Raw genomic sequence first — 62,543 nt, 5'->3', positions numbered from 1 at the left:
AGATTTTCTTGTTTCAACAGTGAACAGCTTCTTACAATTAGTCTTAGAACAGACATTTTGTGATGTTTCTTCAGTTGAATATTTTTGTTTTCTCATATCTGGTTTGTTTCAGGTGAGGCACTGTTTGCTATTTTCTTCATACTTTTCTGAGAAGTTTGAACTAAAATAACCTGAAAGCTTCCATTTATTCAGACTGCAGGAAAGGATCAAGATGCAGTGCAGCCCTTCCAGACTAAAGCATGCACAATCTATAAGTGAACTGTAGCATCACATTCACATGGGCATGACCTGAAGTTGTTTGGTATTTTTAGGGTGGAAAATTTCCACTGAGCTAACCAGATCAAGTCTATAACAATTTCTCTGGCTAGAAAAGTTAAAGGTCCATAAAAGGTTGCAAGCACAGCAGACAAGTTGACCAACAGGCAAATCTTCCAGGGCACGTTCTCTTAGCTTGGAGTAGTAGTAGGCTTTCTAAGTGTGTTTTCTCTGGCAGCCTCTTCGCACAAAGACCTGTTGGTTACACCCAGAAAAGAGGTTATATTAAAATTCTTAACTGAAGATATTGGGAGTGTCAGTTATAGAAACTGCACTAAGAATGGCGTTATTGTTGTGGGAGGCATATGGGTTGAGTTGAACAACACCAGAAGGATTTTTTTATTATTATTATTATTATTTTTAATGAATGCTTGTTTACACTTTATGGCACATGTGCAACCCCATATATTTCACAACTTGTTTACAAAATCTTTCTTTTTGTAACTGTTCCTACTTTTTATCTCTGATTGATTCACCTTTTAAAACAAAGCCTATAAAAATGTGGTAGATATATCAGTAATGGTCAAATAGGTAATCATGACGTAAATCAGCAATCCCTCCTTGAATGCCTATTTTCTAAGCCTTTGGTAAGGGAACGTATCCCTGTGCTTACGTGGACACCTACAACATGACATGACATGACTGAGACGTGTCCAGCCTATGTTAATCTAGGTGTCCCCGACTTTAAACAACTGGTCAGGTTGAAAGTCGTTTTCAGAGTGTAATGGTTTGTTACTGTTTCTGGTGACTTTGACAGTGTGGGCTACAAATCTTTTTCATCAAGGACCCTGAAGTGTACTGTAAGTATACTGTATTTTCCAAGGCTCAGGGCCATTTCTTTGAAGGGAAACCCCAACATTAGCAAGGCAAAAATAGATGCATTTGATCAGGCTTAATGAAGCAAAATGACACATTTTTCTAGAAGGAGAAGGGCTTCAGTATATGAATCTTGAAAGATCCACATGTGAATCTCTTTACCCTGTGCGGCTTGTAAAAACACTTCTTCAAAGCGGTTATCCAAAAAGAGGTTTTAAAAATCACCGTGACTGTGCCTGTACCGGGACAGGGGATGGGTATGGAGCCCCTACTAGGATGTTGGTTGTGTGTGCGGTGGGAAGGGCCATGCAGGAGTTTTTTCTCCTCAGAAGAAGCTGCCCTTTTATCTGTGAGGACTTCGTTGCTAGTGAGGGGTCAGCAAAGGTGAGCTTCTCCAGGTGGATGAAGGCACTTACAGAGCAAGAGAGTAACAGGACCAGGATGATCATAAGCAGCATGAACAAGATGTGATGCTAGTCCTAGATCCACAGCAGTATCCTGTTCATGTAGAGCTTATTGTTTATAAACCTATTCGTGTTTCAGCATCGCAATAAGTAATTGCTACAACACAAGCTTGAAGATGCTTCCTGTGTCCTGAGGTTTAATAAACACAGCAGCTGTTAGCCTGAGAACATGTTTAACTCAGGATAGAATTACAGCAACTTGATGTACCAAAGTTTATAGTATAATAAGGGATATTCTTCTAAAATACTGTGTAATTTGGCAGGCAGTATGAGTGAACCATTGTGGTTTATCTTGGCCTGGGCTTCTTAGAGTTGCATGATGATCCTTGAATTTCTAAAATATGGAGTAATCCCAGAGCATTCTGAACTGGAAAGGATCCATAAGAAACCAAGAGGCTGTATCATGCTGCCATGGTGCATTATTCAGGTGGGGAGGGCTTCCCTCCTGGAGTTCTACCAGCACCCGATCCACACACAGTGCAAAAAGTTGTATTAGGGTATTTTAGTGAGTGATTTTATTTAGTGAGTGATTTTATTTTATTATTTTAGTGAGTGATTTTATAGGGAAATTCAGCTCAGAGATGGTGAGGATTGAGGAGATTTTTCTTTGCACTTAACCAACAGTAGATCATCTGGCTTGTATAAGCTCGTTAAGAGATCCAATAATCAGCTTACTCTGATGCAGAGGGGAGTTAGTTATATTTTTGTTTTGTTTACCTCAGAAATTCAAATATGCTATCACTCAGTTCAGGATGAGTAATATCAGGTTTGTCAGCAAATCCTTTGAAATACTTCTCAAGCTCATACATCATTAAAGAGAGGGAAATAAACTGGCTCAAGTTATACTGAGTAATTCCGTAATGGATGCTGAGAAACTGACTCCATGCACGAGAAGCCTGCTGAACAGCAGAAGCCTAAGGTAAGTGGGGCATCTACTGGTGAGACACTGCAATGAACTAACCTACTGTGTGAATGTCTGATCCAAAACCTTTACAGGCTGTTCTGTGCTCATTTTGCTTTGCCAGATAAGCAAGTGCCAGGCCTGCCTGCTGTGCTCTTTTGCCAAAATCATGCAGCTTCTCCTTGAGTAAATCCTTACTTTACTGTCACTCCTTTAGAGATATCTGCCACATACATTGCAAGAGTAGTTGTGAATACAGTTAGAAGAAGAAAAGAAGTGAGCCAATGAAACTTTTCAAAAGATGTAATGCAAGTCTCTAAGCATCTCCAACCATCCCCTAGCCCAATCTGTCACTGCAGAGTCTCTGTCTGTTAGATTATAAAGCTTTCTTCCTTGTACCAGGAGATACTTTGATACCCTGGTCTGCTGCCCAAGGGTGTGAAAAGCATAAGAAAACGCAAGAATACTATAGGGAGATAAAATCCAGATCAACCAAGCACAGGTTGTTATCCACACCACCCAAGTTGCCTTCCTCCATTGTTCAGAAAATGTTATATGCAACAGCATGATATTCTCCACAGTGTTAAATACCCGTTAATGACTTCTGGAGAAGACATTTAAAAATGTTCCATTTTTATTTAACATGCAACATTTGGGGCCAGGTGGAGGGTGTCATCTTCAGGCTGACATGTTTATAGCTATAAAATTCTATGTTGCATCCCATTGTGCACATGAGACATTGATTTGGAGGGAACTCAAGTGGGCTTGCCCAGTCATGTCGTGTCATTAATTTAATTTATTTAACATTTTAGATTCAAACAGTCAGCATGTGAAAAGCTTGCTTCTTTGTACCGAGAGCATGCAGGTGCATTGCAAAAAGGAAACATGAACAAATAAGCAGCAGAATAATGCTAAATTATGAAAGAATTTGATCATGCTGTTAAATTACCTTGCTTATGTTGCCTTTGTAGATATACCACCTTTACTTATCCAGTAAAGTGACATCTTCTTTTAAGCCAACTTTAAATTCTTTTGTCTTTCTAGACCCACAGTCACAAGTTGAAATACAAAAGCACCCTTAATTCTGCTCTGCTGCACAGCACACATTTGCTATATTTAGCTGTGCCGAGGAATCAATTGCTTTATATAATCTCATCACAAGCCATTGTTGAAAAAGCATCCAAGTCTGTCACTTGACCTTGGGGAAAACACTGGTCTTTGTGTTTTCTTCAGGGCTTCTTCTGCCACGTATGTTCGAAGAATCTGTAACCAAGAAGTGCTTTCAGCCATTCCTGTCCAAAAGTCAGTGGAGTAAGCAAAAGTCATCTTACTCCAGTACTTAGATCTTTGCTTAGTTAAACCTTCCCTTTCTGCAAACTGGCTTTTTTTTTTTTTTTCTCCTGATTCTTTAGCATGTTCTGTGGTTCATTTCATTTGAAATTTGGCACAGCAGAAACAATTCCAGTTTTATTTTGTTTATTCTTTGCAATACTAATTTTCTTTTATTTAGCCCTTATTTGCAGAAGCAAACAAGAAAAAGCATTGTGATTGAAAGCTGCAAAACACTTTGATCTCTACACAAAGTGTGTTAGATCACTGTTTAATCTGTCCCTTGCTTTTCTTTTTATCCAGACGCCAGATAATATCTGATTCCTACTCCTAAAAAGAGAATTTCTTCTGGCTCAGGAGTTCCACAGCTACAAACTGTTTAAGGCTGGGAGAAGTCTTTAGAGAACTATCACGGTACGTTCATTCTGTTCCTTCCACACTGACCAATATACACCTCGGACAGTGGGGTTAGATAGACCTGCCCTTATGGCTGCTGTTTCAAGTGTGCATGCACTGGGTAACAGGGAGCAGGGAAGTCCCAGCAGAAATGACAAATAAAAAATAACTGAGCAACAATCTGTATGTTAACCTTAAGGTGTCTCAAACCTGTGGTTACTGAGGAGTAAAATCAAGGCATCTCTTTCTAAGAAAGCAGAAACATTTAATTTGTTTCCTGAATTGCTTTTCCAGAGCTTATGTTCAAGGGAAGCTGTTGATGGCCAAATGGTAGCGTTTTCATTACTTCATAATTAACATAATAAGAATAATAATAATTAAACAATAATTAACATAATAAGAACTTAGATGCTTAGCACATCCATTTACTACTTTATTTACAGAAAATGATCTATTATTAGTTGCTGAAGTTGAGTGGATGGTGTGGAAGAATAGCACGGTTTATAGAGCATGGCTGTGGCAGACTGTACCTGGTGTTTCAGGCACAGAATTGGTGTGAGAGCAATAGAGCATGGGGAGCGGTGGTTCAGAAGGTATGGTGTTGTAGTCAGTGTGAGCTTTCTAATTGGACTTCAAATGCTTTGATTAGCAAAGTTAAGTCTGTACAGTGCTACTCTGAAGTATAGGCAACTATCAGTAGGCTTTTAAATAAAGTTACCTATTGCTCTCATATAGAGGTAATTGAACAGAAGTCATTGCTTCAAATCAGGATAACCCTTTATCACATATTCTTAAATTCAGTCTTGGGTGCATTTTATATAAGACAGTTCTATGTCTACCTCTCCTAAAGGGTCTCCACCCAGGCTCTGGCACCTCCAAAAGCTCTGAGTCTCTGGCAAGATGCTTAGCCAAGTGTGGATTTGTTCAGAGCTGTATCCAGAGACACTATCTAGATAAATTCACTGTATACGGTATCTTCAATACATTTCTTTATCCTATTGACTTTCACAGTTTTCAGTGACTCTGAAGTTTACTAAAATGTACTTTAAAAGAAAAAAAATACCACCCCACAGTAACTCCGCCAACCCGGTGCACACTTCCTGTTCTATGGTCTGTAGTGTGTTTGTGTGGGAATGGTATCTATTTACTCTACGTTATTGCACATCTTTGGAAGTTTATTTACTCACCAAAACCTTCTTTAAAAACAAGAGACTCTAAAGCACTGCTCCAAGGGCCCACACAGATGTAGGAATGCACAGCAGCTTTTCTGGGGACTTTTAAATAAATAAACTTTCAGGAAGCCTGACTCAGCACTAAAGCCACTGAATTCTTACTGTCACTGATTTTAGTAAGACATAGATTAAGCCTTTAGTCTTAATTATCCTCTTTTATGACATTAAACGTTGAAATTTTGTTGTTCAGTCCTACTGAGCCTTCCTGAAGTTTTATTGCTTCCAGCAATGATAAACTCAGTCAATAGTCTATAAAATGTGGGGTCAGTAGTTTCATTGACATAATGAAGCAATCTTTTTGGCAATTAAATTAGAACTCTGCCATATATCATACAATTTTATGTCTATTAAAAATAATAGAAGGAAAACAGGTCTGTTTGTAGTCTCTAGAGTCCAACAACATGAACTTGGCCTATGTTTGCCCTCTTGCCATCTACCCAGATGCTCTAGGTTTCTCAGTTTTGTATTTATAGTAGTTGACAGATTCATGAGATTTTAAAAAATATTTTTGATGCATTTCTGACAGACAATGTACTGTAGCAGTTATTGTTATTAGGTGTATTTTGATAGGCAAATCTACAATATCCTTTTCTGGAACATGTAAACCTAGGAGCAAAGACTTTGTCGTTAATACAGAATCTGCTTTTTCAGCTTAGCAGTGCTACACCTTTATGGTGGTTAAGAAATTCCTTGTGTGTTAATCTGGCATGTGTATTATTTCTCCTCACTCGGAATACAGAAGATAAACTGGGTCAAAAATGCAAAATTGCATGGAATGTCAGTAACACTTGCTGTGCTATTAATAAAAATTGGTAATTTAAAATAAAATTTTAGGTAAAAATTACATTTTTCATTACATGACAAAGAAAGCAAGTGTTTCCAAAGTTCATTCTTTAAAAAATTGTTTAGCACAGTGACATGGCTCTAGGTGCTAAATGAAGCAGAAAGACTAAAGGAAGAGAGCCTTGGAAAATATTACTGTCTCCTTTACATCTTAAAAAGGCAGGAAAGTAGCAGAAATATTTAGTTTTGTGAGTCTACAAGCCACTAACATTCTTGTATTCCTGTATTTTTCTCCTTTTGTATTCCTGTATTTTTCTCCTTGTGTGTTGGTTGGTTCTGGAATGGATTATTCCATTGAGGCATTTCAGGAGCTTTCAGTAGAAGAAAGATGCACATCCAACAGAAATTAGTAAAAATATACTCAAGCAATTCTATGAGTGTAATCATACTGGCACCACAAAACAATCCAAGCTGGCCACCTACATCAGCTGTAATAGAAAGAAATAAACATACGTCATACTAAGTATTTGGTTTAGTCTAGCAAGCAAACAAAACTCTGCTAGTACTCAAGCACTAAATAAATTCAAAATACATAATCCATCACTTTAAGAAAACAGAATTAATATTCTTAAGAATGTTTGTGGGAAAAAGATGAATCTGTTTATTAAAATTCTAAATAAAGCAAGTACAACGCAAAACTTCCTACGGTGGAATATGTGCTTAAAAAATCTCCTGCTTCTTTTTCTGTTAAGCTATTCTCTTGCCTCTCCTCCCTATGTTTTCCCTCTCCCCTTTAAATCCCAGAAGCTTCCCTATGCTTACAGTTCAGTATGTTGTGTAGCCATAAATTAGTGCAGAATTTAATTACTACTCTCCACTGCAGGTCATTTAATGGTATGGCAGGAGACCATATCAAAAATGAGCATGAAGCAAACATGATCATTACCATTGTAATATCAAAGTCATTGTTTTTTGTTTATAAACCCAGATAGCCTATGACTTTGGAGAGGAGAAAATAATATCTATTTTTATGTATTTATTATTATTATTTTAGATTAAGTATTGATGAGCAATAAATAAACGTCACGCATTCACTTACCAAGCAACTCAGATACAGACAAGGCCTTCTGCTGCTGAGTTATTTTGTAGCTCAGATCATGGTACTTAATGTCAATAAGCACAAGGTTCTGCCTAATGACAAGCACATACAATATTACGTGACACAGCCAGGAGTGCTGTTTGTTTTTACCAACATCCATCAGTATGAACTGCCTACATGGAGAGTGATGTATCTTTTAAAGAGCAATCCACTAAGAGGTATAAAAATTAGTTAGATGACTGAAAAACAATATTTCCTAATACTGAAAGTTGTAAAAGGATCTCATTGGAGGAGTTGATCTCCAGACTATGCTAAAAGAACAACTCAGCACTACTGAGATAAAATCCTAAAGGGTCACAGAGATAAGCTTAAGTGGAAGTGCCAAGCATCCTGAACTACAGCAGATACACTGCTTGGAAATGTAGTCTAATATAGCCTGTCATTTATGTGCAAATGCAGATTTAATCCTGATGATCTCAGTGACAGTGTTTGTGCAGAAAAGCCCTTGTCCTATACTCAGATGCTTAGTTCTTCCCTCTGCTAAAAGCTTTTCTTACTTGCCTGCTGCAAAAGTGGAAGAGCAGGCAAATCTTTGTTGGAGCAGGATCTGGAATGATTCAGCGAGAATAAAGAGCTCATCTTTGTGATATCGTGACTACTGAAAGAGTCAGCGTAGCTGCTAAATAGAAGATAAACATAGCAGTAGAGGAATAAAACAGACACAAAAACTGATTGCATAAATAATGTCATATCCTTTAAGAATAAAAGTAGTGTTTATTCAGAAGTGTAAACAGCTACAGATTTTGAGGTTGAAAATGATAATGAGCTTATTAATTTGATATTCACTGAAAATGCAGTATTGGTCATATAAAATGACTTCCATTTCTTTAGGTGATAATTCTAAAATGTAGGTAACATTGGGTAATAAAAATAATCCTACTTTCATGGGTTTTTACTGTAAGACCTCCTACAATTGTCATAGGGTTCCTAGTAGTTCTACCCAGTAAGGTAGTAAATAGTTAACTTTTCCCTTCTTAAATTTTCAGAAATTAATCAGTGTCTGTGTTTTACAGTTGTATGTTCTTTTTAATATGTGGGCAGGATTCCTATTGGTTAAGGCTTGGTAACAGGAGAATGTTCTGTATTTTCTCTTGCCTAATTAAATAATTGCTGGGCTGTGCATGATGTTTACATACAATAAAATAATCAACAAAGATAAAATGTTCTCAAAGGATTAGTATCTTTTGCATATAATAATAGGTTTAATTTTCATAATACTGATATAGTTCCTGTTCATATATAAATATATGGAAGCATTTGCAGACTGATGGCTTCAAGAGTGAGAAAACTGAAGTCACTGAAACAATGAAATGAAATACTCAGAGATATTTCATTAGCCAGATTTTCTACGGTTCTTTGTAAATATATTTGAATCCGTGAATATTATTGGTTCATGTAGCATTTGTGTTAATACTTATGTGCACAAGTAACATCTACCTCTGTGAGTATGAGGTAATTTGGACTACAAAACTGTATTGAAACTTCTCTTCGAGAAGTATCTTTCTAGCAGAAAATTATGGAAATCATTCTATTGCGTATTTAATGCATGCATTTTCAAGGAAATTCAGTATCAATTTATTATACTGTAAGCGTGAGGTATGTATGCTTTATTAAATCATAAGTATATATGATAATTCTTCCACGAATTTAAAGGTATTCAGATTGTGTTATCTTAGTGCTACTACTGAACAACACAGCTCTGTGCATAACTTAATTTATAACATAATTTACGAGATAAATGTGCAGTCAGTACCGTAGAGACATATTTTTACACTAGAAGGTCTCTTCTTTGGGTATAGTCCTACTTTGTTGTTGTTGTTGTTTGGTAGGTAGCATTTTCAGTCACACAGATGGGAACCATCTTATTTTGCTACCTTATGAGAATATTTCATCAAATATTTTCTAAATATTTTTTATAATGTAAATGGTATCAATAGATTTTACTAGCAATAGAAAAGAATGTTAAACTTGTGACATTTTTGCCACAATAAAACCTAGCTCTTTTTTCTGGTAATGCATTGAGAGAAAGAAGGACTTTATCTAGCATCTATTTGGGTTATTCACTGACTTCAGTTGTGAAAAATCTGTCTTCTTTGTTGGGTGGATTGCTCGTGTGGGTTGTGAATAGGTTTGATAACCCTGATCTTTCTTTATACCTAGTTGCAAAGAGTGATTAAAAATAACACAAAAGGTAGCATAGAACATTACTTTCCAACTGAAGTATAAATTTTATGTTATCCACAGGTCTTAGATGTATCTCAGTATAGTTTAGACCTACATGAACATGTATAAATCCTAAACTAATCTCTTAGACAAGATTGGTCACCTCAGAGACAACATGTTAAATACCACACACTTCAGAGTATATTTTTAAAAGGTCACATTTACATCATACACTCTGTTCACACACTTAGATATAATGGATTATTTCCTTATTAGACAAAGCGTTAAGCAAGATTACCTGATGTATTCTGGGCTTTTCTTCAGTTTTGCAGAAATGAATTTTATGGCATTTTCTCCTCCAAAACTTGAATAGGTGACAGTGGTAGGATATTCCATTTCTTCACAAGGGGCAGGGCAAGTGGAATTGTGAGTTCCTACTGTACACAATCCTTTTATCTCTATATCAGCTGAAATTTCAGGAGAAAGAACTTGCATAATGTTTCTGAAACAGCACACATTGTTAAGACTTTTCTTAACCTTACAAAATGACTTTAATAAAGACTTTGATTAATTATCCTTAGAAAGGTTGGTGCATACTAGTTTGAAGGAAGAAACATGCATTTGTAAAAGGCACTTAGGTAGCTGGAGCACAATATTAAGGGTTGAAATTTTTGGTTTTGATTTGTTCCCCCTTTCAATGCTCCCCTACAGAAATTCAGCACCTTCAAGTCTTTTCACCTTCATTAGGACTTTAGGACCTTACTCTTTCTCATCCATGATTTATCAGTAGGATAGATCATACAGAGGGGTGCCCATGTTCTGTGCTAGCCTTCTGGTTGCATACTTCAGTTTATAATCCTTGGTCTTGATGTTTGCCTAGCTCCTTTCAATGCACAGGAGTAGGTTCCAGAGCAGTGCCAGCAGTAATTTACTGTCATCTGACAATTTCATAAAAGTTTTGCTAAACTGAGCTTGCTTAACCCCCCTTCCCCTGTTCTTTGACTTTGGGCTTAAGACAGCTGACGGAGATCCTTCTGTTTTCTCAAATACTAAACAGATATCACACAATTCTGCAGGTGTGGCTGCTCTGGGAGGCCATTGTTCTGACAAGGCTCTAACAGAAAGAAATCACTGAGGGAATCTGGAAAAGCTGCAGAAAATCAATGTAGAAAAAAAAAAAAAAAAAAAAAAAGGTAAGGCATAAATACTTCCTGAAGCAAAAACTGTAACCTAAAGACGTCCGCTCTGAGGTGAGTACCATAATCTCCTGCCTGTGGTGCTCGGTTTGCCCTGGGGTGGTGGCAGCTGCTGTGCCTTCCCTCTGCATGTGGGCTTCTCATGTTTGCATGCTGGGGGACAGGAAGTATCTCAGCCTGTTAGGTGACAATTTGAAGCACTCCCTTCCTCCAGAAATAAACTCGGTAATCTACATGGTTTCCTAATTGTCCAGTCCTTTGGGAAGAGAAAGTCACATCACATAGCTGAATCCATAAGAATTAAAAAGGAGGCTTTCTGAAATTCATGAAAAGTTACTTCTCAGATTATCACTCACAGTATTTTCCAGGAAGTCTGCTGTAGTGACTTAAGAATTTCATATCTACTGGGTGTAGATTATTTGCTCATGAAAAGAATTGTATTTGAAGCATTTTGAAAATGTATGATTCACTTCATTTTTATTTTTATCTTTTTAATTATAGAATATAATATAGAATATATAATAATATAGAAGTCCAGTGATTTAGTGTTATTTTTTCATCACTTACCAAGCTTTTTATTACTGTGTCTGATCTCTATTTTCAGAGTCTTAAATGAACTGGGATGTACTCCATTACTACTTTTGGTATTTTAACTGATATTTTCTACTGTTTGGAATTGGCTTAGAAAATATGAATATGAAATTAATACTTACAGACTGCAGGATAAACACAATTGTAAAACTTCAGCAAATCACATTCGGTTCCATTGCCTTAAGAATAAACAAGTAACTTTAGAACTTAAATCAACAAGCTAGCTCTTAGCTCTGTTTGTGTTAAACTGAAAAATAATGTCATCAAAGCCCAGACACCACTTTGTGCTACTCTTTATACAGCTGAGAAAACAATTCAGTAGGGCACAGTGCAGTTATGCCACAAGGGGTACATAGCAATAGAAGACAATAGACTAAATCAAGAGGCTCACTGGAGGACTGAACATTATTATTAGGCATGCCAGCTAGAACTGCCTTTAAGGCTGTGGCTCACTCTTTGTATTAGCTTGCTAAGAAATTTCTGTCTTAGTAGTGAAAATACAAAATAGGTAGATGTAATTTATGATTACACCCCACATGTTTCAGCAAAGGTTTTAAACTTCGTGGAGGATTGCTCAGATACCAACTTGTCTCACAGCCCTGAGGAATAATCTTTTTCAAGATTTTTGTGTGTATCCTAAAAATAGCTAATGGACAGATATCAAGTCTAGAGTTGAACAAATATCTTGCTGCTTTTCTCTGAATTAAAAAAAAAAAAAAAAAAATTGAGTAAATTAAATAATCCCAGTTGTAAATATCCCACAAAGATGTACCCTGTCTCCTTTGCCATTCAATAATGAGTTAGTTCTCCTAGCAAGATGATCATTAAATAGAGCATATGGTAGTCCTAAGAAATACCTGGCAGAATGAAAGGCAAACAGCCACACCAGTCCTGTATGTACCGGGCCTTGCATTCTTGCAAACAGCCATTTGTACTATAAGTATTCTGGTACTGAAGCTTTATATCAGGCTTGCACTCTCCCCATGGGTATTCTTGGATAATTGACTGTAAAGTAATAATAACAGAATACATAAATTTCTCTTTTAATTTAGATATCGCTTTATCACATTTTACAGTGCTAAAGGAAGCCTGTTTGAGACATAAGCAGTAATACTGTGATTTAATTGGAGGTGATTACAGTTTGTGCTTTTATAATTAAAATCATCTCTGTTCTCACACAGCAAAACCAGGACCTGATCAGACAGCCTAGTGCAGCAGGATAGTCTTCTCTGGTTGTATCAGGAAAGGACTATCAGGAATCTGATACAAAATTAGCTGTGATGTAACATATTGATGCTACTGCCCTATCTTTGTATTGTTATGTCAGTGAGACTGTGAGAGGTTTAACTTGAGTAAAAGCAGATTAGGCAGACCATTAATATCGTGGAAAAAAAAAAATCAGGCTTGTTGGTGGGTTTTTTATATAGCTGGTGGAAATGTTATTCTTAGGGCTCCCTGTGGCATGATAAATATTAAATAACTGCAAATGTTTGTAATTTATTTCCATGCCTCGGAAGAGATTATCAATGGTACAGACTAATATTTCCACCTGATGGATAAGGTGCTTACCTTCAGCTGGCGGATTGCAACCTGTGCATGCATGCCGACTGGTGTTAATAAACCTAAACCATCAAAGCGTGGAACCTCTTTGGGTGAATGGATAACGAAAGTGATGCCAGCATCAGTATAACCAAGGGCAGGATCATCAGTGAATTGCTCCTGATACAAAAAGAAGTATTGTAAATAGTTTTGGTTTTGCTTATGCTCTGAAGGTTAAGCTATATTTAAAATGGTGCTGCTTTATTATTATTATTATTATTTGGTCTTATTTCCCTTGCTACACCTTCAGCAATTTACAGGAAAATGTAGAAGTAAGCTGACTTGAATTTTCTTCATTAACTTTGTAGGTTTCCTTCCAGTTACCCTAAATTTTAGTGTGTGTTTTTTTTTTTTTTTCTTCCTTCTATCCTCTCCCACTTTCAAAAGCAAGAAAGCATGGATGAACCTTCTTCATAACTTGGAAATTCACTTCTTTTACTTGCAACTACTCCATGTTTCAGCAAGCTTTCTATTACTCTCTTGAGAACCTGTAACTCCTCTCCCCTATAGTTGCTAGAGAGCAAAAATTAATGTCTAACTCTTAAAATTCTAGGTTTTAGTTTTCTTCCCTGATCTCATAAGGTGATATTCCCTGAGCTTACTGTGTTTTGTGATCAAAAACAATCCTAGCAAGGTCTTTACAGTGCAAAGACCAGATCATAGCTGACAAGAGACACTTCAGATGCTGCTGAAAAAAAAATCAGTACTACTTAGAAATTGGCATCAGGTGACCTTCCCTAGTGGATCTCTTACTGAGATAGAGATGTTATCCTGAATTGTTTGTATAAAATTAAATTATTTTTCTGATGATACTTTTCAGCTGTAGGTGAATCATGTTGATATATGTATATATGCTCGCTTGCAACTTTCTACATCATTTGTTTTGGGGACACAGTCAATAGCTATTCAGAGTTTTTATACTAGTTTTGGGTCTTTCCTTTAAAATATGCTTTTACTTATGAACAGTCTTGAAAAATAATTTTGTGCATGGAATTCTGAAGGTCTGTGTGAAACAAAAAATCTGCTGATCTATGAATTATTACATGATTTTGTATATAATCATTGGTATATCTGTACCTGTTGGACATCAAAAAGTAAACGTAAGCCTCTTCCAGACAAACTCACACTTCTTGCTGGAAGACCATTGTAATTAAAAGTAAAGCAGTTTCCATATTCAGTGAAAACATGTTCAAAATCCTTCAATAAAGGAAAATAGGGAAGTGTAAAATTAAAAAAAAAAAAATCACTTAATTTCATTAATTTCACAATGTAATAGATGGACTAGTGTTTTTTGGTTTAGTATCCCCCCACCCCCCAAGGCAGTGCAAAGAATAAGGCTAACCTGCAAGAATATGGGACCAATTTTTCTGTCCACGTATTCTATTGAAGTTGGGAGTTGTTGTATGGCAGAACTGAGACACAAATAAGAGGATCATATTTTTTCGTTGCTGCTGCAGGACTAATTACATCAGTTAAGTGCAATGCAACCATGTTGTGCAAAAAAACTCCATTCACACTGATGTTGGTTATAGGCCATTTATGGGAAAGGTTGCTGAATGAAGCCTGGAGGCATGACAGTTTTCAAAGGCTGCTATTTATGCAGGCGTGGGACTAGGCGGAGAGCAACTTAAACTGAAATTCCATGTTACAGCTCAGGTAGGCCAGCGGGCTGCCTCTGTGGTCACTGGGGTTGCTCCTCAGGGTCATTTAGAGCAGGATGTTTTCTCTCAATTGACCAACTGTGAAGGGAAGGCAGGGGGAGTAGCTGGGAAAACCAGGTGTCTGAAGTTGAGTGGTAAGAATACATCCCCTTCCCCTCCATGCTTCTGATGTAATAAAAGGAAAAATATTTACCTCTGGGTGACATGTCTTTCCAAAGAATTCACATTCTAGCAATGTGCTGTGGTTTAGATAAAACCCATTTTTCCTTGTAAACTCTTTAATGCTGAAGTTCTGGTTTCCAAGAAGAAAATCATTTATCTCTTGAGAAAATTTGTCTTCCATAGAAAATTTCTGGACAACTCCAGACACGATGTTCCAAAGGAGAAAAATGATTTGGAGATTGCTTACTGCATGAGCTTGAAACCTGTCAGTGCGAAGGAAAAAGAATGGCTTGGAGTTCTGCAGAGTTACAGGACTGATCTCAGTGCTCTCACCAAACCCATGACATGTTTTGTCGCCTGCTCACTAACTGCATGTGATTCTTGCCCACCATGCCTGCACTTGCACTATAACATGGATAAACAATATAGTCTCCATTTCTAGGAAAAGGTTATCTTCCAAACAAGAAAGTAGGAAAGGGACCCCTTTCCAGGGTTATTCTAGAAACATTTCTGTTGTGTGTGGTTATTTAATAAATAAAAATTAAAATGGTCATCTGCATAAGCCAGCTGTCAGATTTCTAGAGCTGAAGAAAAGCTGGACAATTGCATTTACATGAGAAAAATAAATGTAGCTGGAAGGAGCTGTTCCTTTGGGGCGGGAGGGAGCAAGAAAAAAAAAAAAAAAAAAAAAAAAAAAAAAAATTGTGTTTTCCTGATGTCACTGAAGACCTTTTCTGAATTAAATAAAGGGTTCAGAGAACTGTTACGGTAAGTTTAATTTCAAAATACTGAAAAGAAAATAAAACCTAAGAAAATGGCAATACCATGTTCTTTAGAATCACTATTTTACATAATCCTATTTTACAAAACGTATCAATGTATTTGTGCAATGGATCTTAATGCAGAAGCATAAGAAAGATTGGTAGGAACAGCTCTTCAACTGAATTTGAGTCAAAAAATAAAGGCAGAGGTAGAGCTGTGCCTCTTCGTTCCACCAGCAAAGAAAACTGTCGCTAAAAACAGGAGGAAAGGATAAGCACGACGTGAACAACAGATGGATGTAGCAGCAAACTGCCTCATAGGCAGATAACTGCTGTGCTCGGGAGCTGTTTGCTCGCAATGTGTTGCCACTATAGATGCAAGAAGTGAGAGGTTTTTATAATACACACCGTACTCTACCTGCAGTGTACGTTCTACAGAATAACCCAAAATGGCTTTACACGGGGCAATGGGAAGGAAAAATAGTGAGGTGGAAAGGCTTCAGCTATCTGGGACTTGGACTTGTGGTTGATTCTGCCAACAAGAGGTAGAAGATCTCACAACTTACATTGTTTTCCTGAGAATGCTAAGATTTCTCCATTACTAAAACAGTTGTTAAATATTTGCTCTAAAAATCAGGCAGTGGTTTTGCTGCATTATTTTCAAAGTGGTTGCATCTGAATCCTGGCCAGTATCTTAAACTGTAGAAACCTGTAGTGAAGTTTTTGCTTAGATATGACTTTCAAACTCGCCAAGTGCTTTCCTCCTACAACTCCCACTGACATCAGCTCGAACCATAAAGGCGCTGAGCACCTCTGTGGAAAAATAACTGCTTTGACTAAGGTTTCTACATTTGCATGAGGTTTTGTTCAAACCTCTCTATTTGCAAATGTTGTGTTTTATTTTTAACTTGGGTATGACTGACTGTGCCTTAGTTACACTATAGAAGGAACACTCGAGGTTTATGATTATACACAGAAGAATAATGCCAGAGATGACTTTATACTCCCCCTTACTTCTTGAATCTTAAAAATCTGTGGTGCAGCTCCTCATTTGACGAAAGGGAAAGGATAAAGACAACCTCCCTTGATTCTCATGTTTTTCTCCTCAGTTAAATCTCATGTGGTGGTGTGAAAGACAGACCCCTTGGAGCCGCATTTTTTTTGGTTTTGTTTTATGTGATTTGTTCAAAAAAGCTGTGGATCCCAATTCCTTTATGTTAGCCAGAAAAAGAGGTGTTGCCTCTCAATAGTGAACAACAAACACAACTTTTACCTGTTCAAGTTGCAAAAAGTCACAGCAGGGAATTTGACGTTTTCCACGTACTGCACTACCACCGTAGTTGTGGTTGGCCAGCTGAAGTAATAGGTAAAGCGACTGCAGATTTGCCAAATGACGATGCTAAGACAGCCTGTGACCACTAACAGCCACAGCCCTCTGTGTGTCCGGCTTCGCCTTCGGACAATATTTTGCACTCCATGAAATGAAGTGGATGAGGCGAACTCCTGGTGATACCTCTTTCTGTCTTCCAAACATGGCTGCAGTTTCTTTATTAAGTACAATCGTATCTTTTCCAATTTTCCTTAATATTGAACAAAATGAAAACACATTTTTTTAAATTAACATTTAAATGGCACTTTGGAGAGGAAACTAATTCTAGTATTGGAAAGCATCTTTAAGAGCTGTAAATTCTCTCTTTGATTAGTGAGCTTCCTTCTACGAATGGTTTAGAGCCCTGGAAGTCTTGTGTGCTAGATTAACTCTCTTATCTGCCTGAGAACAGACTATACCTTGCAATATTTTATGTATACATATTCTTAAACATATTAATATTAATGAGGAATTCCACCTCTATGGAATTTTTTTTTCTTTTGACATACCTCATTAATCTAAAACCACAGGATGCTGTGAAACTGTAAAAAGCTAAGCATCTGATTATTACAGTAGCATCCTAATGAACTCCTGGCCCTTCATGCTTGCTCTAAGAAATAAGGTAAAAAGGGAATTACATATTTTTCAGGCTTTTACTATTCCGTTATTGAAACTCTGGGCAAAATTTTAAAGGTTACAGGTTCAAAGGGAACTCTACTATATTCCTTGGGTTTATATGAGTAAACTTTAGAGTATGGCATGTCTTGTAGGATGAACATACACACTTCATCAGACTGATTTACTAGAGGCTGTTCCAGTTGGGCAAAGGAATGAAGGGATGCACAATTCATCTGCTATTGCAATCATGACCACATTAACACTGGGATTTTTTTTTGTCCTAGGTGCAGACTGTGATAATTAAATCCCAGGTGGGTTTGGATTTCAAAGTGTTTCCAAAAGAAAATATATGTATATTTAATGCTTCATATGAGAACTTTGATCAGTATGATTTACTCTAACTTCTTTTAATCATCAAACAGCTGCTTCTGCTGGAAAACTGATCAGAAGTTTTTCTTCTAGCTCTAGTGACTGTTAGATCCCTTTGGAAAGCTGATCAGCCATGGGTGCTTTTGTACTTCACATTGTAATAGAGGGAAAATGATTAGGAGCTATGTCTTCTGTGCAGACTATAATGTTGGTCCAAGAAGTACAGGTAGAACAAATTTTATAAAACAGATATAGATGCTGGCAACTATTTTCAGGATCTGAAGATGTAGTTTTTCTTTAATCATTCATTTTTGGTCTCAGTCTGGTTCTCCGAAAATGAGCAATGACTTCAGTGACTTAAAATGATTTTACAATGTCACTAAACAATTATTTCAGTAATAGCTTCTCAGATTCTTTCTGTTGCAAGCTAGATGTTTCTTTCTAACACTTTTTCTTATTGTTATAATAGAATGGTTATTCCAGGTTTCAATTAATGAATGGTAAAGTAATACATCTATATAATGTCAATGAGTGTAATCTTATAAATAATTAGCCCTTCATCTTATGCTCTATAAAATTAGGTCATGTGTATCTGGGCTAAGGTTGTGTATCCAACACAGTTGAACTAGCTGTGACTAGGTGAGTTAGAGTATCCAAGCTGGTACTAGATAGAAAGACCTTAGGCATACATTAGACCTTAGACAATCGGACAATAAGGTCTTGAGAGAGACATCTTCTTTTGTACTCTACAAAGTACATTTAGTGCAGGCACTCAGATAAAAAAATAATAATTGTCAGATGTATGGATAAAAACAATTTCAAAAAAGGATCTAAAGGTTAAAGGATGCATAAAAAAAAATAAATGAGAAAAATCCAGGTTCAGGAGAAAACCACGTTTCAGTGTAGGCAAGTATGGAACATGCATCTAAGAACAAGCAGGGTAGACTATACATTCACGATGGGCTGTAGGTGCTTTGCCTCAGAAAACACTGATTGCTGAAGAATCCCCAAGAACTGTGATTTTTTAGTCAGATGAACCTGATTTCCTAGTCCAGTGTTTTTACAGGAGAAATGAGTTCCCTGTATATATAACCCAGGGATATGTGTCCAGGGACATGCTATTTTAAGTTTGCCTAAAAACTTCAGAAATTCACAGTATCTTTACATTCAACTTAGTGTTAACATAAAGAAGGTTTTTTCAACTTCAGTAAGTAGGTAATTGATTACTACTTGTATAGGAAACTGATAGGTAATAATAAGTTATTTTGACCCAGTGGGAGAAAAAGATATAAAAGAACTGGAAGCTAAGCTCTTGTACAACAGAAATAAAGTAGAACATTTTTATTTTTACATTCCCAATGGTAAATTGTGATTGGATTTTCATTAATGAACTTGTTAAAAAGGAACAGCTTTGTGAAAGATAGCTCAACTTCAGCCAGAGCTCTTACCTGAAAGGGGTGATTTCAGGAAGGTTACATGTGACTTCTGTCTATGCAAAGGTTAGTTAGTCCAGATAGTTTCAGGATTTCCTTTTTGCCTTAATCTAAAAATCATTAAAGTATGGCATCATTCAGAAAAGTCATTGCCTAGTTAAAGCTCTGTTAATTTTATTCTAAATGCAGGACAAATAACTAGAGAGTTTCCCTCATGTCCTAAATGTAACACTATCTCTGCAAGCTCTTTTTCATCTCTCCCTTCTTCTTTATATCTTGAAAGATGTACATTACTGCTATTTTTGGACAAGGTTCCAAGAGAAGAGAGACACCTTTTCTTGTTCTGTTTGTCAATCCTGAAAAAAAAACTACCAAAATGTAACACTTTTGGTAAGGCACTCTAATATGTCTAAGTTACATACCTTTAGCATCCAATTGAGTGAATCTCCCCAGTTGGTCCATGAGGCTCTGCTTATTTCAGTAAGGAAGTAAAGGATACAGTAAGCTGGTTTATCACTGTGATCATTGCTAGCTAATGGCTTTTATAGAAAACTAAATGGGAGGTGATACTCGATGACACATAGCACTGGGCAATTTACCTGCCGGGGTTGCTATGTTTTGCCTTTAAATAACTTGGTCTGCAAAGTACAAGAGAAGATTAGTTTTATGACAGGATCAGATGTTCAAGTACTTATGATACCAATAATAATAGAAGTGCAGACTTCTGTCTTGTTGCATCAGCGTGCAAATTATTTTTTTCAGAATTTTTCCTTTTATTTCAGAAAGATCAATCATCTTCACTAAGGTACTGTGCAGTTCAGAACTGAATAAACAATCTTTAAGTAGATAGGAACCCTTTCCCTGGAGGGCAATGAATGTTTGCCACGGGGTTCCCACCAGCTATAGGGTGGAGTTCACCCTTGCTTTGAATAGCTGTCCTCATAACCACCTCCAGATTTTACATTTGTGTGGGCTTTAGCAAGAAATGGGCTGTTATTCTTGAGAACTGACTCTGATGTTGAGGAAGAAAATATGTGGAGAATTGGTCATTCCATTAAGTCCTTATTGGGAAAAAAAAAAAAAAAAAAAAAAAAAAAAGAGAGAGAGAAAAACTGCTTTTCTGGAGGATGCATGGTATCAGCTTGTTTGAAATTCATTTCAAGAACCAAGCATCTAATTAAATGCAATAGAAAACACTCAAAAGCTCAGACCTGGGATGTACCTGATGAATCATCTAGGAAGATCTAAAAAACTGTCATAGTCCCTCTCTGATTTGCAGGGGTGGTGATTTTGGGACTGCTTCATCTCTCATTTTTCTCTTAGTAAAGCTCCTAAAGCTAATGCCCACAGTGTCCTTGGGTTTCTAGGTGCACTAGCGCAGCCTCTCGGTACCTCAGTGGCTGGTTGTTCACCAACTGCTTTCTGGCCGTGTTGGTCAAGCAATGAGGTGCAAGATGAAGCACTGAGCTCCATTTAGTCATTCCAGTGTGGCAAGCAGATTTCTGTACTCGGCTTCTTGGAAATCCCTCTTCCTTTTGTTACTCTTGCCTCACAGATGAGGCTCTCTGCCAGGGCAAGCTTTGAGCAGCACTTGCACTCAGTCAAGCAGTAAAGTACTTAATAGTGAACTGTTTTTCAACATCTATACGTAACTCAACCATACCTAATGCACTGCTGAGCAGTTATTTGCAGATCCACTGATTCCTATTAATGCAATACACTCTAATTCACAGTACCCAGACAACGCTTCTATGTCACGTAAAACTTGCTTGAGTTCTTAAAATTATATTGGTCTTTTATACTGCTACGTACATAGGATTAAAGAGGTACAAACTGTAAATTGCTCTTTACACAGCAAATATTCTTCATCTAACTATCTTAAGCATATTTTACAAAGAGTTTGTATTCAGGATGTATTAGATGAACATAGGTTATGTTCTCTGGTTGTTTTACAAAAGAAATTGAATTTTACAATATTCTTTCTTTTATGGTTGTTTTATGTTAATTCTTGTGCAAACAGTAGGGGGCGAAGACCAACCATCTTGTATTTGTTCAACTTTCCAAATGGCTTCTAGAAGTAGCTTTCACATCATAAATTGGTCCCAGGGAGCGTGGTTTGTCCATTCACTCTTCGTGGTGTGTATCTGGTTACCCAAACCACACACTCCCTAATTCTTAATGCAGTAAAGGTTAGGAAAACCAGACAATGACAGAGGTGATCTCAGTTTTCTATATTCACGCATATGGTAAATTTTGTATTTCAAATGTGTTTTGAAGTCAGTTGTCAGTGCTTTTCAATTCCTTCCTTGTGGTTCCAACTTTAAAAAGATGCTGCAGCCAGCATAACTACATAGCTATTTGCTGAGACAAACAGATGAGGTGTTTCAGACAAAGTTCTGTTTTTATGGCCTCGTTGCAAGAAAATGTCTTCTAAAAATACTTACGGGCTGCTGAGAGAAAGTACATGCATGCATACGTACACACAGACATACATGTTCAGCACATTTAGCTTTTATTGGACTTTTTTCATAAAATGTCAAAATGTTTCCTTTCAACTTCTGTCTCATTGTATGAAGCAGCTCTCTGACTGCTTTATGGACAATAATGCTTTTAAAAATGTTTTTCCAGGATCTCTTTTCTGCCTCTTTCTGCGTGTCTCCCCATCCTTTCTCTCTCTTCTCCCTCCCCCTTCCCCCTTCTTTCAAGAAGTTGCTCAAATATTATTTTCTTTTAAGACAGAAAATGTAAGGCGTTTAGTTATATGGAGGGCTGCAAATACTCATACTCATTTTGTACAGAAAATATCAGTAAAAAAGCAAAATGGAGAAGAAGAAAAGGAATTGACCACCATTTGGACTTTCATAATATAGTGTCAGTGCGATTTGATGGCAAAGGCTGGGACATGTGCAAAATGGTAGCTAACTGTAAATGCAAGTAGGTATGCCAGTGGATTCAGCGATGGGGAGTGGGCTGCAAGAAAGATGGCTTGAAGAGACTTTAAGGACTCATTGGGCCTATCTCTATCCATCAGTGCAGAAACAGCTATGCAAGAAGAAATTATAAGCTCTCATCTGTGTATTTTAGTGTTCTACTGACAGTAGAAAATTCTCTCTTTATTTCTTTGTTTATTTTGATCTCTCTCTTATCTTGTCATAAAGTAAACTGGTTACTCCTTCTCTTGTCCCTCTGTATATGAAAGACTGTTTATTACTCTTCCCTTTGAAGGAAAAGTATTTATTACTCTTCCCCACAATCTTCTCTTGGCTATAGTAAAATTTGTCATCTCTCTTAATGGGCCATGTTTTCTATGCCAAATGCTCATTTTTCTTGCCATTTTCTTCTGAGCTCTTTCCAAGTAGTCTTCATCTTTCAAGAAGAGTGGTGCCAAGGACGTAGTACAACAGACATCCCTTCTGATGCTGGAAGGAAAAGAAGCTTTCCATGCCACATGGAAAGCTTCCATGTAAAATTTCCAGTATGAAATTCACTCTTTCCAACAGCTTTGCCCTTTGTTGCTTAATATATTATTTTTGACTATCTGGAACATCCAGCTCATTTCTTAAAAAAATAAAGATTAAAAAAAGGCTTATTTGCTAGTTTGGTTATCACTGCTGAACTGCTGAAGTTCAGAAGTACTGGTCTTTGCTTCACTGAAACTGCACGTCATTTATTTCAGTGCATTAAGATCACTTTGATTTCTACCCCCCATCTGCCAACATGCTATTATACCTTCCAGCAGTTCTCATTTGTCAATTTAAAAAGTGTACAAGCTATTCCATCATCCAGGCCATTTGTGATAATACTGAATAGCATCAGATTAGCAAATTGTTACTGGAGTTTGTCCTGAAGCAGCCCTTTGCTCTTACTAGGCAGCTCTACCATGGAGTAAACAGCAGCACAGACTGAGCCACGTGGAGGCACGGTACGGCAGCAGCTTATGGCTCTACATTTTGACTTTGCTGTACCTAGCTAGGAGCCAAGATTCATGTCTTTAGGAGGGAAAAATAACAATTTTCCTGTAGGAAAGAATTGAAACTTGCAATGTGTGATTGCGAGGCATTAAAAGAGGATATATTAGCCTTGGGAAAAAGCAGTGGCAGCCTGCATGTTCTTATCTGTGTTTTTTTTCAAGCTTTGTTGTTTTTCATAAATTTATCATTTTGGTTGATACTCATGTATTTCAGAGATGAAAGGAGGAAATTTTGGTATTAACAGGGAAAGAACACTTCCTCCATGATTTGGAAATTAGTCCTCAGTTGGAATATGAGGAAGATAAAATGTTCCTATGGGACAATTGTGAGAGCAGGCACTTCAGACAATTTCACTTTCAGCAAGTGAAAGCAGACTCGCTATGAGAGCTTTATATTAAGGAAATAGAGGTGTTGAAGGAACTAACTGGTGGTAATCTAAGAAAAGTACCCATTTAATCACAGTTTGGGGCAGGAGATTGGATGTTGGTACTTCTGACACCAAAAGGGTCGGGTGCTGTGTGATGTGAAAGAAATTGTGCAGGGCCGTAAATGGTAGACACCGAGAGGTGTGGGGGGATTGTGCTGGGACATCTGAAACGTAAACGGAAGTTAAAGGTATGTTGAGAAGTGACGACATGGTTCTTTGTATTTAAGAAGTAGAACAAATACAATATTAAAAAAAAAAAAAAATCTTTGCAGCACTATCTCTTCACTTTGTTTGTAGTTTGCAAGACCTTGAGCTCTGTTCCTCCCCCAGATACAAATGTCTGATTGGATTATTAATATTGCATCAACTTTAAGCTAGTTTGTTTAAGCCTTGAGTCACTAAATTTTATTTTTCTTAAAGCAGACTGTGAATTTCAAATGTTGGTTAAATACCAATGCCAGTTTTGGAAATCACAAAATGCTCATTTGAGAGGAGAGCATGTTTTGGTGCCAAACCTATTATCTCCTCCTCATCTTCCCTTCTTGTGTCTTTACTCACATGTCTCTCTTGTTATATTTTTATTATTAAATTATCTGTGGAAGTAGGTTTTGTTCAGGGGTTGTATAGCAGCTAGCACAGCGAGGTTCTGGTGTAGGCTAGTAGGAGCTTCAGCTGTGCCATAGGCTATAGAAGGAAGTCAGACAAGGATACACAAATGTAGTGTGCTGGACTGAGCCTAATGGTAAATAAAAACTATCAAATGCAGTACGACCAATGTAACTGCCAACTTATTTAAAAACTTAAAGTTTTGTAAAGTCTTTTTGGGACAGCATTTCTGTTCCAGACATTACTTAATGAATGACAATTTCAGTTACCTTCTCAACCAAAAGCCTACCAGTAGTTGCCATCCTGCATCCTGAACATCAGTAAGATATTTTGCCTTTTAAGTGCTTCAGCTTAGAAACAGAATTTGAGCAATTGCAGATAAGGGGGACTGGGACTATAAAGCAGTTATTTCTAGCAAGCTCATAAGCCATGACTTAATACCAAGTGGTAATTAAAATTACTTGATTACCTGGCAGGAAGTTTGAAACCAGCACAGGGAAACCCTCTTTCACGTGATATGCACTTCAGTTATGGAAGTTGTTGCAGGCGGTGGAGTCCAAGGAGGGTTATTAAATGGCAAAGACAGATGTATCTCAGGCAGTCCTCAACTATCAGGATTCAGAAGTGAGCTGGAGAAGTTATTTCACTGTAAGCGTGCATTTTTGTTGTTTGATTGATTGATTGTTCTAATAGCTCTTCCCAATAAATCTTCTAATTTCTAGTAGAAACTCTTAACTGTGGTGTGACCTATTTGGATCTTGTATCCAACCCACTACAGCCACTGTTATGGAGGTAGAAACTATTTGTGCTGGATAACTCCTAGTTTGTGTTTCTAGGATAACAGTGTTGGGAAGCTTCAAGCGTCACTTGTTTATTGCAGGAAGGTCTCCGAGCTTTTTGTTCAAGTTAATGAACTTCAGAAAAACAAATTGATCTGTGATGATTTTGAAATCAGATTGAAAGTATGAGCAGAAGAATGGGTAACACTGTCCAAACTATTTGTACGTGCATGTTCTTCTCCATCATCAATTTTATGCAGGATAACTTTATTATTTAGGATAACTTCAGATTCTGTTTAGGTGCACAAGACACTTCTAAGTTCATAGGATCAAGGGCTCTTGCTGGGTTCATGACATCACACAGGCAGTCATTCATACTTACCTCTCCTTATCAGGCTAATAGTTTGGACATAGAGCCCCACGCAGTAAGAACAAGTGGAGTCTTGGCTCTATCTGTATCTACAAAATAAGGCACAGGATGCCTCTGGCTTGCACCAAAACTCCCATTGGCCAGGCTGGAGAGAGGCTCCTTATTTTCCCTTAAAATTCCCTTCTTTCAGTCCGAGTAAGCTCAGTTTGTCTCCTCTCTGCAACCTTGTTGCAGGTGAGACAACCCAAACTAGTCCATCCACCCCATGTCTACAGCTGGGGATGGGGAGGCAAACAGGGGATGAGGGTGGGCTAAGACAGGGTTTTAATGAATTCTGTGCTAGGTCATGAAGATCAGGACAGCTTGAAGGCCACAAAGTGCAGTTCCTGGAATCTGCGATTTTTTTTTTTTCTGCTGTGTTTAATTGTTTGTCTTACGTTCAGCCCAATCACAAAAGAGAACATTCTCTCTGCTGAAGGTTAGAGTCCTGTGATATGTTTCTGGGATGAAGCCTTTCTGTCTGACTTTCATGCTATAAAAATAAGCAAGCAAGGAAACAGAGAGAGAAAGAGGAGAGAGAGAGAGAGAAAGAAAAGCTCAAGGGCATGCACGTGCTTCTGGCTTTCATAGCCTTGCTCAGTCATCCATGGCATGAACAGCAACTTGTGTGCATGGTTACATCTGCTTTTACATGGCTCTGAGTGTTCAGCAGGGAAAAGATGGTGCATTTTGAGAAAAAGGTAATACCATCAGTTAAAATCAGGGTTATGTTTTGCTTCAGATCTATTCACATGGAGGAGCTTTTTCCATCAAGATTCCTTTACAAAGGATTATACTATAATAAAGAGATTGCAAAGAATCAGAGCATAAATGCCACTCAAAACACTCAAAGAATTTGGTCCTTATGGTGAGCACCAAGTTTGAGCAGCGTGGCAGATGCACAAAGACCCATTTACTTCCCCATCAGTTGTAAGGGTGTCTGCAGCCAAGCCAGAGTTGAAGGCTCAGAGCTGAGCAAAGCCTTAGGGCTCTTTCAGTCTGTGCTGTTGTCCACATTGCCAATGGACAGTTTCATAATCAGGTGGTACGTCAGGCTTTTTTTTTTTTTTCCTCTTCTTCTCTGTTTATCATCACATACTTGTGAGGCCTTCCTGAGCTCACGTTAAGGCAGCCAGTAAGATGAATGAGTGATGGGACCAATCAGTTGGGAGGGCCTCAAATGGAGAGTCTGGACATGCTGGAAATACTGGAGGTACTCCCTAAATTGTGTCAGTCTGGCTGATTTGTTTCATCGACTGAAACTTGTCTGCTGCTGAATCAGAATGGGAGCTTGTATAGCTCTTGGTTCAGACAGTATCCTCAGCTAGATTTTGAGGGAGATTAGTAACCCTGAACCAATTAAGGGTAGCATTACTTCCCAAATAGGGAGTTAATGTTTTGTTAAGCACAGAGTTTAAAAGGGCTCTGAGACTTCAAAGTCCTTCCCCTACAGGGCAGGCAATGTAAAGGTTGCAAGTCAGAGACTATTGCTGTGGTAGTTTATTATTCTCTGGGTCCAACAGGAGAAATTGAAACTGCACAAGAAAAGAGACAGTAACTTCTTTGAGGTTAAGTGTCCAATATTTTCATGTGTCCTTGTTGTTTGTTTTTTGTTTGTTTGTTTGTTTTTTTACTGCACTCACAATCTTTCTTTGCTTGTGCCTTGAGAAAAAGATAACAAAGTTTGACTTTGCAGTGGATGTTCAGGCTGGATGTTTCAGCTAAAGGTATACAGAAATGACAAGCTAAGCCTTCCTTGCCCATGCCTTTGAGATCTGCAAGGGGGGCAGGTTATATTACAATGTTCGTAATGCTGTTTCACTGGAAATGGCACATTTTTCAGTGCTGAATTCCTGATGTATACACACCAGTGCCCAGACTTCACCTTCATCTCTACTTTCCTACGTCCAGAACAGATGTACAGACAGATTGTTTGTGGTGAGGATTATTTTACTCTGTCAGCTTTTACATCCAGAAGGAAGAACACCTTGACCTTCCTGATGGGGACACCTCAGTGGTGTCCCGCTTTCCTTGTGGCCCAGATGTATGAGAATACAGTTCTAAACTAATATTTGCATAGCCTGACATACAGCATCTGACTTAGCAGGGTATACATCCCATCACCCACGTGCCACATCACATGGAACTTTTATTTTTTTTTACAATTTTTTTGGTGATGCCACTACTGTTAAGCGACTGGAGCAGCTGGAGCCAGCACGCAGGCACTGCTGCCCAGTGCAGGTCTTGCAGAATGCTCTGGGGTCACAGGGGTCCCAGAGCTTTGTTTGCAGTAAAACTGAGCATTAACTATTTTTTTTTTTTTTTTGGAACAGGCTGGCAGGCACAGAAGAAGTGCACACTAGTTACACGTTACTTCATACTGTGTTCAGCTGATGATTTACCAGAATTGAGTAACATTTGTCAACAAATGAGAGTGAAACATCTGCAGGCGGAAATAAAATCAAGAAATTGTCAGGAATTAAACCACTGGAAAAATAACAGGAGATTTATATGGCTATTTTTACTTGCTTTACTTAATCTGTGTGCATGTTTTGAAAATAAGCATATTATTTGAAAGCCTTTAACAAACCTTGTTCAGTCTGCCTTAGAGATATGTTCTCTTTCCCATCCCCTCCCCTTTCCTTTCCTTTTCCGTATGTTTCACTTTTTTAAAGTTCAAAGTATCTTGATGTTTTGATACAAGGGGTTGCAGGTTACAAACCCACTTAAACAATTCCTGATTTAAATATTGAATATTTTTTTTTATTCACACACAAGCCTCTCATTGACTTACTCCTGACACCAGCCTGAGTCCCCAAACAGCAACTAGTGGAAACCTTGAAGGAAAAAGCACAAAAAAAGTGTGATACGGGACAAAGCAGGTATCTCAGTCATTCTTATTTTGACTGAAAAAATAATTAAAAAAAAAAAAAAAAAAAAAAAAAAGGAGAGCCAAACCCACATGAACTTATTGACCTTTGTGCCAAGGTAGTTGCTGTAATTATGGAATAGCAGGGATGGGCTGAGGGCTAAGGAGGAGAATTTGGGGGTTGGCCTGTGCAGTGAGGTAAGGTTATAAATTAGGTGGCTGCAGTGGATTTGGGCAAACTAACGGAGCATATTCCCCAGAGCACAGCTCAGCAAGTTTGGACATTGGAACTATGAGTGGGTGCCCCTTTGCAGGGAGCAAAAACCTGTGAGTCCCTCTTCTCTCTATTTTACTTTAAAATATATAACTTTATATTAAAGTTTGGAGGGGAATTAGGGGTTATCAGCAAATACACTGCTGTAGCTCTTGCTAAGGGAGAAGACGTTGTACAAGGGCTTTTCAGAGCATGCTACCAGCTGTTACTGTGGCAAGATGCATGCTTGGTGTGCTGTTTTTCTCGCAAGACTGCTTTAGTGGTTCATTTTGCTGAAAACAAGGCATTGTTTGAATTTTAGATGCATCTCAATAAAAAGGCAGTCATAGTCATAGATCCCTAATTAAATAGTTATTTGCTTGTTTTTCTTCTTAGATTTAATTTTAGCAAGCTATCTTTGGAAGAGGAAAAAGATGACAAATCACAAGAAGGGATGAATAAAGCCAGCAAAGGTGGACTTATCTATGGAGACTACCTACAAGTAAGTGCAAAGATTTGATTTTTACTGCCCTGGTCACTCTGAAGTCTTGAGCCAGGACTTGTGATTGACACTTCTCCCTGTTGTGCACTGACAGCAGTCAGGCAGTCACCAAGGCAGGTCTCAGTGTCCTTTCCCTGCCTGAGTTCCCAGGTATACTTGCAGCACCAGTGCCTGACTCAGCCGAGATGGTTGCAGGCAGACTGTGGGATGACTTCTCAAATTGCAGGGAAGCTGGGTATTTAGGAGGGTCAATAGGGAACTGCTTGTTCTGGCAAACCTCAGCTGTGACGTGGTGCACCACAAAAGGCTTTCACTGGCCTGACAATTGCCAGTTGGCAATTTCTCTACATGTCAGCAGGCCATGTGTAACTTCCCCAGATTATTGCATGAAAGCCCAGAATATTTGGCTGGAAAAATACATTGCAGTACTCTTGGGTGTGATACAGAAAACAATCAAACAAACAAACAAAAATCACTAAAAGTAATTAAGAAATATGCAAAAATCAATTGACAGAAGTAATAATATAATTCAGACATTTCCTTTTTTTTTCTGGTGACAGCAAGAACTGAAGTGAGTGCCCAAAAGATTTATTTGTTGATGTATGATACAGAATCTTGTAAAGATTTCTTTTAAAGCAACTAAGATTGTGAATTTGACTGAGTAAAAAATCAGTAACACCAGAACTGAAATAACTAGTACAGCCTCAAATCAGAGCTCTTGCATGGTTATGCTATTATGTGATTACACAGAATCTTACTATAGGACTTATGCTGCACTGAACATGACAGTATTGACATAAGGTCTGGAGAACGCACTGGATATTTGTTTCTCCCTCTCTCTCTTTTTTTTTTTTTTTTTTTTTTTTAATAATTAAAAACTCTTAAGATAGTTTTCAAATTTTCCTATTTGATGTACCAAAATGTTAATTTCAGGCAAGATATTTTTAAAATTAAAAAATAATGCCTGAGACCATTTAGTCTAACTACTCATATAACCTAGTATATTTAAGAAAAAATATTTTTAAAATAAATATTTATTTATTTACTTATTTATATAAATATTTATAAATATTTATTTACAAATATTTTTTCTTAAATATTAGCTCTACATAGTAGGACTACAGTACGCTGTGGCTAATAGCAGAATTGAGAACTTTACAAATAGCCTTATTTTCATTTTTAAGCTGAACAAAATACTGAATGCTCAAGAGCTTCAGAGTGAAAAGAAAGGAAACAAAATCCATGATGAACATCTTTTCATTGTGACACATCAAGGTAAGTGGTTGGGAGGACTGAAGTGATGGTTGTCTGTCATTCTTGCCACAGAGAGTTATTTAATGCTGAAACATACTGCATGATTTGTTTTCACTTTAGACGTAGCCACTACAATCACTCTGTCTTTTTATCTGCATTTGTATGTATACCTGTATCTTTTGTAAGGCAGTAATCCACTCTATGCTTACGAAGCCACAATTATAAAATTTGGATGTGGAAAACCAAAAGCTCAACAGTTCTGTTTCTAGAGAAATTAAGGTAGGAAAATTCATTCTTGGCTTGAATAAAAGGCTGCTCTGCAGTTTATTGTAGGCAAGTCTTGTGTGTTGGCTTGTGCCTTCTCTGAAACTTCAATCCACCTTTTTAACCATCACAAGGCTTTCTAGAAGCCAGCACAATGGTTAGGTGCTCCCTAACTTCTAATATCAGACCAGTGTCTGCAAGCCATGTGGATAATACTTTTTCTGTTGTTGGTGGGAGATATTTAGATGGCATTAAGATTGTAAGCAGCTCTGGGGAATATTGTAGGCAGAGGGGAATGCCGTAATGCTTTTAATGAAGTATTGGAGCTGGATTTTCTCTTTTCACCTTGTGTAATCTGCATTCTGCACATCTAATAACTGGCATGAAAAACATGCCTTAAAATTTGTTTACATTCTGGATGCTAGATTATTTCATGTAATAGTTTTGGTAACAGACAGCATACTTGAACAGGCAACACATTTGTGTATCAGTGCTTATTTATACAGTGGCATTGTTCACTTTACACTATTTTGCTGTTCACTTTACTACTCACTTTACATCAAAATCTGAGAATTTTACTTCATCGCTATCAAGAAAAAAAAAATTGTTGAAGATAATGCTAACAGTATCCTTCTTGTTGTAGCTTATGAACTTTGGTTTAAGCAGATTCTGTGGGAATTGGATTCCGTTCGGGTGATCTTTCAAAATGGCCATGTAAGTCAAGAGCAAATATTCATTTTGGGAAAATCCAGTCCCCTTTCTCTTGTCTCTTTCTTGCCGGCCTGATATATATGTTTTTTTCTAAATCAACACGTGCTGTATTTATATATAAAAACAGTGCACACCCCCTCCATCTCACACCTTCACCCCAACCCAAAAAATTTCCTCTTGATGTCTGCCTTTTACATAGATCACTCTTCAAGACCAGTTTCATTGGCTAAAATTCTCTCATACTTTCCTGCTAATAGTGGATAATTGTAGGAGCTAACATGGGTATATTTTACTGCAGAAAAGCCATACTCATAGGCAAAAATGAAAACAGAGCTATCAGGTATCTTAACATTGAAATATCACTTCTGCATTTCTTCAAGTTTTTGAAGTCTACATACCATTTTCTTCTATCCAATAACTACTATATGAAAGCAAAATTCTTTGTGGTCATTTAGTTGTATTAAATCCAACAGAAAGACAATAATCAAAATCACAATGTACAATTGCCTGAGAATTTATTAAAATGACAAATATAGAAGAATATTTTTAAAGTTCTAAACATTTATCCAACATTAAACACACCTCATAACTAGATAACGAAGGAATACTCCTCACCGAGTATTGTACTCACAGAAAAAAGGCAGACTGCATGTATTTAGAGAAATGCCTTGAATACCTTGAATAACAACCAGAGTACCTGTATGTGAAGAAAATCTAGAAGTAGATCAGACTTTCTTTCACAAAGAAGTAGCCTTTTCCTTATAATGCTCAATGAGAATGATCTTTCTTGTCATAATTTTGTTGGCTTTTTAGTTGAAAATTGTATCAAAATATAACTGACCATAATTATATCTTAATAGAATCATTTCTCATTATTTATTTTTGTGATAAATGAAAGCTGCCTTACAATCAGAATCTGAAATGTCAGTGTTAAAGTTGAGAACACAGCAAGATGATTACGGAAATGGTTTTCATTTTTCATTTTTGTAGTTTGATATTTCCTTGTTGTGTGCCCTGGTCTTAGAGGTAAACTTGATTCAATTAAAATTAATAGGAATTTTAGCAGATTTCCCTTGAGCCAAAGCATCCAATTTATTCTTAAGAGTTCTGTTGTTTTCCATTTCATATTTTGTATTTCCCACTAGATGCTGTCTTTTCTGTTTTCTTCTGCTTGCTAGTGCAAGTCTTTGACAAGCATCTGTTTAGATGTTCTGTCCTGATATATCTCAGATTATTCTGCTTCTCAACTTCAAGTACTTTCTGCACTTGCCTTATGGCTTGTTCTCTCACAATATAGATTATAGAAATGTTTATAATAGAAATCATAATTATCATGTTGTAATTTATATCATTAAAATCATATTATAATAATTGTTTATTCTAGAAATGATTTTGGTCTAGAATTTAATTTCTTGTGGTGACTTTTATTTTAGTCAAAATACATGAAAGAAAAAAAAAATGTCCACGTTGTAATGTGTCATCGTGGAGAGAAAAAAAGCTTTTGATCTTTGAAAATCACACTTTCAGTTTTCAGCTAAAAACAGGGCTTTATACTCAATATAAAATTCTGCTGCTATGGATTTCACATGGAATGGACTTGGGATCTATAGTGATGCACAACAGCGGAAAGACCTGAAATAAATAGGTAGAAGGTAAAGAGAATACCATTCTCTGTCTGTTTACGGTCTTTATTTTTTATTAAGGTAAGAGATGAGAGAAACATGCTGAAAGTTATCACTCGAATGAACAGAATTTCAATGATTCTGAAATTACTTGTGGAACAGTTCTCTGTTTTGGAAACTATGACTGCATTGGACTTCTTTGATTTCAGGTAAATACTTACTATATTTCTCCACAGTAACCCATGAGCTAGTAATTCTCATCCTTAGAGTAGGCTGTGAATTTAAGCAAGGTCTTTAATGTGCGCTGGCAGCTTCCAGTACCTGGATTGTTCAGCAGGGTGAGAACATGTCTGAGAAGTAACTGTAATATTACAGTACAAGAGTCAACTAAGAACCTGAGCTTGAATACCCAGCATACCCTGAATAGTCCAGCATACCCTGTAATGAAGTACAAGTTCACTGTTGGTGGTGATGTGTGTTGCTGATAAATGTCTTCAGATAAAAATAAAAAGAATAGCAGAAACAGTAGAAATAGCTCTTGGTTCTGTTAACACCTTACTAGAAACTTACCACTGCACAGTTGTAGCCATGTTCTATGACAAATCATAAAAGCGTTTGGGTGACAGAATGCACTTTCTGTGTATTATCAAACAGATACTTAAACTGTCTTGTTAGGACAGTGTTTCATTGCATCCCAATGTGGGCATGCAGTGCTGGAGGCTTCAAGTGGCTGAAGGAAACATTGCTCTTTTCTTATTTCTGCCCAAGAATTTCTGCTCTCCAGTAGCTGCCCAAAGTATTGTCGCACCAGCTGGTTGGTAGCTCATCTGCCTTCTGCTCAGGCTTTATTTGGGATCAATTGGTTTGCTTCATTTCTCACCTGGCATTTCCTCTCGCTTCCCTCACCACAACTAGCTGCTTCCACTGCCATGCACGACAGCTTCATCCACAATCCACCATCTGCCTTTCTGCTTCCGTTCTGCTTGTGCCCCTGAACCGTCTGACTCATGAACATAGTGCTGTCCAACATCCCAACCTTTTGTACCATTTGTACCATTTTCCCTCTGTCTTTTAATGGTCCCTAACTAAAAAGCATGTGAAACTACAATTTGGCTTCCTGTGGAAGTTTGAAATATCTGTCTTCTACAGCAAGGGAAATACATGGGCTAATCATTTCTTTTGAAGAGTTCTTGCTTCTGATTTTCAATGACACACCATATGTAATATAATAAGCAAATATAAGATCAGATCAATTACTTGTTTTTCCAAACCTTATATTTGCAATTCTAAGTGCATTACAATTATCTAACGATGTGGGATTTCAGATTATTTTAATATATCAGTTCTTCTAAAGTGGTCGCACAATTTAACCCAGAAAGAATCCTATTAATGAATCCTTCAGAATATTGTTCAGAAAAAGATTTAGTAGATTTTTATTTATTTCATTTTTATTTCATATTTAATTTCATATTTATATTATATTATAATTATTATATTATTATATTATTATAATATATAATATAATAATATAATATATTGTTATATTATATTATTATATTCATATTTATATGAAATTAAATATGAAATAAATAATATGAATATATTTATTTATTTCATACATAGCAATTATTCTGAAGTATAACAAGCCTACTTAAAGGCCATTTACTGGTACTTGAGTGATGTGGAAATTTCCCTGATACCTATTTGGAGTGACACTGCTTATGCTATGTGGAAAGAAAATTATGTTCACTGATGTTTTCTCTTGTACAACATGTGTACATACACACACAGCTGCAACTTTAAAACACAATATAAACATTAGTGAGTATATGTCTGTGTGTATGATTTTCTAATTAGAATATATTATACATATGTTATAGTTGCACTAAACTACCATTTTTTTCTTAATTGGAAGCATACCACAAATGTTTGGCCATGTATTTGATATTCTTCAAATGTGAAATATGTCATTCATTCTTTAGGTGAGAACCAGAAAACCCCATTATTGTAAAATAATATCCTGCATTTTTTTATGTTTTTCTCTTCTATTCCCCAAGAGACTACCTAAGCCCAGCCTCAGGTTTTCAGAGCCTGCAGTTCCGCTTGCTAGAGAACAAGATTGGTGTTCCCCAAAGCCTGAGAGTCCCCTATAACAGAAGGCATTATCGTGATAACTTCAAGGGACAGGATTATGAACTACTGCTTAAATCAGAGCAAGAACCAACACTTCTGCAACTTGTGGAGGTAACAAAGTCTGTCTGAGAACTTGCTTTAATGTTTTCCCCTGAATGTCCTTCATTGGTATCAGCGACAAATTCTTCTCCCTGGATAGAAGCAAACATGCTGGCAGCTTCCCAATGAATCACATTTTGTATGCTTATCAAATTTAGTATGAAGGAGTTGGTATGAAAAAGAGTTGGTAAGCCAACTGATTTTTCACAGCTTCTGCCTGAAAAAACTGCTAAACTAGTAAATGGCATTGCAGAAATTTGAGTTGTCCAAGACTGTAAATCTACTGGTTTGTTTGAGTTTTTCATGACCACAAACCCTTTTCAAAAGAAAACTTTAAAAATACTTTCACTGTTAGTGAGGTGTAGTAAAGAGGCTAAAAAACAGAACATGAAAAATGCCAACCCGAAATGGAAAGGAGAAAAGATGTTTTAACAAGTGTTTCTTTCTCACTTACCTTGATTTAATGGTGTTGTCTCTAAGTTATGAATCACTCAAACATGGTGTTTTCTTTAACCCCCTTTTCCTTTTCATACACAAACTTAACTTGCTAAAGAATAATGCAATATAAACCTCAATAAAAACATCTGCCTCTATGTGACAAAATTATTCTCTTATTGGAATGATATGGCGTTATATGGAATCATTCCATTCATCTATTGACACCTGAATATATAAGAAACTCATGTAACTTTTCTTCATTAAGACTTCGTGCTATTAGATAAGGAGTAGCTAAATTAAATTATCTCTAAAGGTAGTTTGGCCATAAAGATTCCCCGTCTTTTTTTCTACTATGTTATTAAACATTATTAAAAGGAAATCAGAGAGGAGGCTTTTCTAATGCTACATAAATTTGTCTTGTATTATTGCATATTTTGGTGTAAGCTAATGGCAGATGGTGTGATCAGCGTTCAGCCTGACCTGATAAAAGATGGTTGTACTAGCAGATGGTTCTACATCTTCCTTCTGAGATTTATCTTTATGTTTATCATAAATATGTGGAATAAGACTGCATTCCTGTGTCTACAAAGGAATTGATTTTAACAAGACAGCTTTTGTCTTCCAACAGTAATCTTTTAATTTGAAACCTGTGGGTGTGTTTGCATGGCATCATTATACAGGTATAAATCTTCCATGTAGACATGCTTATTCCAGTGATTAGCACCTATACATGGGTTATTATATTATCCTGCTACAGTTGTTCTGGTTTATGTTGTAATTTTAGGGTAATGTATTTGCATTATTAATACTTGAACACATTATTATTATTATTAAAGGCATGGCTGGAAAGAACTCCAGGACTTGAGGCAGAAGGATTTGATTTCTGGGGACAATTTGAAGTGAATGTTTTAAAAGGTTTAGAAGAGGAATTTGCCATAGTGCAGGTTAGTAGTGTTCTATTGATCCCACTATAACAAAAGACAGCTGGAAAATCACATATTTTTGACTGGCATTTTGGCCCAGTCATGGTTTTTCACTCATTTTACTTAATCTTCAGCAGCCTGTGTTTGCAAGAAACAGGAAAATTACAAACTTTTCCTGGATATCTGAATACATTTATAATTTGACATCTAAGAACTCTTAAAGTATCTAATACATGAAATGATTGCAAAAGAAAAGGGAAAGTATCAATGGAAGGTCTGAAATCCATTTTACTTAAACTATGTCACCTTGAGTGCTTGTATTTGCAGTTCAGAGTAAAACTCCACAAAGTTTGGGTCCATGACCTGTGAGTATAGAGTGTCACTATAAAGTGGCTATTTTTATTTAACAGTATATGGCACTTTGCTGCTATGTGATCATTTGAGTTACACTGGCAAATAAGCATGAGAAAATACCAAAATACTGTAAAGTAGGTATAAGTACATTTTTAATGAAAAAACACCATAACATAAGAACTCATTAAGTTCTTGGGAATATGTTTACACCTTTCTAATTTACCCAGCCTTTCTATATACAATTTTCTAACCCATAGCTGTGCAAAGGTGTTTTCTTTTTGCCTTGAAAATGAAGAACTAAAATAATTAGGTCTCAAACAAATTAATATTAGTTGTTCCAAGGCCTCTAGACCTAAAGAAAAATGATAAACTGCCAGTTTGTTTGCACATTCATTCATCTGAACTATTCTGACAGCTTATTAATTGCACATTTTGTGGCAATTGTGTTTTTAAAGGACAGTGACTCAGTGACTTGTCTATCCTCTTTGGAAAATACACTTCATACATTTAAAGTGTAAATTTGAAGGGTGTTTATAGTAAAAACAGAAGTTACATTAAGGCTCTCTAAGGGCCTAATTTTCCCTACTGAATTCTAAAAACTCCATTTGCTTTAAATATCAAAGGCCAAACCAGAATCAGAAGAAAAAGAAGACTTCTTATCTGAATTCCAAAAACAGAAAGATGTATTACTTTCATTATTTGATGAAAAACGGCATGAACACCTGCTTAGTAAAGGTATGTTCATATATTCATATATGCTTTGGGTTGATATTTTTTGTATACAATACATATAGAATAATTACATCAAGAATCAGCAACAAACTAAAGATGGTTGTATTTTACAGGAGAAAGAAGATTGTCTTATAAAGCACTGAAGGGTGCCCTGATGATCTACTTCTACAGGTAATGCTAGAAGATTTGTCTTCAGTGCTTACTGGTAACAGGAGAGGTGAAGGTTAAAGAAAACAGCATAGGCTCATTTAGGTTGGAATGGACCTTGGAAAGTCCTCTGGTCCAATCCTACACCAAAACCCAGGGCTATATAGTAGATCCAACCTGAAAGTCAGATCAGGCTGCACAGGACTGCATCCTGTTGTGTTTTGAATACCCTCAAGGATGGAGGTTCCACTGTCTCAGCAGGTGTTTCTCCTCAGGCCCAAACTGGCAAATGCCCTGTTATACAAAGTGACCTAGAAAGTTTTAGATTATTTTTCCAATCAAGGAAAAAGAGGACAGATTAAGACTTACATGTAAGAAGTATTTGTTAGAATATCTACTGGTATTTCAATACTGATTTAGGAAAAATATACATTGAGTGTATATTTTGCATTGCTGTTTTGCATTGCTGAAGTGGTATTTTGAAAAATAAAGCACATTATAAGAGATCTTACTGTCGCCTCTTTCATTTTCCAAGAGAGGAGCCTCGTTTTCAGGTTCCCTTTCAGCTTCTTACCTCTCTTATGGATATTGATGTGCTCATGACCAAATGGAGATGTAAGTTGCAATTTTTTTTACTCTGATATTCTTTTAGATGCAAGTAAATTGTTCTATTTCATACTTTCTTAGACTAGTTATACCCAGAGTTTTAGAACCAAACTTCTGAGTTCTTCCTTTAAGAATATATATATATATATATATATTTTATTTTGGCCAAGAGGAAAGATGAACAGCTTCCTCTGTGGTCGTTAGACACATAGGTAGAGCTATCAATTCTATTACATGCTTTAAATTAGGTGAGCAATTTTATTTAAGGTGCAGCAATTTATTTTCCAATGCCTTCCAAACCCTCATCATGACAACTCTTCACATGCAAACATTCCTTCTGTTCTTTCTCTACTTAGACAACTATAATTGAATGTATTAATTCTGCACCAGCAGAGCACAATGATGTATAATAGTGTTTTAATTTTGTATTAACAATCATTTTATATTAGTTGACTAAAGAGTGGCATAATTTACCCCTGCATTGCTTAAAACCTAGTAGCACATCTCTCTGTGATCTTTAATATTTCAATGATTCACCTTGATGTGACCTTTTTTTTCAATCTTAACACTGGCTATTTGCCATGCCCTTGGTTTGTGTGACTTAGATAACCATGTCTGCATGGTGCACAGAATGATTGGCAGCAAGGCTGGCACAGGAGGCTCATCAGGCTACCACTATTTGCGCTCAACAGTGAGGTAAGAATAATGTATTTCCCCCGTTACTTACAATAACACAGTTTGTAGGCATTATACTGCCAGGAGACAGATTTCAGACAGCTCACTAGAGGTTAGGGGACTGTTGTTTCTCTTCTGGGGCTCTGTCATTTCCTTCTCTTTCTGCCTGTTGTACATTTACTTATCAGGTTGACATACGTAAATTCAAAACCTTTTGGGGCAAAGGGCTTTGATCACTCATGCAAAATGCCATTTATAAGTCTCAAGCAAGGGATCTAGGCATTACCGTAATAGAAATAATATTAATTCTGCATCGTTTAGCTCGTGCGCTATCCAGCCCAAGTTAATTAGGTGATACAGGTTGGAAATGAGTCCCGTCTGCTGTGCAGCTAATGACATTTGCTTTATTCCTTAGAATGACTCTAAGTATATAAATTCTTATAAACTAAGGTACTGAAATTTAGGGTTTAATATATTCTGAAAGCTGATATTAATTAATACCCTCTAGCTGTGCAGGCAAAAAATCAGAAACATGTTTCCTTCTGTTGGATGAAGCAGCGAGAAAATTTAAAATTCCTCTTTTAGTGGATGGTTTGGGCCTGAGTGCAGAATTCTTACACAAAATTTGAGAATTCAGCTAGTTTGGTTTGAGCTTTTTAGGCTCAAATGTATCCTCACTATGTCCCAAACCACATTTTGTCAAAGAGCAAAAGAACACTTGAAATATCTTCTAAGAAGACCTTCTTTTAGGATTGTTTTCAAATAGAAATAGCACGCAGCCAGTGACTGGCATCTATAGCTGTGAGCAATGATTCTTATCTAAAATATTATAATACAGTGGGGGAAAGAAAGCAGGCAGGTTATATTGAATTCAGTGAAGATGGCTTAAAATTCAGGGTTCATTTTCTTTTCAACAATCCTTCTCACTTTTTCTGAAATTCAGGTTAACATTCTTCACAGATACATTCCCCTTTATACCTACTACAAGAGTGGAGATTTGGAGGTTAGAGCACCTGTAGTCTGCAATTTTAGGAGAAAGATGTGGATATTTCCCTTTAAATATAATTTAATCTGCTATGCCCTAGAAATAGTACAGGACTTTTATTCTGAAATATTAAGGAGAAGGATGGTTAGTGCAGAAATCGTCCGTCAATAAATGAGAGGGAACAATTCCTGAGGTTTTGGAAATTATGGCCTCCTATGCCAACACAGCAATATTAATTGTTTCAATTATCTTTTTCAGTGACAGATACAAGGTGTTCGTGGATTTGTTCAATCTTTCAACATTTCTAGTGCCAAGACACTGGATACCTAAAATGAATCCAACTATTCATAAATTCCTTTATACAGCAGAATACTGTGACAGCTCCTATTTTAGCAGCGATGACTCTGACTGAACCTTTCTAGACTGGTTGCTGTGAAGAACTTCAGAACTTCTATCTTGACTGGTGCTATCCCTCAAGTATAGCAAGTGTTCTCATGCAGCATGGGTGTGTAAATATTTATTTATGTATGACAATTATGTGAATAGTATGATCGACTTATGGAAGAAACTTAACCATTTGTAGAAAAAATAATCTGTATTGAATTACGCTATGTTAAAGCTAAAATGATAACCCAATTCAAATCAGTGGCCAGTTTAACTTAGCAGAAGTGTTGAAAATACAGCCCACACTTATGGAAAGGGAGCAAATTATAATGAATTATCATGATCGTGTCTTATTTGTACATATTGTTATGTGTTAGTTTGCCTAATGGCTTTTAGTAATTTAATTCTTCGAGTCAAAGATATAATTATTCTCATCAGCTTCAAAAGAAAATTAATTTCTGAGCAGTAGTGGAATTTCAAAAGGAATTTTGGGTTAAGATTTTCAAAAGCTACATTTTGAAAAAAATACTAAGTTCAATCTGTGGAAACCCAAACCTCCTGAATTGTGTTACAGATGAATGTAAATTCCTTCAGTAAAAATACTTACTTTTAAGAATAGTAGATATAAGTACTTACTTTGCAGTTTAAATAAAGCTGTATTAAAGCTCTTCTTTTGTTGTCTTCTAAAGCAAGCACAGTGTTCAAACAACAGTATGGCAGAAATGTTAAGTGTTTTTATTCAAAATATCATTGAAATAAGAATAAAATTGATATATCATAAAAGTGAGGTGACTTTGGCCATAGGGTATTGATACATGTAGAGCTGGGTTGTCATCTCACTAGTGGACTCCCATCTGTACAAATGCTTTCCCTGGAAATATGCATACACTGCAGGCCTTAATTTCTGTTGAGTTGTTCTGTATAACAATGCTTTTTAGGTACTTAGGCCTGGTTGTACAGCTTCAAAAGCACAGATGAAACTTCTATATTTGATACTACTATAACAACGTTACTCTTATTTATGTCAATTTAGAACTTTAGCTGTTTTTTTCCAGTTAGGGAAATGTGCTATTTGTTGTTTGTAATCTGCTAAGGCAATACTACAGAAGACTTCTCCTTTTGGTTAATGTGAAGTTTTCAGGCAGCAAAACTTGTAAGAAGCAGAACCTGAAGTAGTGAAACATAGTACTTAGTCTTTTCTTTTTTTTTAATTGAAAATAGTAGAAGTCCTTCAAAGTAGAATGGCTAAAAAGACATTATTTACACAGACAATTATGAACATTCATGGCATCAGTTACAAAAGGATTGTACTACAGAGACCTATTTAACATGGTACAATGAGTGCAAAAATTACAGAATCGCTTCAATACTTTTCCTAGTAGCACTTCATTAGTGATACAGGTAAAGAATTCCTGATGACAGAACACTTTAAAAGTGCATGTTCAGTTTTAAATTCTAGCTACATTTGTCTCCAACTGCAGTTATACAGGTTAGCAAATCTAGGACCACTCTTTGGTTCCCAGCAAGTCTCCTGTGAGTTCAATAAAGTTCAATAATTTTGTAGGAAAATTCAACATCTACCTTATTTGGAGTACTCTGTAATTGCTGTATTTTTAAATGTAGAATATATATCAACACTCTACTGCCATCATTTTTTCTATAATAGACATTTTTTTTTGCATTTCTGCTTTGCCACTGGTTCTACTGTTAGTCATGATGTAGTGAAGAGACTTGTGGAAATTAAAAGAAAGAATAGTTGATTTGCAAACACTTATGTCTTGTCAAGGCACAGGATTAAGCCACTAGAGGTGTCTTGTGTTTATCTAAATATAATTTCTGCTTGCTTTTCTATCCATCTAACAAATTAATTCAGAAGACTCTGATATTCCAGGCACTTTCTAAAGCACCCCCTACTCCAAAGAGCTCTGAATTTATATCTACACAAGAAAGGTGTCAGACTGAAATGGAAGGACTGCAGCACTACACTGACCCTGGGTGCTCAGGAGACAACTTTGACTACCCATTCCCCTCCTCTTTTCTTCTAGCTTTAGAGAAAATGTAGAATTTCACAAAAAGGGGGAAGACAAAATGTCTGAGGTGCTACAAAAGACAAGATGGGTATCAAAGCATAACAAAGAGAATGTTTTCTTCCAACCTCACCTTTCCCCACCCAATAAAACCAGACATAATCTCATGTTCTATGTTCGTGTTCATGATACTCCATCACACTGTTGATTCAACTTCCTTATTTGTCATCCATTTTTTCCTGGCAAGATTTTTATGGAGTGTATTCTTCAGTATTGAGCACCTTGATAGGGTTTCACATTCACAGTTCCAATCCATCTTTTTAACTTCCTTCTGCGCACTCTGTGGTTGATTTAAAGCCTTCTTATTCCATGAAAGATTTGATACACAATACACATTCCAAATAAAAACATTTTTAAAAACTCCTGCTACCCCATTCCTGTAACACTTAAAATCAGGACCTCCTCATAAAGTTGTTTCTTACTTTAGAAAAGGTTGCCTTGGAGTAAAATCTTCACATACAGTGTATGTCAAATGATTATGCAAATAAAGATCACGGTCTTTGGCCAGTGTCAAACAAATACTGATGAAACTGTATCTGCTATACCTGCAAGTGAATGAAAAACAAAAGAAAAAATGAGTTAGTCTTAGAAATAGAGACCTACCAGAAATAAGTTACCAGAATTGATATTCATGTTACATCCTCTCTCTTCCATGTGTTGACAATATGGACAATAGGTAAACTGTTGGGGTTGGGGGCAGGAAAAAAAACAAAACAACAAAAACCGCTGCAACTCTTATTTCTTCATTGCCTGACGCTATTTACAGTTGAGCTCTACCCTCCTCCCTTCTCTGCTTTCATGTTCAAAACTTCATTCTTTTTTAAGGATTCAGCATTAATGATATTTGTGTGGTGAAAATCAATCTAAACCTTGATATCCTCTTCCCTTTCAATCATACGCATTAGTAATGGACATTATGTTATATGGTTTGGTTGAACTAGCAAACACTATTTTTCTACCTGAACTCATCTACCCTCTCTTAAAACATAGCAATGATTTGTATTTCCTCTGTGAGGATCCCCTTATATCACTTTACTTACATATAACCTAGATTATAGCCTTTACCAATTGCATTGTTTTCCATCAGACTTACCACAGACATTGCTGCCTATCTTAACACGAACATAACCATCTATTCCCCAGGTACGTCCCCAGGAGTTCTGTACAATCCAGTAAGGGATGCTACCTGGAAAAGACATTTTCATAAACAAGAGGCAACATGAGATTTGGGAAGCATAGAAAAAATAATAATCTAACACTCTTTGATTAACATTTTAGTGTCTCATAGGATGCTGATTGGATGACATAGTACAGACAAACCTACTGTTGTTCACAGAGAAGACAGAGCTAATACACCAGCGTTTAATAGACTGGATATATCCTCTGCTAGGATAAAGACACAGATACCTGTGTTCTTGACTTTACAAGGACATGAAGTCCCACAGAACCAAAGGAAAAAAACAGCCTTTTTCCTGGGATCAGACCTCACTTCCAGAATGGAGGTGACACCAAATCAAACAGTTCTCAAAAGCACAACCAGTTGAAGCATTATGGATTGTAATCATTTGCCCTGCAGGAGGCCAACTAAGAGAATGCAAAAACCTAGAAACTCAGTTGATGAAAACATACCTGTTCTGTCAAAACCCGTGATAAGTACAGCATGATTTGCTCTCCCACTGGAGCAGTGATACTGTATGATCCCACCAAGATAATCCTGCCAGCTAACTGCATCTACTGTTACTGCCAGAGGACCCCAGTTAACAAGCATCCTCATCATTTCCTCTTCCTGGCCACTGCAAAAGAAGTGAGTGATAATGCAGTTAAAGTTAGCATAATAATGCAATTTGAGAGGTAGTAATCGACTTAAGTATGATCTAATACTCAAATAATTACTTTTCCCTGTGAGTGCTACACACTACATAACATACATCAATAAACATGAATCTTATTTACAACGCAGTAACATAAAAGTAGGGCACACACTATGGAAAAGGTGCTGATCAAAAGACACGATGCTATTAAAAAAGTCTGGGTCAAATTGGTAGGCAACACTAAACACCACGTACCTTTTATGCACCGCTCCTCTCAATTAAAAATCTGCTTTGGACAAATCATTAGTCGACATTGTTATTGCCCATTAATTTTCAAACATACAGAAGTACGTTTTACATATTTTAGTGCATTGTTATGTATGTTGTATCTCAAACATATCAAAACACAGGACATTACCAGTAACAAATATTTGCCATTAGCATCTGCTTATGTAATGTATTATAGGAGGAAATATTTATCATTGCATAGTATCTGTAATAACTAAGTTTGGCATACACAGAGTGGCAAAGTTATAATTGGTTTTAGTTCCTTCTATGTGGCAGTAATTGGCTTCCTGATTAAAATTACATATTTTTTGTCTTGTTCAGTACGCAGCTGTATTGTACTGATAAAAATTAAAAATGTTTCTCAGTACAAAAGCCTAAAAAGCTATGAGTTGCGTTTACAAAATTCAGTTGACAATACTGTTTGCTAAGTCACAGACTGGAGGAGGATGTGGGTATGTAAGCAGATAAATACTCAACTAACTGAATACTTCCTAAGTTTTTCAACAAATTCCGATTAAAGTCATAGGATATACTGTTACTGACTCATGGTTCCAATTTAAAGATAGACAATTTAAAAGACCTAATTTAAAGACACTCACTTAGGCTTTCTAACTTGAATGTAATTAGTGGCTACAAATTATTAGTTGCTGTAGTACTCGCCACATCCAAAGAAAGATAAACATTTAAGAAAATAACTCATGTTTATTGCTAAGCCCTTATCTAGATCCTGAAACAAGCCTCGTGCATACCTCCATATTAAGGGGAAAGGTTTAAACATTAACTTTTTAGAGTCTCTGAATAAGTACTCCTATCATTAAGACTCCAACAACAAATATGAGTGCCTTCACAGAAAAGCAGGCCTCATCTCCTCCCACTGACTACATGGAAAGTCAAAACTTTTAATTTTGTTATTTTGGCATGCAATTATTTTGGCACAAAATTCTCCATTTAGAGATATCACTGGGGTGCATTTTCCTTAAGAATACAGGAGTTTTTATTAAGTCTTTATTATTTATATTCCCCTGCCTTCAAAAGAAATGACAGTTCTGAAGGTCTGCTTATACATATGAAAGTACAATAGTGGTAATAATTAAAACAAAACTACTATTCTCACTTTTTTAAGAAAGAATCAAAGTCCCTTTAATGTAGGTGTAAAAATGCACAAAGGCATCTCCCGCCCCTGGGCAGAATCACCATCATCTGAATAGGGACAATCTAAATAGAGATGATACACAATTACTGAACCTGAATGAACAATAAGAGGCAAACTACCTCAAATGTGGAAATTCTAGCGGAGAAAACATGAGGGATGGAGAAAAACTGCTTATGCCATCCCTGGAGCTATTTAAGAGGTATGTGTATGCAGCACTGGTTTAGCTGTGGACATGTAGTGTTAGGTGGATGGCTGCACTTGACAATCTTGAAGGTCTTTTCCCACCTAAATAATTCTATGTTTTTATGATTTAGATGCTTTTATGCAACCGGGTTCAAGCAGTTTTTCCATGTTTTCACAATCATTAGCTGAAATTTCAAAAACTTTAATAAGAAAGAATATAAACATCTTAAAGCTAACAATGGCCTGGATTCTAGGGTTACAGTTCCTTGGAGAAGAATATTTATGACTGTTGATAGTTTATTTCAAAGACATTAGTACCTCTGTTTTAATCTCATCTAAAAAATCCAGTGGTAGTAACAACAACTTGCACAGTACCACATTAACCAAAACCAAATTATGTTAAATATCCCAATACAGAAATTAGCAAATAAAAAAAAAAAAAGATAGTAGTTACCTGAAGTCATATGCAGCAAATCCTGTTATTGAAACTCCAAAATCTGACTGACCAAAATAATGGCACAGTCCTGTCTGAGCTTTAAAAGTGTATTCTGAATCTCTCACAAGTTTTACTTTTGTCTGCAAGAAGAGAAATGAATGAGAATTCAATGTGTCTTGACTTTAGCTCTATGCAGATCACACCAGGCATTGAAACCAGCCACAGAACTGACTCAAAATACAGTATGTTCTTAGTGACATTAGAAATAAGAATATGATGTTGGGAGATAAGATATTTACTATCTATAGTTTCTCTGTTTGCAGAGAGAGTTCCCGAAGGGATTCGGATGTTCCTTCATTCTCTCCAAATGATATCCACACACAAAATTTTCCTTTCTTTAGAACAGTTCAAGAACCACAAGTATCCCATATACAGTTACACAAAAAATCTGAAATGAAGTCCAATCCTGCTATTGACTTCAAATATTTATGCCACTATATAACTGCATTATGGCTGCCATGGTTCAAAGTCCAGCTGCAAAGCTATTGTATCAACCTTTTGTACTTGTCTTCTGCAATACGGTATTTTGAGATAGTGTCTTCTCCAGTCTAATTCACTTGTAGACCCTCTGCTGTCAGTCAAGAGGGAGTTTTGCTTTGGAGGAATCCAGATGAATATCCTCTATCTTTCTTGAAATGCAAACATAAACAAGTTATCTAGACTACTACTAGTAGGGATTATACAAATCTTTATGGGTAGAATTATAGAGATCCTTAAAAAGAAGAATCACCCTTTTTAAAAAATAAAAATAAACACTGAGGGATTCTTTTTATATTCTTGCAACTCAAACTGACTTCCTAGAGAGTACTTTTTATTTCAAAATATATTAAAATGTTTCTTCTTACACATATTATAATCACACGTTTTGCATTTTTAGAATGGAATGTACCAGCTATCGCTAAAGTAGAATTCATTTTCAAAATTATGCCTGCATTTTGATTGTTTCCCGTTGCAAGTGATACAAAGATAAACAAGGTTGATTTTATTTTGAGATCCCCAAACTTCTGCATGATTTTACAGTGTTTGTAACAAAACTATAGAAACTTGAAAACTGAAAATCTCTATCCCTCCTTTTCCCCAGATGTTGGTGCCCAAACCAGAAACTCAAATCCACATAATGACACTTGGATCAATGGCTCCTTCTACTGTATGTCTGTTCTTTCCATTGATTTCAGTAGCAGTACTGCACCTTTCAAGGAACATTATTCTCAGACCTGTAAGCTGAATTATTATATTCACAAGTAACATATATACATGCTGAAATTCAAATAATTTCAATTCTGTATGAAGCAATGCTTAATTCTAGACTAAATACATAGATGTATACATATAAATACATGCATACATATATGCATATAAAACTATACTTACACGTAGCTCATCCAATTTTTATATGAAAGTATATGTATTTTATATATGCACGTGTGTGCGTAAAGCATACACTCACTCTTCCCCATCATTTTTCTCCAGTAAAAGAAAAAAAAAAAAACAAAAAAGCCAATATGAAAACTAAGGAAGGGTTCATAATTTATGAAAAGTTTCAAACCTGATTCAGCCAGCTCAGAGCACTTATAGTGGATCCCCCGCTGCAACCATAGTTATTGTATGAACAATCAATAACCTGCTGTACACTGAGTTCTTCCAGGTTATTTCCTTTAATTGCATAGGCAGACTCTATACCACCCACAACACTGAAGGCCCAGCAGCCTCCACACTGGTACAAAGAGAAGGGAAATAGGAGAAAAAAATAAAAAAGTCAGCTTTGTTTTTGAAGTCTGATATGGAGAGAAAAAATAGTTCAAAGCGTTTCCCAAGGCTCTTCATTTTAAATCATCATCTTAAATCAATATTTTTGAAGTCTTGTTAAGTTTCTTTCTTAGTGCCTTAATTTTTTTAAAATTTTTTTTTTCTCCCTCCTGTAGTACACTGTGAAAGCTAGAAATGCATTATCAGGATCTTATTTTAAGGATTCCTGACTCATTTTTGCTATGATAAAAAACAGCCCTTTAAAATAGGTCTGAAGATGCTTTTTACTGTGAGATATGTATTTTCTTAATTAGAGACTGAGGATCAGAAAGAAATTATTTTTTAACCATCTTAGTTTTTGAAAGGGAGGTACAGACAGTCAATGGCTTTCTTTAGACTATAGGTTTTTCAAGAACTATATTAGATTACGGCTTAAGAAACAGTAAATTCAAATTCAATGCAAGAGAAAAAAATCTTAGCTAGTAACAAAATATATATTGTAGTTCTCAGCTCCTTAAATTGTGATGTTTCAAATAGAGAGTATAGTTTATTCCCAGGCACGGTGTAGATGAAGTGCAGGAAAGAAATATATTGGGGATTTAAAAGCTGAGTTGTTTCTTACCCTACTAACAAGTTACCAGGCCTATAGTCAATTTGGGATAAACTGTAATCAGTTGGGTTCCATTTATTTTCCTGTCATGTGTACATCTCCAGAGGTATTTCATGGTAAAGATACTGGTCTTGATCAGCCATGGGCACTCTAAACAAGGGATTTGTACCCAGGTGTACAGGGGACAAGAGGTCAAGTACTGAATCTACCTCAGTCTCTCCAGAAAAATACAAGATACTTATAGTGCAAAATATTTGCAGACTTAGTTAACTAGATCCAAAAACATATTACACACAATTTATAATTGCACAATTCCTAAATACGCAACAACTTTTACTTCTCATGCTTTCAAGTCTAATCCCACTCTGCATGTTACTCTGTCTATGTTCAACTAGCCATACTTGTGTCAGCGCTCCAAGAGCCTTGAGGCAGTGCTGATCCTTTCCTTTCCTTCATTGTGCTCTGCGATGTACTTGCTGGAACTGTCTCTGAGCAGTACTTGAGAATCAGGAAAGCAAAACACCAGGACTTACTGTTTGCTGATTTCTCACTTCTGTAATGACCTTCTTGTCCCTCCAGTCAAACTTCTTTGGCAAAGGTTTTTCCTTTCCCTTTGGCACTTTTATGTATCTGGGAAGTTTGTGAGGTATGCTTCTTAAGTAAATAGCTAAACACAGAATACAAACATTTATAAATCTTGTAACACACACACGCAAAAAAAAAAAAGAAACACAAAAACAACTTTTTTTTTAGAAGCCATAAAGGTAAATTTTATCTGTAGTTACAATTGTGAGATTATATCTCATTCTCAAATCCACAGAGAAATTAAATGTCTTAAAATACTGATCATACTCCAGAACGAATTTTAGTATGCCTACATTTCTAGAAAGAACAGAAATACTCCATGTGAGAACGTGAATACGGAGTATGAAGACTTACTGAAGCTAATCAATAATAAATAAGTTTTGTTAGAATGTTCACAATATGTTACTTACTGAAAATATTACTTTATTTTAGTCAGAAAAAAAGGAAAAAAATAGATGAAAAAATAAAGATTTTGAAACACACTCAAGTTGTAAGTTTTTCACTTAAGAAAAAAGCTCTTTAGTTATCTAAAATCAAAACAAGGTTTGAAATCACTGGAATGAATAGTATGGTATCTAACAGCAGACTTGAACTGTAGAGTGAAAAATCAGGTTAGGTAACAGACAAATCTCAGTAAAAATGAAAAAAAAAAAAAGAAGCCATATTGCTCCCAATAATCATAGCTATAATTGCACAGCCTTTGACTGATGAGCACTGTTTGGATCGTAGCCCATTTTGTCTTAGGATTGGGAAAGGGAACTTAAGACTACTGAAGAACATTGACTATTTTTTGCTTTTACAACTGTTGTAACTGAAAATGGTCTTAAGGCCCTGTGAGAAGAAAGAAAGAAGAAAAAGTCTGCATGCTAAATCAAACTCAGGCTCTAAGCTATTCAATCTTGCAAGACCAGAGAAACATGAAGAGGATTGTTGTATCCTTCAGAAGTACTTACAGTTTGGTACCAGACATTGTAAACTAGCTGATTATCAGCACTGGAAGAATCTGTAAATGTGAAAAATACAAGGTTCTGGAAAAGAGTAAGAAAAAAACAATAGGAAAGACATTAGCAGCAGCCAAAAACTGTACCTTTGAACTCTTCAGGAAATAGGTGAGAAAACTGGTTTGTTCCATAGAATGCAGATGCGTTATCATTTGATGACGAATTCAGAAATCTAACTCTTTTAGCGCTTTCCTAAAGAAAAAACAAAGGTATTGTGGATATTATTAAGTTACCATTAGTGACAAAACCGTAAGAGCAGAAAAAGGTTACAAACAGTAAACATGAACTTGGACACTGTTCACCTCAGATTCAACCCAGCTTCATCCTGTATTCCTATCAACCCAAAGCCATGACTAATTTCAACTCCAAGAAAGATACCAAGAAACGTTTTTAAAAGCATAGAGAAGGAAGAAAAGTGATTCAAGGCAAGCCAAACAAATAAGCTGGGAACAAATTGTGTCAAACCCATCTGATGCCCTTCTTTGACAACTCAGCTAACCTTGTGGTTCAGAGATACGTAAAAACATCTTGTCTTTCTTTAGATTAGATTTAATCCTGCCTTATGTTTGTACAAAACAAAAAGGCTGTACAAGGGCCAAAAGACTTTCAGAAACCCAAACTTATCAGGAAACCTAGATCTTTGAAAAACAAGTTTCTGAAATATGAAAGCAAGGCGATCTGTCCCCCCTGCAACTTCTGCTGACAAAGCTCAACATGAAGCATGAAAAAGGTGTTAAGACACCTTCTCCTCTGGGTATGCAACCCAGACTTCATCACACCCCCTTCAGCAGAAGGCACCGCTCGTCCCGTGCTGGTTTAAGGCACAAGGGAGGCAGGATCGCACCTTCAGTCCCACCACCACAAGCAGCCACCGACCCCTCGGGGGCTGGCAGCAGCCTGGCCCTCAGCCTCCCTGCCCGGTCAGCACCCGGGCAAGGGGGCACCCGGGGGGAGGCTGACACCTCGCGTCCGAAACGGGGAAGGAAGAACAGCAGCAACTGCTCCTTCCTCTTCCTCTTCCTCTTCCTCCTCCTCCTCCTCCTCCTCCTCCTCCTCCTCCTCCTCCCCCAGCGGTAGCCGCTGTCTAGCGCGGATCGCGAGGGCAGGGGCGTGCAGGGCACCTACCCGTAGGGCGGCCGCCACCGCTTCCCTCTCCCGGCCGCCTCCATCCCACCGAGGATGTCCTGGCCCGCCGCTGCCCTCCTCCCCACGCCAGGTGCTAACGGGCAGCTGGGCAGCGGCAGTAGCCAGCCATAGCAGGGAGCACAAGAGCCCCATCGCCGGCAGCCCCATCGCCGAGAGACCCCAGCGGCACTCCGCTCCCTGCCGGCTTCCCCACCGCCGCCCCGCCCCACGGCCGCCATGTCATGGCGGGGTGGGGCCGCGGGGGGACGCCCCCTGCTCGCCGCAGGGCTTGCAGTCGGGCTGTTTATCTGGGGAGACGGGGGTCTGAAGACTTTTGTTTTTCAAGCCTCTACCCAAACGCAGCCCCCGCTTCATCCCGCAGCGGGACCCTACGAGCCTACGGTTGCAGCCACCGTGAGGGGGGACAGAGAGGGCGGAGCATAAAATGGCCGCCGCCCCCCAAGGGGCAGGGCGTGCTGCTTGAGGTGGTCCTGGGCTGGCGCTGCTTTCGGGGGTACTCGCCCGGGTTTTGTTGAGTTTCGGGTCCTTTACACCAGGGGTTTTCCAGTTCCTGGAAAAAAACTCGTGTTTTGGGGTGTGGGAGATGAGTGTGAGGCTGTACGAGAGCTGTGCCGTGCAGCAGGCAGGCTGTGCCGGCGTGTGAAACAACAGCTGCAGGCTTCAGGGACAAAAACTAGGGGAAAAGAAGAGCTGAGCGTTCAATTAAGTATGAGGTAGAAAATCAGTAGAAGGCTTTCCCTGACAGGAAAATGAGTTGATAAGTGCAAACTGGACTCTTATTAGGAAGGAGGAGTAGCTACTTCCTTGAGGCAGCTTAGTTTGTGGCCTTTAGCATGGGAAGGCTTCATTGGGGTGTGAAGAGTTACAATGTATTACAAAGTCAATCTCCTCAGCCTTTGATATCCTGTACACGTGTTACAGTAGAAGAAAAACCTTGAAAAAAAGTAACTGCATGTGCAGCTGCTCTGCTTCTTTAGAGACTATTCAAGTGCTGATACTTAAGAAAGCAGGTTAGTGTTTGGCATCTAAAGCTTTTTGTTATGCTGGTGTAAATTAACAAAATTCTATTTTGTTTATTTCCGTTGTTAAATGCTTTACATATTTAATGTTTGTAAATAGAGTAGTTCTGTGTTTAAACTTAATGTATTATTTTTCAGTTACTTTTTCTCCCGCCATCTTGCTACAACAACAACATGAAAACATACACGCCCTGTCCTGTGGTAGCAGCAGCAAAACGTGCAGCTCTGAGTTTACTAAATGCTGAAAGTTTAAGTTACAGAGTGGGAAATGTTGCTGTCACAACTGTATTGTATAACACCAAACTTTGTGGCAGCGTGCGCTCTGTAGAGCATTGCACCAATACCTATTTTTTGTAGCATGTAGCATTTTACTTGGTAATACAAATTTGAAAGAGAATTATAGTGTATGAAACATAAGACACCTAAATGTTTTATTTCTAGATGGGTAGATATATACAGTCTTGGCAAGCAAAACACAAAAAACTAACAGTTTCAAACTAACAGCTCCAGTGTGTGGAGCTGGATGCAGGGTTGGTTGGGGAGGGCCTACAGCCCAGCTTGAGGTCTCTGAGTCAATGCAGCTGCACCATTCCCTGTCCTGTCCGTCATGGCTCAAGTACCTGAGATACCTGGGTTTGCTGGCTTCTGAGATTCTAATTATTTTATTTTATTTTTAAAATATTTTAAAGTGTTCCTCGTTAAAATTGTAACTCCTGTTTGAGGAGATGCCGGGTGACTTCATCAATATGAGTGCTTTACTGATGTCTGGCACCTCACCATGTGTGACTGGAAAACTTTAAATTTAAAATGTAAATAGCTTTTATCAGAAGCAGTATGGAGTCCTCCATGTTGCATAATAATTTTAATGTCCTCCCCCCTCTCATAAAATGGACTTTTCTGTTTTTTTGTGATGAGAAGGTTAGAAGTATTCTGATGTTGGCTGTATTTTCTTGGACATCACAAACTACTGAAAGGTACTTGAAACGCTTTTGTGAATATCACTGCAGTTTTCCAAACCAGGACTAAGAATGACAAAATTGGGATAACGGGAAAGTTTTCGGATCACATTTTCTATTTGATTTTTAGTTTATTTTTATTTGCTTTATTCCATCTTATTCTGCCAACTTAACTAAGGTTTTTATGGGTGTACCAAAATCAGTGCAGGGCTTGAATAGCATCTCCTTTAGATGCTGTGTTTGCTATCTTAAAGTGAGCAACTAAACTTATTTATTTATTTATTTTATGTATTTATTTTTTCCTGGAATGAAAGCTACTTTACTTTACTACTTTAACAGAATTATTATCTGTCGGGGAAGTGAGAACAAAAACCACTACATTTGTGAGAGGACAACAGTTCTTTCCAGTCTACTCCGCTGATAAAGGAGCACTTGTATTTAAAAAGAAAAAAAAATAATAATTATTCTGCTCTGTAGCCTGGAGTTCTATGTACTTTTGTAGTAAAGAGAGAAGTTAATGTACCACCATTACTGAGAAGTTGAAACAGTTTAAGGAACATGTACATTGGCAGATCGATTAGTGATAAAACAATCATGGCAGTTCAGGAACCTCCTGGCAGTATAAGTAAAACTCTGATCTGATCCCACCACATAGCTCATGTCCAGGGCTGAATAAACCTGTAGCTAATCATGATCCAGCTTTGCCTTCTCCCTCCCATCAGGCTGCTGTCGAGGTTCAGCTGAACTGTTGCAAGCTTTGATGCACAAGTACTACTTATGCTTTATATCCAGGGTATGAAAGAGTATCTTCACAAAACAGCTGTTACTGAGTGCTCTGATATGTTTTATCACTGCAAACCCAGGACTGGCATAAGAGATATTGTAGTAACTTATTATAAATTTGTGCTGACATAATGAGCATAGGAACTAGATAAGACAAAGATAGCAACGTGGGAAGTGCATGGTGAAACCCTTTTAACGAGAGCCTGAACCTCACTAGCCAAATTCTGAGTGCAAAACTGAGTTTGGGCATCTACTAATGGAGTCTGTTGGGCTGCAGTACCAGATGGACCCTTTTGTCTGGGTCTTCATCTTGGGAGACACCCCTGGGAGGAGTGCAGGGTGGTGGCTCACAAGGAATGTCAAAAGAAAGCTTGATTTGTGAACCATCGCTTCAGATGTAGTGGTCGTAAGCTTACAGGAGGGTTTACTACTGTAACGGTCATGTGATTTTATTTTGCATAGGATGGTATAATGGAACAGGAGAGAAGTTAAATACGATAAAGGATGAGTAAAGTATGATTTCCTTAAACTGAAGATATTTTCTTATTTTTAATATATAATCATTTAATTCTTGTCAATCAGTTGACTTGTTCTACAAAATTTTAGTTATTTTTCAGTTTTTATTTCCATCGACTGTGTGTTGTTTGTAATAGGAGAAGCTGTTGTCTCGGTCAGAAAAGCTTTCTTTTTCTGTGCAGAGACGTTGAGTTGTTTTTTCCTGAGAAACACACGAGGGCAGCAAAGGACCTTTGGAAAGGTGTTTGCAAACCATGCAGTTATTTGAAAAACAAAAACAAAATGAGAAACAAACAACAACAAAAACCCTCCTATTTTGGGAAAATAGATGTATGCTAGATTGATTCATGGAAAAAAAAAAAAAAAAGCATATGACCAGAAAAAAAGTGTTTTGTTTCTGAATTTGCCTTCTAAGTGTGCTAAGTAGATGCCTCAATTTATCTTGTTCATGAAGAGAGTGTGCCAGAAAAATCAGTGTCTTCTCTGATGACAAGCTCAGGGAGAAGTGTAATAAACAGTTAAAGGTGGGTGACTGACAGCCAGAGTGTTTCAGAATATTTAATTTTTCCACTAAACTACCGTAGTACAAAGCACTTTGTTCTTGAGCTTAGATGAACAAAACCTCACACAAGTACATGGAGAGCTCTGCCTCCAGGTACACAGTTTCTGCTCTATTTTGAATTACTCCAGTGTGAATCCATTTCTGCTTCATAAAGATAAAAGGAAGCAGACATGTAAAAATATAATCAGGCCTGTGAAAAAGGAATAACATGTAAAGTTTTTTTAAAGGCCTTGTTGATTTATTTATGTTGATGTATATGTTTATGTTGATTTATATTTATGTTGATTTATGTCCTTCAGTGGCACAAAAAAGTCATATATTAGTTACACAAGCCACCCTAGGCAGGTGATTAAAATCTTTTTTTACATAAGTGTATATTTTATTTATATTGCAAGACTTTTTTTTTTTTTTTTTTCAAAGAGTCTAATGCTGAATGTTATAACGTGTAAATGCTAGTAAAATATAATATAAGCATTTACAATCTCTTTACTGTTCTGGCTGTTTGCTAGAAATATTTCACTAGTCCAAACAATGCATACTAAAGGAAGAAACAATAATGAATATATATTTCAGCAATGTAATTAGTGGGTGGATTTTCATACTATTACAGGGTCAGAATTAACATATTAATATTTAGTAGACTAGCTTCCCCCTCACCTCCAGTGACTTTTAATAGCTATTTGAAATGGTTAATTGAATCTTGTAAGACAGTTTGGCTTTGGTGCACTTTGGCTTCTGTGTTTATAATTATCATAGCAAACAAGGAAAAAGTACAACAAATTACTTCTGAGCTGAAGATGGGTCTTCCAGGATGGGAAGTGCCACTGCTAAGGTCAGTAATGAGAAGTGGTAATCAAGTGTTAATGAATATGTGGGGAAGATGTACGGTTTCCACTTTGATAGTTATCTACCTAGCTATCTGCATAGTTTGGACTATTGCCTTTTGCATGTGTATAAGATGTTTAAAGAATTGAAGAAAAATAAATCCCTTTCTATTGTGCAGCCTTGAGCCTGTTAGGAGAAATAATCTAAATCTAGCAGCAGATGGAGCTGAGCACCTTTTCTTAAGAAGGCGTGTTGGGAAATACGATTTCAGTATAAGTCTAAGGCTCTATTTTAAGACCTTGCTATGGTGTTGTTGAATAATATAGTTGCACTGGTAACAGTTACTAAATGTAAACAAAGAAAGTGCAAATTGCAGTTTTGGGGTGAAATCTGGACCCATCTAAGCCAAAGCAAGGGTAAATAAGCAGCATTGCTGCAGCTAACGTTCAGAAGTCTTTTTTAAGTTGTGGGTTAGACTTTGAATGTTGTAAGCAGAGGAGAAAATTATTCATGGTAATAGTTGGATTTATGAGAATAACCAAGATGTATAAGGAGTTGCCATAGCTAAATTATGAGAAATATCTTGGTTGACCGGGAACTTTTTCCTGTTAGAGCTGTCTTTCTTTGCAAATAATGAAAGAACTGTAGGACCTGCATCTCAAGCCTGGCTCTTCTGTATTTCAGCTGAATGTCCAAGCCACTAGTAAGTCTCTGACCTTTTTTCCTTTTTTTTTTTTTTTTTTTTTTTTTTTTTTTTAAAAAAAAAAAACCTTCTTTCTCTCTCTCTCCAGTCTTGTCAGTAGGGGTGAATTATGAATGAAGAAGGCTGGCAGTGGAGTTAATAATTCAAATCAAATGATGAACAAATATTTGAAAATGCAGAAAAATGCAGTTAGGTGTTACACTGTCATAAGAGGAGCAACATCTGTTCTGGGTGAGACTGAAGTAAAAAGTCATGAGCGTGAGAGATGGTTTTTAAGTTAGGGACTTCAAACTCTTATTTTCTCTATCCTTGTTGTCAGTCCTACTTTCTTGCGTGTATAACACCTTGCTGTTAAGTATTAACAGCAAACGTCTCAGATCCAGAGCACTAAAGCTTATTTTCCTTTTCACTACTTTTTTTTTTTTTTTTTTTTTTTTCCCCCTTCTTTAATATTTAATTATCCTCTGATACTGAGATAAATGGTCAAGTTTCAGGAAGAAATTTGTGCAGTACTGGGTGCAGCCTGGTTCAAGGATACAAGGTATTGATAAACATTTATTCACTTAAATCAATTTTATTTCTTTCAACAAACCGTTTTATTATGGGAGGTGGGCAGAGTGATCATGAGTAGGAGTAGTAACTGTTTTTCAGAATCACCTCTTGCAATTTTTGTAAATTCCCCAATTAACTAATTTATATACCCTTCATGAATCCATCAGTGGCTTTGTTGGTAGAGGGATTTATCAAGAGAGCAGGAGGACTTGCTGTATTCAAGTAGAAAGAGAAAGAAATACTGTTCAGAAGTCTGGTTATTGCTTACCCTGCATAGTTCTTTCCCCATTCATATTTGAAGAATCTGGTCACTTACACTGATGACTGTAACTCAAAAATGCTATTTAACCATCCCTACCTTATATTCCTTCTGCTCCATATAAGATTCCTTCCCCTTTTGTTTTACAATGGAACTTAAAAGGACTGATTTTCCAGTCACATCGAGGTGAATAAGTTATGACTATTGCTGCCATGATTATGATACTAAATAAATTATAAATCGTCCGTATGGTGCTTTGTATCTGTAGATTTCCAGTGCGCTTTGTGGGAAGGTCAGCAATGCAAAATCAATGTCAAATTTGCACTGCAGGTATGAAGTCTGTGTCCACGACCAGCCTGCGCACAGAAATAGAGGGTCTGTTTTGCATCAGTGGCTGACATCAGCCTTCCTCAGATTTTGTTGTTTGTGTGTCACATGCTGTTAAGGTCTGACATAATGTCCTTGCAATAAGGCATACTATTTTGGTCTGTAAAATTGTGGTGGAAGGTTTATGGTGTGTGTGTGTGTTCTTTGTTTGTTGGTTTCTCTCCTTCAGTCTTTGTTCCAACTATAGGCTTTTATGCAAGAGAAGTGACTGTACTGTCTTCCCTACTGCTGCTTATGCAAAACTTGCCCCCACGTTGTCCCTATTTCCATACAGGCTGCTAAAGGTGCTGAGCTTTTCTGAAGTCTTGCAGCTCCTCTAAGCTAGGAGGGTAGCATCCAGCTGCTTGTTTTGAATGGGAGGATTTATGTGAGGAAAATAGGGGGGAGGCAAGAATTATGACTGTGCCATTGATTTCCTCTTCTCCTGCCATGGGGAACATATAACCTGGAATGGTTGTCGGTGTCTTCAGTCAGCATCTACAGCCAGTAGTATATTGGTGCTGTGCCTTTGTCATGGTATTTAAATTCTCTGATCCTGAGTGGTGGTGCAGATACACATAGGCAATTTCTGTCTTTATAGTTTCTGTCTATAATTTCTGTCTGTATAGTTTGCCTTTGTATGCACTGTCTCATTGCAAAAGCAGAGCTATTAACATTTTGTATCTGTTTTACTTCTCTTCATTTTAAGCTTTTACTGTGTGTTCTAATCATTTCTTTCTTTCTTTATTTCCCACTCCCTTTTGGTTGTGAAGCTTCCTGCAGGCTTTGGTTAGGATGTGTGTGTGCATGTTCACATAGGACAGTACATAATCAATTTTGAAGACTTCACAAATATTTTAGGCTAAATTGAATGCATTTAAAACATGGAGCTGCTAATGGAGAAAGTACCTATTGGATATTTATAAGTGAAATGCTGGAGAAAGTTCACTACTGTATGCTGCTGAAGGGCAAAGAAATGAGCTAGGTGACAGATAGAGACCTTCAGCTTTTATTTCTCTGATTGAGTGATTGTAATCCCTTCCTTATTTTGGGATGTTTCCTATTCAGTTGCAAGAACTGAATTAGCTATTTAGAAAGAAAATGTGCAGTAGGAATGTATGATATAAAGGGGACTTGGAAGTTATTAAACTGATTAAAAATTTGGACCCAAAATAACAGGTAAAAATGTTTTTATTATGTAGAAAGACAAAATGGTTTAGGGTTCAGATAGCTTTCCTTTCACTGAGATTAATATTTTATGAATCAGAATTTGAGCATATTTAGAAGCTAGGGTGTCATAAATAAAATAAACTATGTATATGTAAATTGTGTCAGTCAACCAAATTGGGATTATTATTTGTACTTTATATACTTGGATTTTACATTTATTGTTAAAATAACGTTCTAATTATTCTGTTAAGCTGATCCTTCTTTAAGGCTGTAAACAAAAGTACAGTTCCACAATAATTGTGCAATTATTGTGTGGTCCTAGTAGTGACTTTAGGTGGTGCAAAGTAGGAAGACTTCCATTTAAGCGAGCGTGGAATTATCCTGATGTAAAATTAAAGCCATGATGAGCACAGCTGAGCCTTGTATAGTTATTTTAGTTATGGACCTTGAACTTAAGTCTAGCTGTCAGGCAGAAGGGAGAAATCCAATTACAGCTTCTCGTTTTTGTCTTACCAGACAGTACTGCAGCCTTCTCTGTGAGACCATACATGGCAGTGCAAGTAATTTCCCAGATGATTAAATTACATTGCCCTGAAAATTTGAGATGATGTCAGGAATGGTTGCACAAAGAAACAAATTTCCATTAATTACTCAATTACTTACTTATTTTATTTGGGATAATCAAAACATAACGACAGTTTATTTCACCCTTTCTCTGCTAGCAATGCTTAATCCTAGTTTTAAATGGATATTGCGAAGTTTTTGTGGCTTGTGGTCTGTCTGGCTTTGGTTCATGAGGATACTGCACTTCTGTTCTAATTTGACCAGGAAGTAGAAACATAATAGGTTATCTTATTGTAAAGCAGTTATGATTTAGTTTTCTTAATGATGCAGTTAGTTTTTCATATTCTATATGTTACAGGTTCTCATGTGTAGCTGGCCATAAAGGAGAACTGGAAAGGCATTTTCTTTTGAAAATCCTGATCATGGCAAGTGTTACACACTACCCTCTAAAGGGGAAAAGTTTCTTGTAGCTCATCTTTACCTTGGAACATTAAGAATTTATTAAAATTTGAAGCTCTCCATTATAGTAGGCACAGAGATAATTGAAAAGATCATCCTTTAAAACAAATTCCAGAATGTTCTGCTTTTACAAAAAGCATTGACTTCTTCTGTATTTTTCTTCATGCATTTTAATTAGTAGTCTAGCCATATCCATGGTACCTAGGGTGCATTTGTTGTCATAACCGGATATTCAGAGTACAAGATCACAGCCTGCTAGAATTCAAGGGAAAGTAATCTGTAGTTATTATAGATGTAAAGAATTTAATGTCTAATTAAACATCTACATTTAAGCCTCAGTTAAAATGAAAAACACTTTTTTTTCTTCACATTTTTAATTGAATAGCTTGAGTTAATTCTTAAGGGAACATATAGTCTGAAGTAATATATATGTAAAGGATGTTCAAGCTGAAACTTCTATGAAGGCTATATTGTAGCTTACTTTGAGCCCATTAGTCTTGTCAAAACATCTATGTTAAGTTACTAGGTTATAACATTGCTGGTGAAATGTAGTGTCTTAATTATTGTTTTTTGTTTGCTTTTGTGTAGTTGTTTCTGGGGACTATAGGCATGACATTCATGGACAGGTGTTAATGTGTCTGCAATCAGCATACGCTCTGGCCTGTCTGATGAAGAGTTCTGCTAGCTGTGCATGCCGTGCTGCCATCTGCTCTGCACTAGAGCTCTGCTTCTTGTTGACATGTTTCTGTGTAGGGATGCACAGCATTTTTATTTTGAGATGCCTGTGCTTCCTTTTAAGTTGAACAAAATTTCTTTTTGGGGTAGTTAAAGGAGTTGTAGTAACTTTGTTACCAGGTTACAGCCACCACCAGGCACCCTTCTTTATTTGGTTAACTGTGAACGTAGGATAACAATTTTTATATTTTCAGTGCTTGGTCTAACAGTTTGTCTCATTGGAAGTGTTAAGTATTTTGAGACATCTGAAAATTAAATTACTGTATAGTTTTATCAGAAAAGAACAGTATGTATGTTTGGAAGATGTTTCTTAAACCAAGGTATTTAATTTTGATGATAGAAAATCAGAATATTTAGATTAACATTATTTCCAGACAAAATGAATGCAAAGTGAGTATAAAATGCTACCAAATTAGATGTTAGATGTTTGTAGGCTGCACTTAGGTGATTACAGGAGGAAATGAGCAATAATGAGTGCTTACAAGTTTGTTATTATGCACCTTTGTTCTTATATTAGGAGGAATATGCATTACCTGAAACTTGTTTCATATTTAAAGCACGGGCTGCCTGGTCTTGGCTATTAAATAACTGAGATCTTATTTGTCTCAAAAAAAAATATTGTAATTTGGAGCAAATGTTATGGTGAAGTGTGTGCAATTAAAATGGGAAACTAACTGCTGTAGCGAGAGGCCCTAACCTCGGCTTCATGAGTAGAGAATTGTTTCCAGGACTCCTTTTCCCCAGCAGGTCTGCCAGATCCCACTTTGCCCACACTAATTAGACAGGCAGTCTGCCTTAGATCATGCTGGGTAAGGTTCAGTGCTGAGCTTGAATTACCAGAGGACTCTTCCTTACTTTATCAAGAAGAGTATATTGGGCTGGAACCTGCAATCCAAGTGCCCTGGCTGTAAGTTATGAGCTCCTCCTTACCATGTCATCGGTGGGCTACAAAGCAGGAACATGCTTATCAGTAAAGCAAATTCTACGAGTGAGCAGTTCTTTCAGGTTGCTCTGTCTCATAGCTGTGGGAGAACTTTATTCAGAGATCCTTGTTTCCAAGTCTGTATAGACTTGGGTTAATTTTGCGTCTTCGGTTGAACTTTATCCATGGGAATTTAGTATTTCTCATTCTTCTGTTTTGAATGTGATTCTCTGCAGTTGAAGGCATCCTCTGGGTCATGCAGCAGGTGGTGAGCACCAGAAATAGTAGGCTGGGCAGGTGCAGGCAGGCACGCTGGCAAGCATGGCTGGGGAAATGGGCACAAAGCCTGGCTCTTTCTTCAGTGCATTGCAGGAAAGGAAGTAAACCTGTGAGGTGAGGTGAATTTGTTCCTTTCTATGCATTAAAAAGAATCCTTTATTAATGGAGCCAAATGCATAGAGCAGGATTTCTGCCTGCCCTGACAGGGTATGGCCCCAGTACTGACTCCCAGTTATGTCCTCCAGCTGACTGCAGACTTGGCAGCCTTCTGTGTCCCTGGTGAGCAGCTGTACTCAGGAGATACCAG

General features: G+C 37.0%; 3 protein-coding genes across 3 annotated transcripts; 1 reads left to right on the top strand and 2 right to left on the bottom strand.

The window, feature by feature from the left end:
- Window positions 1-6,500: 6,500 nt before the first annotated feature.
- Window positions 6,501-19,779, bottom strand: ASIC5 (acid sensing ion channel subunit family member 5). The gene is made up of 10 exons (XM_032186243.1): window positions 19,740-19,779; window positions 16,802-17,108; window positions 14,799-15,030; window positions 14,022-14,141; window positions 12,915-13,064; window positions 12,203-12,350; window positions 11,468-11,524; window positions 9,857-10,025; window positions 7,336-7,427; window positions 6,501-6,724 (listed from the first exon to the last, which is right to left on the bottom strand). The coding sequence occupies exons 1-10, from the start codon at window positions 19,777-19,779 to the stop codon at window positions 6,501-6,503; spliced, it is 1,539 nt and encodes a 512-aa protein (XP_032042134.1).
- An 8,864-nt stretch (window positions 19,780-28,643) lies between these two features.
- Window positions 28,644-40,505, top strand: TDO2 (tryptophan 2,3-dioxygenase). Its single transcript, XM_032187291.1, has 12 exons — window positions 28,644-28,705; window positions 29,028-29,133; window positions 30,318-30,408; window positions 31,295-31,365; window positions 33,066-33,193; window positions 35,042-35,228; window positions 36,491-36,598; window positions 37,555-37,666; window positions 37,777-37,834; window positions 38,346-38,425; window positions 39,022-39,112; window positions 40,335-40,505. The coding sequence occupies exons 1-12, from the start codon at window positions 28,671-28,673 to the stop codon at window positions 40,486-40,488; spliced, it is 1,221 nt and encodes a 406-aa protein (XP_032043182.1). The 5' UTR covers window positions 28,644-28,670; the 3' UTR covers window positions 40,489-40,505.
- A 749-nt stretch (window positions 40,506-41,254) lies between these two features.
- CTSO (cathepsin O) lies at window positions 41,255-51,909 on the bottom strand. Its single transcript, XM_032187290.1, has 8 exons — window positions 51,546-51,909; window positions 50,507-50,612; window positions 49,368-49,501; window positions 48,025-48,192; window positions 46,437-46,558; window positions 44,177-44,340; window positions 43,641-43,733; window positions 41,255-43,092 (listed from the first exon to the last, which is right to left on the bottom strand). The coding sequence occupies exons 1-8, from the start codon at window positions 51,711-51,713 to the stop codon at window positions 43,058-43,060; spliced, it is 990 nt and encodes a 329-aa protein (XP_032043181.1). The 5' UTR covers window positions 51,714-51,909; the 3' UTR covers window positions 41,255-43,057.
- Between the last annotated feature and the right edge of the window lie 10,634 nt (window positions 51,910-62,543).

This window comes from Aythya fuligula, chromosome 4, assembly GCF_009819795.1.
Source record: "Aythya fuligula isolate bAytFul2 chromosome 4, bAytFul2.pri, whole genome shotgun sequence".
Lineage (NCBI taxonomy): Eukaryota > Metazoa > Chordata > Aves > Anseriformes > Anatidae > Aythya > Aythya fuligula.
This window is presented reverse-complemented; position numbering and strand designations above follow the sequence as displayed.

What these genes read in the sequence shown, in the direction of transcription:
- ASIC5 (XM_032186243.1), bottom strand. Translation starts at nt 19,779, where the DNA reads ATGGACCAACTGGGGAGATTCACTCAATTGGATGCTAAAG. An exon ending in ACTTTTTGCAACTTGAACAG is followed by an intron (nt 15,031 to 16,801) that starts GTAAAAGTTGTG and finishes TCGCACTGACAG; the next exon opens with GTTTCAAGCTCATGCAGTAA. An exon ending in TTTGCCTTTCATTCTGCCAG is followed by an intron (nt 11,525 to 12,202) that starts GTATTTCTTAGG and finishes TTTATTCTTAAG; the next exon opens with GCAATGGAACCGAATGTGAT.
- TDO2 (XM_032187291.1), top strand. Translation starts at nt 28,671, where the DNA reads ATGAGTGGGTGCCCCTTTGCAGGGAGCAAAAACCT. An exon ending in TTTCATTGTGACACATCAAG is followed by an intron (nt 30,409 to 31,294) that starts GTAAGTGGTTGG and finishes TTCTTGTTGTAG; the next exon opens with CTTATGAACTTTGGTTTAAG. An exon ending in GCTCATGACCAAATGGAGAT is followed by an intron (nt 38,426 to 39,021) that starts GTAAGTTGCAAT and finishes TGTGTGACTTAG; the next exon opens with ATAACCATGTCTGCATGGTG.
- CTSO (XM_032187290.1), bottom strand. Translation starts at nt 51,713, where the DNA reads ATGGGGCTGCCGGCGATGGGGCTCTTGTGCTCCCTGCTATGGCTGGCT. An exon ending in CGGTGGCGGCCGCCCTACGG is followed by an intron (nt 50,613 to 51,545) that starts GTAGGTGCCCTG and finishes TTTTTTCTTTAG; the next exon opens with GAAAGCGCTAAAAGAGTTAG. An exon ending in CACGGGTTTTGACAGAACAG is followed by an intron (nt 43,734 to 44,176) that starts GTATGTTTTCAT and finishes TGTCTTTTCCAG; the next exon opens with GTAGCATCCCTTACTGGATT.